At 37.6% G+C, this 72,089-nt stretch overlaps 1 pseudogene; it reads left to right on the forward strand.

Moving 5' to 3' along the window:
• The first annotated feature begins 70,883 nt into the window (after positions 1-70,883).
• The window catches only part of LOC143587104 (uncharacterized), a 2,087-nt pseudogene continuing 881 nt past the window's right edge, over positions 70,884-72,089 (forward strand).

Here is a 72,089-nt window from a genome sequence, read left to right on the forward strand (position 1 = left end):
TGACCTTTATACCAAAGCATTTGACAGAACACGTTTTAAATATCTGCTGGGTATAAATGGTTTAAAAACTTTACAACATATTCAAAAGCTTGGTTAAATCATTTTATTTCTTGTTTTATTTCGAATTTTGTTGTTTTTAGAGGGAGAAAAATATAAAATCTAAAAATATTGTGTTTTCAGTTTGTACAGAGAAAATTAAAAACTCCAAAAACATTCAAATATTGAAAAATTTCAAAAACAATGAAAAATGCTCCTCAAAATGAGTTTGAAGCAAAAAGGAAAAATTATAGTACATTGACGGGATTGATCTAGTACATGGATAAACTAGATTAAAAATTACCGTAAGGCCAACAATATGATATGCAAAGATAGGCTTGACAGACTATATAGGAACTGATAAGATATAAACATAATGAATGCCGAACCTGGTGGAATTACATCTTGAAAGATTGATACTATATCTTATTTAAAGAAAAGTCAAAAGTCAAAATGATTACTGTGTTTGCATGCTTTCATTTTTGAAGAAAATTCTGCTTTGTTTTTATTTTATTTTGCAAAGAAATTCAACTTTATTTTATCTTTATTTTTATTCAAATATTGGATCCTCTCCTGCGCGATAAGATTATCCAACCTGAGGGTTAATATTTGGGTATTCTACTTTATTTTCTTGGTGTTTCGTATGAAATCTTGGACTTTCTCCGCACGATAATATGGGATTATCCGAATTGAGAGTTAAGATTTTATGCAACTTCAACTTATTTTTTATCTTTTTATTTTTGTTGAAATGGAACCTTATCTGCATGTAGTAATACCGATCTTAAGGGAAAATTTTGACATTCTGCTTTATTTTCTTGTTATTATTTTTGCATGAGTCACAGTTAATCAAAATTTGGAAAATCAAAGAAAAACGTACATGTGATATTCACTGTATAAGAGATAGAAATGTTATATCTGATTGATGGGGTCCACATATAGTTTTGTGCCTAATTGAACCAAATTAAAGCATATCGTAAAATTTCTGACAAGTCTGTGAAAAGTTTAACAGGACAATTATATCTGCAATCATCGTTGGGTTACGTGTATAATAATCATCGAAATTGAAGTGTCACTTAGTGACATTTTCGTCAATATGATTCCTTGCTTAACTCACAAAAATATGTACTGCTTTTAAGTAGTTTAGTTGTTTACTATTTTTCTTTATTTGTTAATTGAAAAGTTTTGACAATCCAAAAAGATTTTAATTCTTTTTCATTTCTGCTTTAGTTTCGATTTACCAAGCTAGCGAATAATTTAAAAGAAAAAGATTGATCCCCAAAATTTTTAAGTTAATCGTGATTAACGTAACTTACAACTGGTATCAATTGTGTTATTAACGTAAAAATCCGTTTAAGTTAAGTATTACCGATCAATAGTGATTGGGTAATCTTATTGTATGCAATTAAAATCTAAATTGGATTTAATTGAATATTAATTCTTTGTTTAAAACCCTAATTGGTTTTAAATATTATTTAATTCCTTAAAAGAGAATTTTGTCTCATTCGCTAAGGAATATGGTGATTCGTTAAATTGGATTAACGAATGTAATGTCATTCGTTATTTAAACATAACGAATAAATTTCTTATTCGTTATATTTTCATTCGCTTCCGTTGTACATAACGAATGGAAGACATTTGTGTGACCATTAACGAATGGAATGGATTTAATGTATCATTCGTTAAGATTTTAACGAATGGGACTTATATTCGTTAGAAACATTAACGAATAAAGTATATTCGTTAAAATTTTAACGAATGAATCCTTATTCGTTCAAAACTCTTGACGAATCAGGATAATAAGTTAACGAATGAGACCATTCGTTAGTTCAAATTTGAATGAATGACCTCGAAAACTGTGAAATTATTGGGTTTATATTCCCAATATCAGACGAATGACCTTTCATTCATCCATTCACTATTTCATCTTCTCCCTAAACAAACTCTTGCAAAAATTTTCCAAAATCATAAACCTGCTTATTTGCATAATTGACTGACATAATTATGTTCAACAGGTAATGGCGATCACAGTCATATGACATTCATCAAATTTCATCGGTGTTTAGGAGTTTACAGATTAGTTTATGTTAGCGTATTAATCGAACAGCTAACATCTAATAAACCCTGTAACCGAATCAAAATTGTGATTGATGATATGTGTCTAATGCTTTAAATCAATTTCCGAACAAAGTTATTGAGGTTAATTGTGAAATGTAATAAGAAATCAATGGTTTCATCAAATAATCTTCATCGTCTTTGACTGTGATGAGTCAAAATAAATGGTAATTTGACTTATGTTAGTCAAATGAGAAATTAATTCAGATTCGTTAGACACATGACGAATGACAGAACTGATTCGTTAGCTGCTTAGCGAATAAGTATATCATATTCGTTCATTGTTAACGAGTAACTATTGATAGCGAATAGATAGTCACACTCATAATGAATAAGTGTAACGAATCAGGGTTGTTTTGTTAAGGTAATAAGACCAGATTCGTTATGATAACGAATGCTTTAATGTATTCTGTGATTCGTTATGTGTAACGAATGTAAGGTAATTAATGGTAATGAATATGTTTCATTCGTTAAAGGCAACAAATGGAAACTTATAATGTATAACGAATGTCTCATTCGTTTAAATCTTTTAACGAATGAGATAGACATTTGTTAATCAGAATAGAATAATTGAATATTATAATAATGTTTATTTTTTTTTAGTAATGGCTGACGAAAATTTTCAAAATCCTGCTCCCGAGCAAAACCCTGAGGCTAACCCTGATCAACCTGCTCAAGTCGAACCTGAACAAGCACCAGTACGTTTGTCTTAGGATGAAAGTCATAACATCTGTGCATATCTCGAGCCACAATTTGAAGATACACCGATATTTAGCGGGATGATCAGTTTCTTGACCCGATCGAGAATTTACAAGGCCATATCCACTCGCACTGTGGTTTATCAGAAGATATACGTGCGTTCTGGGATACAGCTCGATTGAATGAAGCAGAGAATCAAATCGAGGCTGTTATTCAAGACAAGCGAGTGGTGATCGATGTTAGAGTTATTCGAGACTCGTTGGGCTTTATTGATACAATTGACGATCCATGTGAGTTCGAAAAGGATTTGATTAGAGGGTTATTCAGCCGTGTAAAGTATAATGGTGATCTGGGGAGGTCCATGTACAAAAAGGCTAATTTGTGTGAACAATACAAGTACTTGTTGCATGTATTGATACACTGTCTCGGTGGACGAAGAGGTGGATTTGACGAGTTTCGAGCCATGTTGCAATCTGCTTTTGTCGCCTTGGTGTTGAATAAACCATTTAACTTCTCTGAAATTGTTTATTATCATGTGAATGAGAACTTGACGAGCCGCCATAAGTTTTTAATGTATCCAAGATTGCTCCAGATGATAATCAATGATCTCCAACCTGAGTTGATTAAAGATCAGGATGATGTGATGAAGTTAAAGCATATGGATGAGGAGACCATGAGACGTTTGAGATCATACCGAGGTCAAAGTCTTGCAGATAGACCAAAGTTCAAGCGTTTGATTGGTCACTTGGTGAATATTGATTATATTGCACCACCTAATGATCGTTGGATTCATGATGACTCCGATTCTGAACGTGAAGGTGGTGGTGGTGGTGGAAATGGTGGTGATGATGGTGGTGATGGTGGTCCAGGACCACAGGCTGAGTTAAGTTATGAGCAGAAGCGTAAGCGTAAGGGTAAAGAACCTATGGTGGAAAGGGGGGAGAAACCAAAGAAGCAAAAGGTACGACGTGGCTCAGGGATTGAAATTCCTAGTCAACCATTCGTTCGTTCGACTCCTCCAGTATCTATTTCGAGTTTTATTCCCACGTCTCCTATGCCTCCACAGATTTCAAGGTCACCGACACCGGTTCACATGCCAGTATCTCCGGTACCTCCTTCTATGACCTTGATTACAACTGCACGACCAGATCCTGTTTTTGGTGACATACTTCAAACAGTGTTGGCTCGTATGCCTACACCACAGCCAACCACTCCAGTGACTCCTGTTACACCTACACCATTGCCGAGACCTGAGCATTCGTTTATGACTTTTAATCGTCCTCAGGGTCCAATGCAATTACTTCATCTTCATTTTTATGAGTTGTCACCCAGTGCCCATTGGTTTAACATATTGAATCTAGTGCATATGCAACAAACCCGGATTCAAGCAAATCATTCATTTCAGGAACAGATGATGGCAGAGCAACGGAATATGTTTAGACATATTCAGTTCATTCAGCGAGAAAATAGGGAACTGAAAGCCCTTGTTGCTGCTCAGGGGGAGAGATTGGATAAGCAGGATGAGATCATTCTTCAGTTGACATGTAAAGAAGATAAGTTAAAGAAGTTAAAGAACAATGAAGATGATCAAGATGGAGCAGGTGGTGGGATAAATCAGCAACCAGGCGGTAGTTCCGCACCGTCGGCAGGTAATAAGACTAATTCTAGTGTTGGTGGTGGGTCTGGAGATAGTCAGATGCAGATTGTGCCATACAAAGACTACACGAGAGCCAAACCGATTGATGTTATTCAGGCCAATATGATTTTATTTGTTGGTATGGATGGGATTGTGTACAGTATAGTGAATACAGATGAGATCGAAGAAGGTGAATTTGTTGATCATTCATTAACAAAAGAACAAATTGCCTTGCTTCTGGATCTAAATGAAGAAGAGGTGGATGTGTTGAGTAAGAGTGTGGACGTGGATGTTGAAATAGAAGAAAGTACTAATACAGGCATTCAACACGAGAATGTGCCTGATTTTGATGAGGTAGAGGTAGAAGATGTTACTGCTGAGGAATATCCCGAGTTCTACACTGACAATACCAATGACTCAGGAATTCCATTTTTCACTACAGAACATTTTGATGCAGCAGAACGTCGTTTACAGGAAGAGAAAGAGAAGTGAAATAAAGCTGCAGAGACCAGTCACTTATCGACGACAGAGAAAAAGCGCAAACATGCTTTGGATGGTATGTTCGAGCATAACGTAAAGAAGATGAACAAGATGATCGAGACCTTTCGTTATCATGAACAGGAGGAAGTCAAATTAGCAAGGGCTCGAGCATCGGCATACCAAATGACAAAGTACAAGCCAGCAAAAGATGTAAGAGGTGATTTGGTGGCATGGCAGTTTGATTCAGATCTTAAGGTATATATCGTTAAGTGGGAGCATGGTATTTATTACTTCAGACGCCCACACGATATCTTATCTATGCCGAGGTGGGATGTGAGAACACTAGCTAATCGACCATTCGTGAATCGTGGGAACGATAAGTGGGCTAGTTGGTTCTATAAGCAGTTATTACATGAAACCCGTTTCGGTTTCAAGTTTTTCAAGCCACAGGTGCCTACTCATAAGTACATTGATGAGATTAATACTCGCACAGGCTGGAGAAAGTTGATATTACAGGTAAAGCCGCCGAAGACGATGAAGAGGGTTCCAATGAAGACATTTCCTCAAAGTCTATTCACCACATCTAATTATTGGTACTACGACAATGTTACGGGTGAAGCGGTTATTGTATATGGTTACGGTTCTAACACGATGACAATACGTGTGATTGACCCAATGTGGCAAGTTAACTTATCTGAGTCTGACAACGATGCGTTATTTACAAGTCAGATCAGGTTTGCTAACGTAAGCGACTACGAGCTTGCTATGCAGTTTCAGAAGGTTGTTAGAGTCTGCTACGCATACAAGATTCACAGTTGCGTTGATTGGAAGACCAAGATGTTCCAGAGATAAATGATAAAGAGCTCGAGACGAGGGGTAGTTTGTTGATACATGTTTTGTACGTCTCGATCTTTATCAGGGTTATTAATGTAATAGTTTAAAGTATAGGGGTTATAATGTAATTATGGTAAAAAGGCCATTCGCTCTATTGTAAGTTACATTCGTTACTCCGTAACGAATGTAACACATTCATCTAAATGTAAGCTCATTCGTTAACCCTGTTTAACGAATGAGATAACGAATGAGGGCCATTCTCTATCATTTAATCTATTAACGAATAAGCATGTTTATTCGTTAAGGTATTTGTAACGAATGACCTATTCGTTAAGTTAAGTTTAACGAATAGGGTCATCTCCTATATATATCCCCTGTAATCTATTCTAATAGTAACAGTTCTGATTATTCCATCAAAAGCCTCGTTACTCTGTCCGATTGCCATCTCAACACTCACACAACTCATTAACGTATCAACTAGCCTAACCGTATACGAATCAACATGAACATTGATGTAATCACAAGGTCTAGATCCGATTAAGCTCTCACAGAGACGTCAGGTCTAGTACATAACATTGCATACATGATAAAACCAATCGCTGAAGCATATGGAATTGCTTGCATGTTCTTAGTTTCAATGTCTGTTATCGGAGATTGCGATTTGTTCAACACGTTTCCTTTAGCCTTGGGGACAGCTCCTTTTTTGGAGTTATCCATTGAGAAGCATGTCATTACCTTGTCTATGTATGTACTTTGACTTAGCCCTAGAAGCCGCTTAGACCTATCTCGATAGATCTTGATTCCAAGAATATAAGCAGCTTCACCAAGATCTGTCATTGTGAAACAAGATCCCAACCAGTGCATAACTTCCTTAAGCATAGGAATGTTGTTTCCAAATGATTAGTATATCATCCACATACAGGATGAGAAATGATATAATGCTCCCACTAGCCTTTCTGTAAACACAAGACTCGTCTTCATTCTGACAAAACCAAACTTTTTGATTTTCTAATCAAAACAAAGATTCCATCTGCGAGATGCTTGTTTGAGTCCGTAAATGGACTCATTCAGTTTGTACACCTTGATCGATTTGATCATAGCAATGGACAAGAAGGTTTCACCAAAGCTTTATAGGTGTATACATTTCCATGCATGTTGGTTTTCGTTTAGAAAATCCACTTGCTCCCTACTGCCCGACATTTGGGGGGTAGCTCAACCAAGTTCCAGACTTGTTTGTCACGCATAGATTGCATCTCGGCGTTCATGGTATCTTGCCATTTCTCAGATTCCGGATCTAAGATAGCAGATTTGTTATTAGCAGGCGTCACTTGACTCGTCTACTAAGAGGACTTGGGGACCATCTAGATGCCATAGATATTTAGAATTTGGTACGCGTGTCCTATTACTTCTGCGAACGCTTGTGTTTATGTCTGATGTATCAGCAACAACAATTTGTTGATCAGACGTTCCAACTTCCTCAGCGGTTGTTTGTGGTTCTTGAATTTCTTCAAGATTGACAATATTATTTCCAGTTCCTCGATTGAGAACTTCCTTCTCAAGGAAGTGGCCCTTTCTTTTGATAGAAATCACATTTGTATCAGGATGGAAGAAATAATATCCGCTTTGGTTATATTATCCGACGAAAACAACTTTTACGCCACGAGGATCGAGCTTATCGTCAGAATCACTAATGACATAAGCATCACATCCCCATACTCTAAGGAAAGACAAATTGGGTTTTGCTTACCTTTTTAGTTGGAGCCAGATTGACAATGCGGGCGGCGGTCAAAAGGGCAAAGCTCCAAAAGGAGTGAGGCAAGTTAGTTCTACACATCATTGATCGGACCATGTTTAGCAAGGTTCGATTTCTCCTCTCGCTCACGCCATTGTGTTGGGGTGTGCCGGGTGGAGTGAGCTGTGAAACAATTCCACGCTCTTTCAGATGATGTATGAATTCTGAGCTGAGATACTCTCCGCCTCGATCTGATCGAAGCATTTTGATGGTTTTCCCGAGTTGGTTTTCCATTTCGTTTTGAAACTCTTTAAACTTTTCAAAAGTTTCATGCTTGTGTTTCATGAGATACACATAGGCATATCGACTGTAATCGTCAATAAAAGAAACGAAGTATCTTTCATGATTCCTAGACATGGTTCTGAAGGGACGGCATACATCAGTATGTATGATGCCAAGCAGATCCCTTGCTCGTTCATTCTTATGAGTGAAGGAGCCTTTGGCGAGTTTGCCAGCTAAGCAGGATTCGCAGTCATCAAAAGAGTCTGGTCCTGTGGATTCAAGAATCCCTTCGGATTGGAGTCTCTTAACTCGTGCTTTGCTTATGTGGCCAAGTCAGCAATGCTATAGAAATGTATCATTGATGCCAGATCTGATACATATAGAAAGATTATATACATTATTGTTTATTTGAACATCAACCTCATAAATACCATTTTGAGGTTTAGCCTCAAAATAAAAGATATCATTCAAATAGGCAGAAATAGCATTACTATTAAAAACGTACTTAAATCCTTGTTCAAATAGTAAAGAAACTGAAATAATGTTTCTGGTCAAACCAGGTGCAAACAAACAGTTATCCAAAGTAACTACAAGGCCAGACGGACAAGCAAAACAATATGTGCCAGTTGCAAGAACTGGGACTCTCTTCCCATCACTAATGATGAGTTCCATGCTGCCTTGTTTCAGCTTCTTCCAGTTTTTAGGCTCCTGCAAGACATTAACGATGTGGTAACCACATCCGGTATCAAATACCCATGTGTTCCTAGAGACAGTGAAAAGTTCAATAACGTAAATGGAAATACCTTTAGAGGAGCTTTCACCATTAGTCCTCTGCCTTTTGAACTCAGCAAGGTAGTCGGGACAGTTACGCTTCCAGTGTCCCATTTTGTTGCACTTGTAGCACTGGCGCTCCTCAGGAGGCTACGGTGGTACCTTTGCAACACCTTTGTTAGTGTTGGTGGCATTCCTGGCAGCAACAGTAACCTTCTTCTTGCCTTTACCGTTATGACCCCGGTTCTTGGGTTTAGGCTTGATGACACCAGCAGATCGAACCATAAGAACTTGATTGTTTTTAGCGGGAATATTCATCTTAGCCATCTTGAGCATTCCATGAAGCTCCAGCACTGTCTTCACCCAGCCATTCATATTGAAATTCATTACGAACTGGTCGTAAGAGCTGGGAAGAGAGTTCAGGATGAAATCTGCTGCCATTTCATCTGACAGGGGATAATCAAGTTTCCTTAGTTGTTCGATGTACCCTTTCAACTTGACGACATGCGCACTAACAGGTGAACCCTGTTCCATTCTACAACTTATGAGCTATTTCATGGTGTCAAAGCGTTCTTGACGGGCTTGTTTCTGGAACATGCCCTTGAGTTGCTCAAGCATCTCATAGGCACCAAAATCTTCCAAGCCTTTAGCAAGCTCGTAAGACATGGTGGCTAGCATGATACATGCGACTTCAGCAGAGTCGTCCATATGTTTGTCAAGAACCCTCTTGGCATCAGCAGTATTGTTTTCAGGCTCGGTTGGAACAGGTCCATCGAGAACATAGTGCTTCTTTGCCATATTGAGAACAAGTCTCAAGTTGCGGTGCCACTCAAGAAAGTTGGTGCCATTCAACTTTTCTTTCTCAAGGATAGCCTTGATGTAACACCCCGGCTAAAGTGAAAACGCCCGAGTGTGACGTATAGATTGTTCAAACACATGTGGTACTATTTGGTGACCATAATAACATTAATTCATTAAAGTATCATGTAACACAAGTTCAAATAAAAATACAAATTGAAATCAAATCATAACAAAAACAAATGTCTCGTTTGTTAAATAACCTAGATTGAATTGTAGTTTGTAAGCAATCGAAGTAATAACACTTGAATTTTATAAAGGATACATATGCCACCCCAAAATATGAAAGCGTTTAAAAAGGGGTTGTGAAAACTCACCTTATGATTAAGGTAATAAAAGAGGCTTGTAAGCGTTGAAGAATGCAACAACTGAATACGTCACGAAAGCCGAAGCGTGTGATCAATACCAACTAAAATAGATAGAAACAAGACTCAATCGATAACCTTACGGGATTGTATTTATTGTAAAACTTGTAATGAACATTTTATATTATTTTCTATTCTTTGATTATAATATTATTATTTAAGTCTTAATGGAAAATCGGTTATTAACATGATTTAAGTATTTTAACGGCGGGGATACGAAGTTTGTACATTTGAAATACTTGAACTAATGTTTACAAGTAGAAAAAAATATAAATTTTGTTTTAACGAAAAGATTTTTGATATATTAAAGTTTACGTCGCAATTAATATATGATTTTTAGTTACGGCTTACGAGAATGAAAAACTTGGTTTCTAAGTGTGAAATGGTGAGTTATATTTTATATTTAATTTAGAAAATTTTTATTTAATTTAAAAAGATTTTTATAAATTTATTATGATTTTTAAATGATTTAAAGTAAATTAATAGATAATAATTAAACTAATAAATTATATATACAAAAAAAAAACATTCTGACCCGGTGTTTCGAACCCGGGTCTTGACATTAGCAACTCGGAGTGTTACCAACTGGTCCAGGTGAATCATTCGTTAATGTTCTGGTTATATATATATATATATATATATATATATATATAGTATTAATTTCTAAATGTTTCCAATAATATTAATAATATATGCAGTTACCAAAAAGAAGAGAAAGGACGCTTGACCCGGGTTTCGAACCCGGGTCTGGTGTTTACAACATCACAGCCTTAACCAGTTGGACTACAAGATCAATTCATTTTAGGTATAAGAAAATATATATATATGTAGTATTTCAGATTCATCTTCTTCATCATAAGAACATGAACACTAATTATTCGATTGAGGAATCTGTTCCATGTTCGTTTCAATTAGTTTAGGGGTTTTGTTTATTGGTGTAACGACATTATCAAGCATATAACAATTACCTTAATATGTTTTGTTTTGGCCGGAACCCAGTTGCCGGAAAATAAAATAAAGAAGCACCCAAATGACAGAGAAATCTGTGTATTAGTGGGGGACTGGAGAGAATGAGCGAGTTGTTTATGAGTTTAGGCGTCTATTTATACTAGGTGGAGGAGCGTCTTCACATTAATTCGTTGATTTGATTATCCGGATTTTCGGCGAGGATTTCGGGGTAATCCGCGGCGTTAATACGCAATTAATTAGTTCGTTAGGATGCTATATTAACGATTATTAACTTTTATATAATTTTTTTGATTTAAAAACAAAGTTTTAAGGGGTGGCGGCCACCTTCGGCGCCGGATTCCGGTGCCCGGAGGCCCGCCGGAAATACGGGACAGGGGGGACGGGAGGGGCTGGGTAAGGTTTTGTTATTTTAATATAATTTGAATTAAAAGGTTACACTATTAGTCCTAAAGAACCTTTAAATGATAATATAAATATCTTTTAAGTTAAATAAAGTTTTCAAGTTTACATTTTTAACCCTAAACTTTATAATTAATTATATAGTTCTCGATTTTGGATTATTTACGCGTACGGCTCAATTAGTTTAAGGCTCAGAAATTTATAAACACTTGAATGACAACGAACAACGAGTAATGAATATTAAATGTCGAGAATCACTTTATTAAAATATTTAATACATCGAAACGACCCTACGGGTCGGGTTTACAAATACAAAAACAAATCGAAAGTTGACGAATGTCACACTTGAGGGTGAATGAGGAGTTATTATCAGTAGACATCTTTTTAATTAAGCAAAAGTAAATTTTATTAGTACTTTCGATGTTTTAATCCTATTATTAATGACCCAATGACATTAGTAAATAGGAACTTGAGAATCTGGCTTCCAATTACTAATGGCAGCTGTAGCACACAACATTAGTAAGTGGTTAGGCAGACAGTCAACGATTGTCAATTGTGGATATAGCACAACTCTCGTTTATGAGGCCTATTAAGACAACGTTTGCCTACGTAGATACGTTTAGCCTCATCTATACCCACCTTAGTCTCTAGACAGCTGCAGCACGTAACAAGAGAGTAAAGTAATAGTCGCCCTAGTAGAGTCACTTGTGAAAGAGCCGGATGTTTCAACGAAACCCTTTTACCTTGAAGGGATAGGCTAGAAATCAAGTGCAGTGCTGTAGCTCCAAACACTTGAAGTTTCGCAGTATGCCTCAAGTGTGACTCATAGTAGGATGACATAGACTATTGATTTAAATTGGGATTAATTTTAAATATTTACTGAATAGAGTAAAAGTCCAGTTTTACTTTATTGATCGAGACAACTTGATGAACCATTTCATCTCTCAGGACACTTAGTTTTATATAACCTATTAAAACTAAGTTTGTCGCGATAGTACCAACCAATTTTAAGTTAATAGTTTTACCTATTAAGTTATTAGTTATGGAAAATTAAATTTAGTTTAATTTTGCAAAACTTGATTGGTTAATTTATTTTAATATATTTGCTATTAGGTTGGAGGTATTATAATCCTATTATAATCAAGCAAGCAACCAAAATAACAAACAGAATATGTAAATCTTAAATGGCCAAGATTAGTGATTGATCTTGCTAGAGCCTATTAGCAAGATCAATCGGGTCAAGGGGTCACAACACAAAACAACCACAAGGATGGACTTTTGGTGCATCCCGTCATCTTTGGTAACTCCCACTGACTTCAAGAACTCCGTGAGCTTGTCCTCGTCCTCGGTTTCCTTCGGGTCTTCTTCATTACAAAATTACACTAATACAAGTAATGAAAAACTAAACCCTATTTATTACAATTTTGAACCATCAAAGTAGCCAAAAACCATAAAGTAAAACCGAAAACTAAATACAACTTTTGAACCATCCATATGGCCAAAATAAAATCATTCAACCAAACAAACAAGGTCGGACTAGATTTACATATTCAACGAAAAATAAGTCGGGCAATATTTTGGTCAAATAAAATAAATAAAATTTTTGACTAAACTAAAATTGCCCTAATATTTTAGCTAGATCAAAAACGTCAACTACCTTGAAGTTTATGATGTAGAACCGGTGGAAATACCGGATTCGACTCGTATGTTGTAACCAAGGCTCTGATACCACTGTTGGGTTTCAGTGGTGATCAGTTAAAATTTTGTTTATTAAAACCGGTTCAATAAACGTGGTTAATAATAATTAATCTTATTAATTATAGTTATACGCAGCGGAATGGATATAATTAATAAGCACCGAAACTAAACCCGACAGGATCCAGTTACAAACAATACGAATATGAGTCAAAACATTAAATATATAATTAAACTAATGACATATTTAAGTTTACCTCGGTTAATAATTAACCGGTTGAGACACCCAATGCTAACGAACCAAGCTAGGTGACACAATGAAATCAACGACCAACGGTGGTGGTGCACGACGGCAACGGCAGCGGTGGTGGGTGCAGCAGCGGCTGGAGGCGCGGTCGGCAGCAGCGGACAGCGACTGGTCAGCTGCGGCACCGGTGGACAGGCGGCGGCGACTGGTCATGCACCGATGGTGAAGCAACGGGGTGGAGCAGATGCCCAGCAACTAGGGTGGAGGAAGAAGGAGATGGACTTGTCAGGATTAGGTTCAGGTTATAAAATATCATATATTTATAACCCCTCAATTAGGTTTAACTAATCTAATTAGTTATAAACCTAATGGGCCAATAAGTCCATGTCTTGTTCCAAAGCCCGTTTCATGTAATTTTATCTCGTTAAAGTGTCTAACCAGGTAACTAACTTAAGCGGGTTTATGGTTCGTTACCTCACGGTGTAACTCTCACGGGTCATAACCCGATTGGCCGTATTGACTTACCCGAACCGGTCCATAATTCCAACAAATGTTTCGCTTGATTTGTCGCCACGAACACGATCTTGGTATCAGCTTTCAAGGTTAGTCATGTTAACCGACCCGTTGGCTCAGTTTGACTGGGTTGACCGGAAACAATCTCCACCACCCTAAAACCCCAAATCATCAGGTACAAACATCACATGAAAACGAAGGTAAAGGGTTCGGAGTTTACCTTGATTGGTGAATCAGCTCGCCGGAAAACCCGATTTGTCAGGATTCTTTTTTCACCTCATAGATCGGGTTATTTCAGCCTTTGAAATGACTTTTTGCAGCGGCGGAACCCTAGATCGGCTCAAGAACCGCCGCCGCCGCTTGCTTCTTCATGTCACCGCTACTTTAACCGTCTGTTACCACACTAGACCGCAGATGAAACGCCGTGGACCGGAAACTGGCACCGTCTCTGGTCCTCACACAAGGAAAGGTTTCGGGGATACTTCAAGTAATAAATTATAAGCAATTGTAAAGTTAATAAATTATAAGTTATCAAAAATAAGCAAATATTAAACACCTCTTTTAACTTTTTTAAGTCGTAATGCAAGTCATACCTTAGTAGCTATTAATATATGTGTTACCTTAAATACCTTTTACAATGTGTGTTCTCATTTTCAGACATATCTAGACTTGCATCCGGTATAAACTTAATATTATGATTTAAAGATAGGGGTGTAAACGAACTGAGCCAGGCATAAGCTCGATTAGGCTCAAGGTCGACTCGTTTATCTTATATGGAGCTCAAGCTTGGCACTTGTGTAGTTTTTTAAGATCCGGCTCGACAGCTCATTTACAATTTCTTGATTAATTTTTATATATTTATAAATACTTTTATATGTTTTTTTAGTTATAATTCTGTGTATAACATAATATATATTAATTAGTTATTTCATAAGATTACATAGATTAATTAATAACTATTCAATATATATTATGAAAATAAATTATATTAATTATAGGCTCGTTTAGGCTTGCGAGCTGGCTTGGGTTCGAGCTCAATTATTAGGCGAGCTTACTTTTATGCATCAAATCGTTTAAGCTCGACTTGATCAAGGTTTTTTACAAGTTGATCTTGAGTAGCTTGCTAGCAGCTCGACTCGTTTGCACCCTTATTTAAGGGCCAACGTCATGTTAAGAATGTAATTAGCTTGTATAATTTTATGACAAAATCACAAGAATCACGTAGAGCAACAATGTTAACAAAATAGTCATTGGAAAAAAAGGTTAGAGTTAAGTGTCATTTTAATACCCGTAATTTGTTCAGTTACGCAACTTTAGTACCGATTTTGAATTTATTGCAAATGGCTACTTCACTTTTATAAAACTTACAATTTTAGTACTTTTTCTAAACCCGTCTATTCTCCACCGGTCACTGTCTACCGCTGTCCATGGATTCCGACCACCGTGTTCGAGCCCGGAGACCTCATTTGCAAATTAGTCCACTGTCTACACAGCAATTCCTCTTCTACCACCTACATTAAAAAAACCCACTTTACATATCAAAAATATCCGGTACCATTAACTTAATCGCCATGCTCAAACAACCATCATATCGTCTCCCCAACAACCTCACTCCACCTTTATATGACGGTTCTACAACGTCCGGCGAGCCGTTGCGACCGTCATTGACTATTCAACGTCGGATTTGGAACAATAGCTTCTTCGATTTCATTCTCTGATTGCTTTCTTCAACAAATTAACATACCTGGAATCGGCAACCAACCACTGTTGCACCTGACCAGAACGTCGCTCCGTTGATGCTCTCATCTTCGTCGACGGTGTTCGCTGCAGATCTGGAAGCTCCGGACACCGCCGCCATCAATTATCTGAATAATCGATTATCTAAATCGATGTGTGTGTGGTTTTTGTTGATTTGAATAGTGTAGCATAAATCCGTGATTGGTGTTTGATTTGAGGCTGGTTCTCCGCCGTAGACCTTAGCCGGAAAACCGTTCAGAGGTTGCAGATTGTTAAAGGGTCTTTTGTATTGATTATTGAAGCCATGCTTTTTAACTGGGTATTCTGAAAATGTTCCATTTTCAATTATGCCATTATCTTATAATAAAAGAAAATAAATAAAAATAAAATAACGAAATTACCAAAGTATCATTGACTTAACGGATAAAATAGACGAAGTTAGAAAAAAGTACTAAAATTGCAAATTTTGGAAAAGTGAGCTAGCCATTTGCAATAAATTCAAAATCGGTACTAAAGTTGCGTAATTAGACAAACTACATGTAATAAAATGACACTTAACTCTTATTTCAAAACTGCTTCACAAGTGTAATGGCAACAGCCGGTGGTCATAAGTATAATGACGTCTTATGGATAGTGCAAACTCACCATATTGGACATCCAATATGTACTATAATGTAGTATAGATATATTATACACACACACACACACATATATATATATATAGAGGAGGGATTTTTTGAGAACCATGTGGAGTTGTAAGAACTTAAGAACTTCAATCTAGGCCACACATTTAATTAAATGGATTGGAATATGTAGTTGAGATTAAACCTGACAAAAAAGTCAAAGTATGAGAGAGAATAAAGATGTAAGTGGTTACACTAACTTTTACGTCTGTTACACATGTGTAAAAAGTCGACTCGGTACGTAAAAAATCCTGTAATTTTTTTACGTGTATGTAACCTACATATATTATGCATGTGTAAAAAAAATTCGAAAAAAAATCGTTACACTTAGTTCTTTCGAAGGGGTTCTCATTTGAAATCTCATATATATGTGTGTGTGTGTGTGTTTTTGAGATTATAAAAGTTCAAAGCACAACTTAGTTTTCTACTAAAACACAAGCAGGTTCACAGGTAGCAGCAGCCCTTTGGTTTGTTTATACATGAAGTTCCAAATTTTCTAAGTTACAAAAGATTTATTTGCATACACCAAGCATTGTAAATGTTCAAAACTGTTCTTGGCAAATTGTGCATTTAACATTCTCCACACCTAAGTAATAGACATTTAGAGTTATTGTGCATACATGAAACATTTAAAACATATTTTGTTACCGCTAAACTATAATGCAGTATAGATGATTTAATACCAACCCAATCATCTCACAGGCCCAAATTGCTCAATGAAACCATTTCCCAAAACCCAACCGATCATCTTTCCATTACGTGGCAGTAGAGGTGCAGATAACTAGTGTTTTTTCCTTTTTTTTTTCAAACCGGACGTTTCTAATCCGAACCACCCTTTAAAAAGCTAAAATATTTATTCGTGGCCTCTTCAAATATTTAACCCTCTTTACAGTAAAAAATCAAATCTATGATTTCATATGGTTATTTGGATAAGGAAGTCTAATATTGTGTGACAACAAAACCCTCCGATGTGAATACTTTCAATATTCAAATTTCAAATTATTTTTAACAAGGATGCCAATCGTGCGGTTGATGAGCTAAATAGCCCAAGTCAATTTGTGAATACTAGTAATACATACTTATTTTAGTAACACTTTAAACAATCAAATCCTTTGTCTCAGACCGAAACTTTATAAATGGTGCCTTAAATTGTTTTCTTTAGTTTCTCTTCCTCTCTCATTTTGAAGTAACAAATTTGCATTTATATTAGGGGTGAGCAGAAAACCGAATTAACCGAAAAAACTGAATCACAGCACTAACCGACGGTTAATTTTTTATTTTTTTTTAAAAAACAAAATTTCGGTTTCGATTCGGTTATCCATTTTTAAAAAACCAAAAAAAACTTAACCGAATCGATTGATAATGATAAAGATTATCAAGATGATGAGGATTGCATTAAACTTTTAAGATAACTAAATAAGATGATGAATTAAGATCGGGACTAAACTTTTAATGCTTTTTAATTTTTAAACTATATTTATCAACTTTATAATCGTATAGTTCCACGTAACACATGCATGTTTTTGTTTTTTGAATTCAATATATATGTGGACTGTGGTACTCTAACACGTTCTTATACAAGCTTAAAATATGCATTTTAATTTTTTAATTTTTTTTTTTGCAATGTCAACACATAATTGAAAAAAACCGAAAATAACCGAACCGAAACCGTAACTAACCGATAACCGAAAAACTGGAAAACCGAAAACCGAACGGCTTGCATATTCAAATAACCGATTACTTCGGTTTCGGTTTGGGTTTCGCCTAATAATCGAACTGAACCGAATCATGCTCAACCCTAATTTATATTTTTAGCTTAATGTTAGAGAAAACTTATGCAAAGGGTTAGAAAACGGGTAATTATTTTTTTAACTACCATTTAGATCAATCACAGTCCACTGGCCCACTTGATTATCTCGATTCCTGACTCGATAATTTTTTTAAGAAAAGTAGGATCGCATATATAGTCCAAATATTTGTCTTTTCTCTCTATTGTACAATCTGCTATCATACAACACGTATATAGTTCCTTTCCTTTGCTTCTAGTTTCCACCTTATTGTCACACATTCTGGGCCGACCCGTGGGCTAGCGAAAACAAATTCGGGCTTTAGGCCTGCACTTAATGAGGCAGCCGATAATTTTCCCCTCCCGAGGTTTTTACTGAAGATCCTAACCAGGATCCTAGGCTTTTCGTTGCTATATCATTGTGTCAACCCTTTACTTTTACCGCACTTACTTATCAAATTGTTGTAGAACACACTACCTCACTTCACGAAATTGTTCAATTATTGCTTCGGTGATTTTACTTGAAAACTGTAGTTTCATTAAAGTAATAAATAAACAAATATTGTTTTAGAAAAATACTTATGAAAGTGTAAATAAAGAATGTAATTAAGTGTATATATGTTTACTAGCTTTAGAACCCGTATGATGCACAGAATGATTAAAAAACATACAATTTAGCTATAGAAATTAAATGATTAAATAAAAAAAACTACATTTTATCAAATTAAATGGTTTAATAAGTTTAAATTATATTTTCTAATGGAATATTCATACAAATATATGGTGCATTCATGCAATTTCATCATAACCACGAAAAAGATGCACACAATGATTTTATAAGTTATAATTATATTTTTTTTAAAGAATAGCAAATTTTAACAAAACATGATAAGATGTTTTATTAGGAATGATATAAAAAGAACATCATATATAAAATTGGCATTAATAAAACACAATTTTGTATTACAGTTTCAAATGAGATGTAAGAAAACTCCATAGATCCATGGAGGTTTAATGAATATGTGAAAATAAAATTTTATCATTTCATAATTCCTTGTTATCTTTATTATCTATCGTTCATTGATTTTACCACATTCATCTCATACACTCGAAAGTGTATATAAATTGATTTAGTAAAAAAAAATGTAGATGTGATTTCATTAAAGACATAAATATTTTGATTATATTGACATAAATACATGTGTATTTTCAATCCCAATAATTAGGTAATTAGTTATTTAATTAAATGATGAATTGATATGTTTTGATTACACTGACATAAATATGTTTTCAATAGAAATGGAAAAATAGTTTGAGTTAGAAATTTAGGCGAAGAATAAATCTCAAAATGACATGTGTCATAGTTATTTTCTTTTGTTAGAATACTAGCTTTAGAACTCGTGTGATGCACGGGAAACACAAAAGAAATACAATTAAACTAAAGAAATTAAACGATTACATTAAAAAAATATGTTATCAAATTAAATAGTTTAATAAGTACAAATTATATTTTCTAATGGAATATTCATACGAATACGTGGTACATTCTCACACAATCTCTTCATAATCACGAAAAAGATCCACCTAGTTATTTTATAAGTTATAATTATATTTTTTTTAATGAAATAACGAATTATAACAAAAGATGATAATATGTTTCATTATAAATTACATAAAAAGAGAACATCATATATAAAATTAGCATGACTAAAACACGTGGTTTTATTATAGATTTGAAAGAGATGGATGAGAACTTCATGGATCCATGGATGTTGAATGAATACGTGAGAATAAAATTATTATTCACTCATAATTTCTTCTTAGACCTATAAATATCATTCATTAATTTTTACCACATTCATCTCTTACACTGAAAAGCATTTATAAATTGATTTAATAAAAAAAAAATATAGCTATGATTTCATTAAATATATAAATATTTTTATTATACTAACATAAATACTCGTATATATTTAATCTCTATAGTTTAGGTAATCAGTTATTGATTAAATGGTGGATTGATATGTTTTGATTAGACTGACATAAATAAGTTTTCATTAAAAATAGAAAAATAGCTTGAGCGGGAAATTTTGACTAAGAATGAATCTTCAAGTGACATGTGTCCCCAGCTATTTTACTTTATCAGAATAGGTAGATTTGTTACCCTTTTATTTCAGTTTTTTTCAAGTTTCGATTTTTTCGAGCAAGTATTAAAAAGATTTCCAATATGCCAGATGCTCTTTTTTTAAGCAAGTCTTAAACTCTTAAATCGTATTAAAAAAAGTTCCAATATGCAAGATGCTCGTTTTTTCAAGCAAGTCTTAAACTCTTAAATCTTAAGGGCAGTTGCGGCCTTGCGGGTATGGTACCTGCTTGAGAAAACACCGCTGCCTGTTGTTTAACCATAACTTGGGGCACCCAAAATTAGGTACTAGTACCCGATGAAAAGTAGGTGTTCGGAGTTGAAAATTTTAGCTTTTGTGGGCCCTCAATCTATCATACCCAGTAATTAACCACATTTTATGAATTATAAATAAAAAATAAAAAGAAAAATGGTTTTAAGGTATTAAAAGAGGTGTTTTTTATTTAAAGGATTTTGGGCCGGATAGTTTAAAGCGTGACATGACAGTGTCCTATTGACGGAGCTTAGGTATTTGAGAGGAGCACTCCTCCATCCCTAAGAGCATTCTGATCTGGTTCTCCAAAATGTTGTGAGAGGAGTTTGTAAATTATAGGGTGGAGTTTTGAGTGATTGTGAGTGTAAATTTTAGGATGAAGAGAGAAAATGTAGTGATTTTTTGTAAATTATAGGATGGTGAGAGAAAACTTTAGTGATTAAAGTATAAAAAAATATTATTTAATTAAACAGAAGAGAGAAACGTAGTGTTTTTTAGTATAATTATAAAGATAGAGATAGAGAATCGGTTAAGAATGCTCTAATCTAACTAATATATTAAAGCAATACAATGTCATGCACATGGGTTGCCAACTAATCAATTTTCATTTATACATATTCTATCTAATTAACTAATTTTTTAATTACCATTCCTTCAATTTAACAAATTTATATGTTAAATGATATAACAATTAATACATTTATTAGTATTTAATATTTATTAATTAGCTCAATTATGACTTTCTTAAAATTATATTATTAACAATTTCTTATTACTTTAATGTGGATGACATATTTGTAGGTCATGTGAAAAACATGTTTTGCTTTAAATATAATATCATAATTATAATTGTTTTATATGCCATGACATGTATTTCATGTTTGATTTCACATATAACTTGTATCGAATATGCAAACATTTTTTATTTGATATTATATCATTTTTCAACCCGTGTAATACACGGGTTACTACCCTGGTAACTTTGTGTAACAAAAAACGTACAAGGGTAAAGTAGGGTTTTACCCTCTCTAATTCTTGTAAAGAAATGTTCAAAATATACCCCCATATACTATTAAAACCTATATCAAACTTTGCCCAAAACTAGGCACGCATATACATGCAATCCGACAAAACACACACCTAAATAAAGTATAATATAAAAAGAAGCTATATAAACTTCAAAAGAAACACGTAAAGTAATATAAAAAAACCTGTAAAATTTGAAAATATTTGGGTTTAGTGGGATTCAATTAAAGAAAAGTGAAAGATATTGAATATTATTTTCATATGTGATGATAAAAGCATACTTTAGGTATGTCTCAACCACCACATTCCCAACCTTAATGAAATCAACATATTCAATTAATCTACTTGTCATTTTGTCGGGCATGCGTCTAGACCTTTTGAACTAGAAAAGTAGCCAAAGAAACTTCACATGTTAACAAAATACAACGGCTGACGTAAGGAGCGAACCAACGTTCATGTGACACCTTGTAAATCCATTTATATGTTATACATACAGTATCCGAGGTCAAGTGACACAATTGATTATAAAAGGTTAAAAGTAATATGAGTAATAAAATTCTTGACTCCGTCATTACTAGACATGATTTAGTTGTAGAGAAAATAAAAGGTAAATACTAATTTTAATTGTCTTAACATATATTAAAATAAAGGGAAAATGCATGTGAGGCTGTATATCATAGCTTATAAATAAGGTTATATTATATATAGAGAAAGAATATGGTTTGTGTGGTCCTTCTTCCCCATTAGAGACTAATTTGTCCGTTTGCCATTGTTTGTCAACCATCCTTTCAGGGACAGAAGAAGCACCCAAAGCTAAAAACAAAAGGCAGCTCTCAACCGATTCCACCAGCTACACCTTTACATACAATATCATATTTCATGAGGCCCCCTTTCAATACACACATGTATTCATATCTTATGTTTTAACCCAAGCTTATAATTAAACAAGATGCATGCCATCTAGCTTATAGGGTCACTAACAAGTAGTCGTCATCGTCATTATTATTATACTCAGTAAATCCCACCAACAGCAAATTAAGCTATGGTAGGGTCTGAGGAGGGTAAGATGTAGACAACCTTACCTCTACCTCGTAGGAATAGAGAGACTGCTTCCGGTGAGACCCCTGGCTCGATAGTAATTTTGCATCAAACCTTGGACTTAAGGCGCATAACACTCAATCACCGGGACACCGGCAGATTGGTGTGTGTACCCTTGTCTTTTGGCTATCAACGCCACCACATGATGCCTGATTAACTTTCCGCCACTTTTAACGTTATTTTCACGAGATTAGTAAAATAACGTCAAAATTAGTGCAATTTCACTTTTGTCAACCTGAGGGTTCACACACACACACACACATATATATTATATGGGTGCACCTCAAGCAGGGGTAACTAACAAGTATTCTTGTTAAACTTAAGAAATAGAGGGGTTTTTTTTTAATGTGTGTGGGGTGATATTTGCATCGTTAGCACAAACTAATTAACTAAAGTGTCGTGTTACTATTGTTAAGACTTAAGATATACATGCACACGAACTGAAGACAAACACAAAAGTAATAAACGAATACGATGATTTAACGTGATTCAGTCAAAACTAACCTACGTCCATAGATGATATCTAAATATTCTTTATTGACTGATAACAATTACAAGTACATAAGAATGATATATGGAGAGACTAAATTAGGTTTATAACTTAGTAAACAAGAAATTCTAAATGCGCTAGGGCCGGCTGCCACATCCCATTTTTCTTGATCTAAACCAAACCCAAAAGGTCTATAACTGAACAATCTCCTACTCGGAGGCATTGAACACTCCCATTTGTGCTCGTGATCTTACTTCTATAATCTTGAAATATTAAGCTTCTTCTAGTTGTCACCGCCTTCTCATAAGTTAAATTGAAGACCAGTAAAGCTCCTTGGAGCTCTAACACATTATTTTCGGCTATATCTACCTGTTCTCTAGTCCTTAATGGCTCCCACTTAAACGAGCTGTCGAATTATAAGATATCAACAAGTAATCTTTTGGAGAGACTTTACCAGATGAAACACAAATTCTTTTAACCCACAGTGGTCTGGTAGATGTAACTCAAGATTTAACTAACAAACTGTCAATGCTCCCATTGTCACGAAAACCTCAGACTTGTTTTATTGAACCTTTCCACATACGTTCATCCTGAATCGGAATTGTGGTTCTGGGTTTATCTCATTCAAAACATACCTTATTATGCCCATTTGACTTGTGAATTGATTTTAACTTTATTTTGAAATGGGGTACTACTCTCTCAGACGTTAAATTAACAATATACGTCGAACCCTGTTGGTACATGATGTCAGTAGTTCAGTATCTAGTGTCTGTAATCGAGTTTGTATGTTTTGTATTTATGATTAAGCGAAGTTGTCTCACAAGTTCGCTTGATATAGGCGAACTTGTGGAACAAGCGAAGTTAGTGACAACTTCGCCTAAACATGTTAGGCGAAGTTGTCGAATGTTATATAGGTTTAGGTTACGACTTGTTTGAAGAGTTGTTCAGTTCGTGTAATTGGTGATTGATATATCACGTGTTATTAGTTGCAATACAACGTGTTCTTTGTTTATTGTAACGTGTGTTTGCTTGTGTTTAACGTGTATCGATTTCTACGCTCGTATCGTCTTACGTAGGGATTCCGCACCTACGTAGAACGAGATATTCCGTGTAGATCCGGCTGGGAACCTACAATTGGTATCAGAGCATTTGCTCGTGATTGTGTGGTTCGGGATTATCACACGGGTGTAGAATCGTTCCGTTCGACTATTCGCGGGACAAGTTTACGTTAATATACCGAGTTTTTGTGTCCTTCTCACCTCCCACCATCAAAAACAACCCATTACACCTTCGCATACCTCGCAAAACGTCAAAATCAAACCTGCAAAAACGTTGTGTTCATCAGGCGAAGTTGCCGTCACTGTTTGTAGGGTTTAGGCGAAGATATAAGGTTAAGCGAAGTTATTAACAACTTCGCCTACCTCACAAGTTCGCTTCACTTAAGCGAAGTTATCCACAACTTCGCCTAATCAGGCGAAGTTGAGAAGAAAGCGAAGTTGAAAAATCAAGCGAAGTTAAGACTTAAGCGAAGTTAAGTTTAACTTCGCCTACAGTACTGTTCAGAATAAAATTTTTATTTTTGGTTTCTTTGAGTGCTCGTTTGTATTTATTCCAAAGATGACTTCTATAAATATTACGGAACTGGTGAAAATGGAGGTGGAAGCAGGTTCAGCTACTAAGGCACCGAAAATGCTTAAGGGAACCGATTTCGTGGCTAGGAAAGATCGGTTTGAGCAGTATGTTAAATATCAAGATGCTAAGATGTGGGTGTGCATTCAAGATGGATACATTCCACCAACGGCTTTGTATGAGGGTCGTGAACAAATTAAGAAATACAATAAGATGGAAGAGGAAGAAAAGAAGATGTATGAGGCTGAAAGCAAAGCTCATGCTGCGATAACAATGGCTCTTCCACAAGAAATTCTTCACACCTTCAGGAAATATAAAACCGCCAGAGAGCTATGGGAAGCGCTTGAAAACCGATATGAAGGTAGTGTGGGGATACGTGCATCCAAGATTAAGCTACTCAAAACCCAATTCTCGGTGTTCAAGCATTTGAAGAATGAGTCACTTGATGATATCATCACAAGGTATTACCACTTGATGACCGAACTCAGGAACTTTTCATTTGACTATAAAGAAGAAGAGATCGTGGAAAAACTCCTTGATGCTCTCCCACCGAAATGGGAGATGTACACTGTCTTGATGAGAGAAGATAAAGAGTTTGCCAACATTGACTTGGAAACAGCAGCAACAAACTACGAACTTTTGAACTTAACATGGTTCGAAAAGAGACACCAACTGATCAGGTTCAGGATCCGGGAATGTATGGTGCGAAAGTTAATTCAAGTTCAAGTTCAAAGTCAGAATCATCTGCTTACTACTCAAAGGGAGACTCGAGCGCTAACTCAACTCATGAAGGTCATGTAACTCTCAACATGGATGGTGATGTGTGTTTCGTAGCTGGTGGAACAAACACTTCTAAACCTCAAACAACAAAGGGTAGTTTTTCTTCAAGTGTTCCGAACAACAACTACTCTCAGATGCCCATTAGTGTTAAATCTGCTGAACAGCAGTTTGCTCTCTATGCATCTTTCATTGCTTCTTACGAAAATTACATTAAAGGTAAAATCGTTGATCCTGCAACTTTAGACGAAGACTATGATCAGATCGATGCTGATGATCTGGAGGAGATGGATCTGCAGTGGCAGATGGCAATGATAGTAAGAAGAGTTAAAAGGTTTATGAAGAAGACTGGTAGAAAATTCGTTGGTGAAAGACCAGGTTTTGATAAGTCAAAGGTTCGGTGTTATAACTGTCAACAGAATGGACACTTTGCTAAAGAATGCACAAATGAACGTGTAGAACGTAGTCAGAACAGGCCAACACAACCGAATGGGGGAAGTAACGAGAATAGGGCGATGATATCCAGACAGAACGGGGAATACAATTGGAATCTGCAAGTTGAGGAAGTGTTCGAACAGGCCAACTTGGTTAACATCGAAACTGAAGGAAAAAACAGAGAGACAAGAGAAGATCAAGCTTATATGGCAGAGGTGACAAATCAGCTCTCTGAGGTAAGTTCTAAACTCCCTTGTACGAAATGTGAAAATCTGTCTGAACAGTTGAAAACAATAACTGATCAGTTTGTTAGTTTGGATGCTCAATTTAGAACATTAAAAGAAGATCATTATTACACTAAAACTAGAGAAAAAAAATTACATGGTAAAAATAAAAGCTAGTGAGAAAGATATCAGAAGTCTTAAAGCCAGTCTAGCTGAAAAAATACAAGTAATTGATCTTAGTTATGAAGTGTTAGAAGAGAAAACCAAACTAATTGCTGAAAGGGATAAACAGATAGCTGATTACCAGGTGAAAGTGGTGGAACTAAACAGAAAGCTTGAGCAATTTAGAAATTCCTCCGCAATACTTGATCACCTCGTAAGTGATCAACGTTCCCCAGTTAAAAGGAGAGGAATTGGATATTCTGAAGTTCCACCACCTTATAATCATAACTATACTTATGATCCTAGTAATCAGAAATCTGTTGATGTTGAAATTGGTCAGACAGTTCCTGTTAAAGTTACGATTAAAGATCCAGAAGTTAGTAAAAGCGAAACGAGTTATCCTGTTTCGAATGTTAAGATTTCTGTTCCTAGTTCTGTCTCATCAAATTCGGACAAGACATCCGAGTCTAGTGAGACAAAAGAAGAAGCTGTGTTACTAAAACGTGGAGAGGAACATAAACCAACTGAAAAGAATTCTCCACTAAACCCGTATGTCCCACCATATGTTAGACAAACGGGCAGTAATGCAACCTCAACATCTAAAACAACTGTTGAGACGAAAGTTGAAGACAGGAGCTGTTTCAGATGCAATCAAACAGGACACATGATTGCTGATTGCCCTCTGAATCAGAGATTCAGAGGTATGAGGCCTTCGAAAACTGAGAATAGAACTAACAGTAATTACTATAATGGTAAAAATGAAAACTCATCAAAGTTCAGATATTGGACTAATCCAGGTTTTCAAATAAGTCGATCTCAGTTTTTCCCTATTAACAACCAAATCATTAGTAATAATTCATTTAATTCACGAAGGTTTGGATGGCCTCATAGTCAATCTACTAGAAGGTATCCTTTTAGGACTTACAGAAATCATTCTAATACTAACTTTGGACAGCCAAAGTACGGGATGCCTTTTAACAGATTTAATCGACCAAGACCAATAGGTCTTGGGTCCCCAGATTTTAATCCTTTGCTTTAACCGTGCAGGAACAGTTGAACAGGGCTGCAAACAATCTATGGGTTGTGGATAACGGCTGTTCCCGGCACATGACGGGTAACAAGAATTTGTTACACGAATGGAAACCTGTTCAGGGAGGTAGAGTAAGTTTTGCTGGAGAGAGTGGTGGTAGAATTACTGGAATTGGAACGGTGACTAATGGTAAAATGAAGTTAGAAAAGGTGAATTTCGTTGAAGAGCTGAAGCATAATCTGCTGAGTGTATCTCAGATCTGTGACAAAGATTACACTGTGCACTTTACCAAAAATGAAGCAATCGTACTGTATCCTGGTTTCAAGATACCAGAGGAATGGATAGTAATGAAGGCTCCAAGGGAAAAGAATACATATGTTATGGACATGAGGTCGACTGAGATGGCAACAGAAGAATCATGTCTTCTGTCAAAAGCAAATGAATCGGAGTCCGAGTTATGGCATCGAAGAATGGGGCATATTCATCTTCGAAAAATAAACTACATTGTCAAGAATGGGCTGGTGCTGGGTGTTCCCTTGAAAAATTTCAACTTTGAAGACCAATGCTTATCGTGCAAAAAGGGAAAGCAACACAAGAAATCTCATCACACCAAGAAGGTTAATTCAATAGTCAGTACCCTAGACCTACTTCACATGTATCTCTTCGGTCCCGTGAATGTAAAAAGCCTAGGTGGAACATCATACTGCTTGGTGATAACTGATGATTTCTCTCGATATTCTTGGGTATATTTCCTAAAGACAAAGGATGAAACGGTTCAGTTGGTAATGAATTTGATTACCAAGGTTGAGAATATTATGGGGAAAAAGGTTAATTACATCAGGACTGACAATGGGACAGAGTTCAAAAACTATCAGATGGAGATATTCTGCTTACAGAAAGGGATAGACCACCAGTACAGCGCTCCGTATACTCCGCAACAAAATGGGGTGGCTGAGAGGAAGAACAGAACGCTAATTGAAGGAGCCAGAACCATGCTGGCTGATTCTAAACTTCCTGTGGTGTTCTGGGCTGAAGCTGTTGCAACAGCCTGTTATATCCTTAATAGAGTTTTAACTGTTAAAAGATTGAATAAAACATGTTATGAACTTATGCATGGTAGAAAGCCTAACTTGAGTGGTCTCGAACCATTCGGGTCCCCGTGTTCGATATTAAAGACGAACTTAAAATTTGGTGAGATAGCCGACGAAGGTATTTTAGTCGGATATGTTGTTGGGACACCCAACAGACGAGTCTTTAATCTATCGACCAGCAAGGTTGAGGTGGTGTGTAACACTGACATCACAAGTTACAAATCACCAAAACCAAGCACGGGACCCGCTGGGGCTTTCGACTATGATAGGCTTTTTAAATCTTTTAATTTGCCTTACTTGGATTGTGCAGAAGTTGATGAGAGAATAGCTACGAAGATGCTTTATGATGAGGAAGAAAATTTTGTGCAACGACCGCTGTACCATGAAAGTCAACATTCCTCGTCAAATGCTGTCGATACCCCTGCTACCTCTACAGAAGAGGAATTCTTCAATCCTTTTCACTCTCAACAACAATCACCCATTGATGAGCTATCTTCGAACCTGGAAGACAATTTGCAAGTCAGTTCGGTTCCGACTACGAGTGTTCACAAAAATCACCCTTTGGAGAACGTGATAGGTGATCTGTCTGACGGTGTACAAACAAGACGAAGCTTGAATGAGCACACTTGTGTTTACACAAGCATTAAAGATACAGGCATCATTAACGAATGCTTGTACACCTGCTTCATCAGCCAGATTGAACCAAAGAACTATCAAATGGCTCTCAAGGACAGCTCGTGGGTCGAAGCCATGCAAGAAGAGTTAGCCCAGTTCAAGAAGATGGAGGTATGGATTTTGGTTGCAAAACCGAAAAATGTGCATGCGATTGGCACAAAATGGGTTTTCAAATGCAAGAGAGATGAAAAAGGGATAATTATCAGGAACAAGGCAAGGCTGGTTGTAAAAGGTTTTAATCAGCAAGAAGGGATCGACTACAATGAAGTGTTTGCTCCTGTGGCGAGATTGGAAGCGATTCGATTGTTTTTGGCATTTGCCGCACACAAGGAGATGAAGATGTTCCAGTTAGACGTGAAAAGTGCGTTTCTTAACGGTAAAGTCGATGAGGTTGTGGACGTTGAGCAACCTCCGGGTTTTCCTGACCCAGACTTTCCTGATCACGTGTACAAGCTAAGTAAAGCGCTATATGGGCTACATCAGGCCCCTCGTGCCTGGTACGCAACTCTATCCGATTACTTGCTTGAGAATGAATTTGAAAGGGGAAAGATCGATAGCACACTGTTCGTTAAGAGAAAAGGAAGCGACTTTCTTCTGGTTCAAGTCTACGTGGACGACATCATCTTTGCTGCATCAAAAGTCGCCATGTGTCAGGAATTTGAAGCCGTCATGAAAAAGAGGTTTGAAATGAGTGCTATGGGTGAACTAACTTTCTTTTTAGGACTGCAGGTTGATCAGAAGAAAGATGGGATGTTCATTCATCAGACTAAATATGTCCAAGACGTTCTCAAACACTTCAAGATAGAGGACAACACTCCATTTGATACTCCAGTTTGCGTCAACCATATACTGGGTGCTGATTCAGACAGTGATGCAGACGTGGACCCCACCCAATATCGGGCAATCATAGGTTCTTTAATGTACTTAACTGCATCTAGACCTGATATTATGTTTGCAGTTTGTCTTTGTGCTTGCTTTCAGGCAAACCCAAAGGAATCTCACATGAAGGGTGTGAAGAGGATATTGCGATATCTCAAAGGCAAGCCTAAACTAGGGTTGTGGTACACGAAAGGAGGAGACTTGGAGTTAGTCGCCTACACGGATTCTGATTATGGAGGATGCAATCAGAATCGGAAGTCAACAACAGGTGGATGTCAGTTTCTTGGAGGCAGATTAGTGTCATGGCAGTGCAAGAAGCAGACCTCAGTCGCCATTTCTACCTGTGAAGCAGAATACATGGCAGCATCGAACTGCTGCTCCCAGGTTCTTTTGATACAACAGCAATTGCGCGATTACGGTCTGAATTTCACTCATACTCCTATTTGTATAGATAACACTGCTGCTATCTCAGTAACTAACAATCCCGTAAAGCATAGCAAAACTAAACACATTGACATCCGTCATCATTTTATACGGGATTGTGCTGAGAAGAAATTGATTGTGCTCGAAATGGTTGATTCGTTAGATAATTTCGCTGATTTGTTTACTAAAGCGTTTGACAAAACTCGTTTTCAAAACCTTGTTGAGCTAAATGGGATGATCAATCCCGAGTAACCGTGTTTTTCATTTTTATTTTGTTAAAAAAAAAACGTCACTATCGCTTAGAATTATGTCGGTTGCTTCAGTTTGAAGGACATATCTTCGGATATGTTTGGTCCTCATTTCTACCTGTAGAGTATGAGGATAGCCATTAACCAGATGACTGAAAGTGACCGGGGCGGTTTATGATGTGTTTTTATTCTTTCGCTGAAAATTAGTCGTTCATAATTAGTTAGAAGGACACATACTCGTATGTGGTCGGTCCAGCTGATCCATTGGATCTTCAGGATAGCCGTTTACCTGAAGACTTCGACTTGATTGGGGCGATAGAAGTTAAAATTTTTTAAAAGGGAGATGAAATAATTTTTCAAGTCTACTACTTCGTAAGAAGTTTCTTTACTATGTTTAAAAGAATGTTGATCCAACCTTAGAAAGTGATCGACAAACTGATTCTGTGTGCTTAACTAGTGAAGTTATTAGGCCTAAAAGACTTTAGAACAGTCATTGTATGTCATGGTAGCTTTTTATGGTGCATAAAAGTAGAAGTGATACTAACTAAATCTCCTCGATTTTACGTGGAAACTCCTTAAGAGTTGTGCATGTCTCCATATATATCTTTCCGAATGATAGGCAGAAAAACGATTACCCAGTTATACACGAGCCCGTGAGTGTTCTGATTCCCGAGAAGATGGTGTGTCAAGAAACTGCAGTGATCCAGATTCGGGAATTGCAGTAGTTTACTTGAAGCTGTGTAAATCTTATTATTAAAAAAAAATTATTATTATTATGTGTTACTGAGACATTCTAGAGCTTATAATGTTAATACTTCTCAATCAAGATGCAAGAATGAGAACGGGAAGAAGACTCTACAGATCGACGTGTACTTACAATTTAATCAGACACTACGGGTCGAGGTCAACTCGGGGTGACTTGGGGAAAACCAAATAAGCTTTGAGAATAGATAGGAGGCATCACAATCTCTGATGTGTTGCGCATTTAGTTTTGAGCTTAATTGAACCTAACCCGTATCACAGAAGCGATGAAAACCATTTTAAGTTATTTACCTGCTTACAACCTGTTTCTTTATGTCATAATACAGCTGAACATGGATCTATGTGACAGTCGCTTAATTAGTATGATTCCTGTTCGGATCTTTTCTAAAACATGTTGGTCCCCGACTAGACTGAAATTTGATCCCGTGTACTTTATTTCTAAAATTTATTCTACTTATGTCGTTTTATAATTTTATACCTGGTTACTTGGTTCTTGATCGGATCAATTAACTCTTTAAAGGAAGTTTTAAAAGTTAATGGCATTATGTTCAATTTATAAGGGTCTGTTTGGTAAAGTTTCATATTGAGCGAAGTTGAGAAAAGAGGCGATGAGATCGTGATTGACGATGAAGTTGAAGAAGGAGAGATTGTGGAGGACAACGTTGAACATGAAATTCCAGAAGTTGAAAAGTCAGATTTGAGTCAAGATACGGGATGTGATGAGACAGAATGGGAGGAGCAGCCAAGATGGAAAGAAGGCTACGCTCAGTGGTCGTAAAGATTAAGAAACCGGCGGTCCCTACTATGTTCAAGAAAAGTTACAACATCAGGGGTTATGCTGAATCGAAAAAGGGGATTATATGCTGGTTATATGATGAGCAGTTGAGGCTTTTTGTGATTAAAAGGTATGATGGGGTTCAGTATTTCAAGAGGTTGTTGAGATCGTTGAATACGTTGCCTGAATGTGAAGTGAAGGACTTAGCCAGGTTGGGGTTGATAAACAGGAGTGATGATAACATGGCTAGGATCATTGGGAAGATAGTCTGGAAGGAAAGCATAAAGGAGAAAAAGTTCGAGCTGTTGAAACCACAGAAAGGAAAGCTCGTTGAAGACAAAGACAGAGGAATGAGAGCAGATGGCAAGCCTTGGATGATAATGAAGTATAAGTCGATCCGGTGTCTAAAAGAAGTGCCGATGAAACAAATGCCCAAGGATGTACTCAAAGATCTGAAATGGTGGTACGTTGATAGTGAAACAGCTGAAGCAGTAATGGAGGATGAAGATGAACAAGAGCTGATGAGAGTATATGATCCTATGCATTTAGTGAATTTGTCTCAAGCTGATCTGCAGGTGCTGAACGAGAAAAAGATATTTTACATTCCTGCTTGGAAAGAAGAAGCAAAGAAATATCAAAGAGTAGTTTCAGTTTGTGTACGAGAAGGCATACATGCTTGAAGATGGAAGATACAAGATTTTTGGGATTACGAGACACGTGTTTGAAGATAGAGATATGAAGCTACTGCCAAGGGGGAGTCTGTTGGTACATGATGTTAGTAGTTCAGTATCTAGTGTCTGTAATCGAGTTTGTATGTTTTGTATTTATGATTAACCGAAGTTGTCTCACAAGTTCGCTTGATATAGGCGAACTTGTGGAACAAGCGAAGTTAGTGACAACTTCGCCTAAACATGTTAGGCGAAGTTGTCGAATGTTATATATGTTTAGGTTACGGCTTGTTTGAAGAGTTGTTCAGTTCGTGTAATCGGTGATTGATATATCACGTGTTATTAGTTGCAATACAACGTGTTCTTTGTTTATTGTAACGTGTGTTTGCTTGTGTTTAACGTGTATCGATTTCTACGCTCGTATCGTCTTACATAGGGATTCCGCACCTACGTAGAACGAGATATTCCGTGTAGATCCGGCTGGGAACCTACAAACCCCCTTTTTCTTCCTCAGGCCATAACAAAATTACATTTAACCTAGTGACGAATCTAAATCAAATTCTTAGTGGTAGCGTTCAAAAATATTTTTTATACTGTATTTCATACAATGTAACAAATTTTTTTTACCGTATTTAATGCAATAACCGAAATTTTTTATGTTATTTTATACATCATTTTTTTAGAACTTTGTGTTGCACCGATATCATCATTTTCTTGAAGTTTTAGTTTAAAAAGATTGCTAATTAGACTTTGTCGTTTCATCTTTCAATTTTCCTAATTTTAAAAGGGATGAAATTTAAACCTTAAATCCATAATCAATTTTAATTTCCACATAAACCCTAAAACCCTAATCAATTACAATTTTCAATTTGCATTATCCAAATATCCAACACCCATACCAATCATTCAATTGCTACCAATAGGGTTTGGGAAAAAGGGGAGGGGGGGGGGGTCTTGGGTTCAAGTCCCATAAACAATAAAAATTAAAAGAAGTTCACTTAAAACAATTAATTATCCATAAACAATTCCAAATTAACAATTTATATAAATAAATAAATAATTACAATTTTAAAAAGAAGAAGACATAAATCGAACAAGTAGAATTCGAATTGTGAAAGAGGGACTTAAGGAGCACCTACTGTCGGCTACTCGGATGCAACATGGAGGTCCGATGACCCGAGGAGGGCAGCAGGGGGTCGGGGCAGAGTGGGGTGGAAACAGCGGCTGAATGAAACTTTGTTTTGTTGAATGTTGATGTTCGACCTAAACCAAACGTCCAAACATCAGAGAACAACAAACAATAGTTTTATTTGGTTTGGGCTTACATTTGGTTGGACTTTAATTGATTTCACTTTTAAATTTGGTTGGGCTTTAAACAAACATGGTAATGTTATATTTTTTCAGGGGTAACGAAATACGAAAACCGACTAAAACATATATAATTTGCACTACCAACGAAAAGTTGAGGGGTAGCGGAGGCTACCCTTGGTTCTAAACCAGATCAGCCCCTTATTTAACCGCCTTCCACTCTCTATTCTCGAACTTAACCTTAGCCCTCTGATCATCCAACTGCCCGCCAGATTTCAACAACCTCTTCAGTAATGAATTAATCGTCACATCCCTTAAAGTCCATGAACTAGTTGAAGCCTTCAAATCAATGTCACTCGTGCCTGCAACAGTAAGAACTCCATCGTTCGCAAGTCTTACCTTTTCAAAATCACCAAACTTTAGATTCCTCATCATTTCACTACAATGTGGCATGAAATGATGCACCAAAATTCATAACTCAGAAATCAGCGCCACTCTCAACACAACAGACCAAAGCATATGTTTATTCTTCTACAATGTTAACTTCTTTAACTTCTTTTTTACCATTCGAACAGTGTTTCGTAAAGTATCCTGATTATTGATTCCTAAAATGCTCTATTCAAACTCTCACTTTGAGTAGGACAATAAGGTTACATATTCCATCTCTGCTACATGCAACTCTTATTGTATATCTACTCACTTTTGACTACATACAACTCCTAGTTTGAATCAACGAGGAACCCATAGATGTCAACTTTTTAAGAATACTAAGGTTGGATATCCCATCTCTACCACATACAACTCTTAGTGTATATCTACTCATTTCTAACTAAGTTCCTTAAGATATCGGGTTAGAAACAGTGCTAATTAAACAATATTAGGTAGCATTTGGTATGCAGGAATGACAGGAAGAATGGAATGATTTATTGTGTGGGATTGAGAAAAGTGGTGTTTGGTCAGTCAATGAAATGACATCGCCATTACACATTGAATCTCATTCCATCAAAACCATTCATTCCCACCATTTTTTTTTCATTCCATTTCTCATTCGTCCTACTTTCTCAACACCACCACATAACAACAACCACCACCACTACCATCGCCACCGCGATCGTTTCCACCACCATCACTGCCACCACCTTACCACCAACAATACCACCGATAGCGCCGCCGCCACCATATTCGCCGTAACCACCATATCCATTGTCACCGCCGCCACCTGACTACAACTGTCACCTCCACTGTCGCTGCTTGACCACCACCACCCTACCATCGCCATCACTACCAATGCTACCACCGCTTAACCACCGCCACCCTGCCGCCGCCGCCCCTACCGTCTGACCGCCACCACCATCGTCGTCGTTGCAATTGTTTTTAACTTGGTAAAAAAATTACTTTGAGATAGAAGTATTTTATTATTTCTATTTCATTTATACATTTCGGATACCAAACAACATTAAGTAATAATTCATTTCATTTTTATATGTTAATCAAATATGACAAAATAATGGTAATGATCAATTTCATTTCTTTTGTCCATTCCATTCTTTCTTCCATTCTATTCCCCTATTATTCCAATACCTTCAACCAAACATATGCTTAGTGAATAATCTTTTAAATAGTCAAGTTCACGTTTCAATATCAGGTTGGAGGATATAGAGATTATGTCATTTCAAAACATATAGTTATGACGCTGATCCAAGTAGTTTTTAAACAAGTCACGTGCAATGTTTATAAACTCTATAAATATCTATGAATCTTGGCTGTAACACTTTTGACAATTTTTTCATCCGTGGAAAAATAAACCCATTTATAATAGTCGTCATTCGGAATAATTCACATAATCCTGATTAGCTATGGATGTATACCATAGCCTTATTCATAACTTTAAACATGCTAATATATATCACAATGCTTATTGACGGAAAAGACAATAACCTTCATTTCTAAATGGGAAACTCTAGGGACATCCCTCATTTTTACTAAAATACTCATCAATACGTCCCGTATAGAGAGGCGTATAGGGTCTTTATAGGCCTCGTATAGACCTATACGGAGCGTATATGGCCCCGTATAACTCTATACGGGACGTATAAGGAGGTGTTGGGTGTCCCTAGTTGAACCCTTCTAAATAGATAACAAATAAAGTCAATCACATGAGTCTTGATTTTCGAATGCCCTATTATTCCTGTGAAGGGATGCGGCGTGAGTTATGATATTATATAGTTGAAAGTTGATTTATAGTACCTCATGCCTTGAACTAAATTTCATCTATCCATTTTCAGTCTTGTCTTAAATAACATCGGTCATTTCACCAATCTAGTAAAATCATATTTCAAAAAACGCATCCACTTAAATAAAATAATAACTATTAATAGTATTTGGAAATTTCTATCCATGGTCAACGCTTTTGTCCATACCGAAACATGGTTACGGAGTGGCTTAATTTCGATGTTGTTACTATTCTTCTTCATATTTACGGATTTCGCATAGGTTCGTTAGATTGGTTAAGTTGGATGCTTAATCCCATAACGAATATATGGATATTTACAGATCTATTATTTGAAAACGTTAGATAAATCAATATCATTTAAGTGTCGTAACTACAAGAAAAACATGTATCAAATACGGTATAAAATATTATAATTAACTCCAACACAGGTTGGTAGATCGCTCATGAATCCCGTTTAATATCTTTCTACGCTAGCGCAGTTTGTTCAAAGAAAATAATGATAATTGTTTACTTATCTCAAAATATAAAATTTTAAAGCTGTTTTTTTATGAACAACAAAATTTAAAGCCGTTAATAATAAGTAACAAGAAAATATGGAATTTTACAATGACAAAAAAAATAATAATACAAAAACTAAAAAATAAAAACCGATAAAGTTTGAGTTGGTTGTTACAAAAAATGCAATTACAAAAATCTAACTATATATTAAAGCAACATGATTTTTTCACATGGCATTATTCTAGGGTTTCCACATAGGATGCCACATAGATGCCATGTGAGCAATTTCCTATTTTATCATCTCTTCTTCCAAACACAATATGGAGCATGAGCCCGTTTAGTTATGTTATAACTGATGACTCGGTTTCTCAAATACAACCATCTTCATATGAAAATAACATTTTGTAAAATTAAATTATTGTGTGATACAAGTCTCGAACCCAAGACTTCATGTTTCAAACTAAAGATGCTTACCAACTCCACTTAAGTAGTTATTCTGTCGAATTTCTTGACTTTTAAATGATATAGTGTTAATTCACTTATAATTAATGTATAACATATAACAATTTTTTATTTTTTATTATATTTTTTACCTGTGTGAAACACGGGCTCTAACCTGATGTTACATAAAAGCTAGATAAATTAAAAAAAAGTGCATTAATTAAATGATATAATAATTAAAAGTGTGCATTAATTGATATAATATTAAAATTGTCATTAAGTGCAATTATGTCAAGTTGTGATTGTATTATTATGACTAAGGCCCCGACAATTTAATTAAGACCTCTGAAAATGTAGAGACGTTTGGAACATTGGCCATGTGATCGAGAGTGAAGCAAGCAAAACTTTTATTATCTCCCATTGGGATCTGTTTTTGCATTTGACAATTTCTACATCCATTCTTCATAACCATCATACATATACATCATTACATACATATACATCGATCATTACATGCATAGCCATTCATATATTTATCTTTCGTTTTTATGATCCATCGGATATATAACACGCCAAATGGATGTACCTAACACAACTATGAAGTATACACAATAATGTATTAATGTATTAATGGCACGATCCATTATATTCATTCTATGCATTATACATGTTCTAAAGCTAGTGAGATAAACCATAAAACAAAATTTATTATTTATTTGGTTAATTTGTTAAAATGATCTTTTCTATACATTATTTAATCCTAATAGCCAGTTTATAAGCCCTGCATACTTCTCTACACATTATTTCGCCAATTTAGAAGGCAAGCCATGTATGATATATATTCATGTGGTATTAATATTGTATTGAAGTTATAATATCACATGTGGGGGCAATAAAAGTAAGTTTGGGTACAAGGGATAGAGAAATGTAAAAAATTAGTTTGAGAAACTGATACCTCTGATTAGTGGTCCCTTTTTATCATATCTTTTTTTAACATTAACAGAGATGGCTCATACAAAAATCTGTGAATATGCTTCTTGCTTCTTTAATTAATATATACACATATATTTATAGAGAGAGAAAGAGAGAGTAGAGAGAGAGGAATAGGTCAACTTTGAATAGCTGGAAGAAAGGCACAAAACCTCAATACTGTTGAGATCTCTCTCTATATAAGATAATACTGTTTCAAGAAAGATATAAGCTTTATATGAGTAGAGAGTGCTATTTCAAACCAGAAACTTGGCATATATTCTCTACTTTTGTTATCCTCTATCTATATTCAATTTTCTGACAGTTTATGTTTGTGTGAGAGATTGAAGCTGCCAGCATGATCTGATGTTATCAAACCTATTACTCCTCTGTGTGTGTGTGTGTGTAGGGTAAAGGAAGGTTAATCAGGTCATGGTTGCAGCTTCAATCACTCATTACCAACAGTTTTTTTATACAAATTAAGAAGGCTTCAACAACCCTATCATGACTCATGTGAAGTTGCTGATTATTAATCAATCCAAGTAAGTACTAGTTAATTATTTTTCTTTTATCATTCAATGATTTATTTTCTTATTGATTTCTCAACTAACTTTTTAATTCCTTGATCTTAATAAATTTATAATATATCAGTTGCATTTTTTAATTAGAGTTGAATAATCGCTTTCAACTTTTGATTTGATCTTCAACTTTTGTAAATGTTTCTCATGCGGATTAGTATTATATCATGTGTCTACTTTCTTTAGTTTTCACTTTAATAGTTAATATATACATAAACCATTTATATTATATGTTTACCTATAGTCACAAGATTCATTTCTTAACATTTTTTTCTAGCAAATCAAGATTCAGGTTTCCTTCATTAATAATGTGAAACAAATCTAAGAAGCAACGCGCTGTCAAAACGTAAGTTGTTTACATTGTTAAGTAACTGTCTAATCTAGATTGATAAATGCCTAATATTGGTTTAGTAAAAGTGTCACACCCGGCCCTGAACGGCGGAAACAGCGAGGCGCGCGCGAGTGGGGATTGATAATTAAGCACGGGCCATTGCAAACATTCAAAGTAAGATTTTCATTGCGCATGAAATGTTTAATACAAATACATTACATTGTTTAAAGATTTCATAAAAACATCCAAGTATAAAAACTGTTGAAGATTTCCACGCCATATCCCCTTTGCGTGGCGGGAACAACCGCGCGCATCGAAGGGATAGAACTAAAATCTTCCAAAAAGCTAGTTTTAGATGTTCAGCGTGAGGTGCTCTAAGTGTGACTCCATGCGCTACCTAGTTATCTCCTGAAAGACACGTAAAACATTTGAATCAGTATAAACTGAGTGAGTTCACAAGTTTTAGTAACTTGATAAATCGTATTGCATCATAGTCTTGATAAAAATCATTCTAAAACATAATTCTGATAGCATCATTGAAACACATGCTTAGTAAAACATAGTTCTGATAACGTTTCCTTTGATAAATCCGTCCCGCGGGTTACGCGCGAACATTTCTGAGAACCATGCTCGTCTGTGTAAGTGGCGCTGCCACTACGAGCGAATAATACCGTCCCGCGGGTTACGCGCGGACATTTCTGAGAACCGTGCTCGTCTGTGTAAGTGGCGCTGCCACTACGAGCGAATAATACCGTCCCGCGGGTTACGCGCGGACGTTGTGCCGGAAAACAAGGCGCTCGTCTGCGTAAGAGGAGCGACCTCTACGAGCGGGCTCAATCCCATAGTACTGCCCCGTGACATGCTAGGCACTCGTGTGTGTAAGAGGTGCGACCCCTACGAGTGGGCGGATCAAACCAGCAGTCCCTACCCTTAGAGTTCCAATGGTAAAGTGATCACTTACTCGAATCTGGTGCACTAACATCGAAAACCATAGATAACCGTTTGCATTGCTCATCATGAAACATAATTTAAACACATAATCGCTTGCATAGCTTGTAAGTATACCATGATAAAACATTATTTCAGTACGTGTCCCTCGCCCCGAAAACAGTTTAAAAATAGTGAAAACAGTGAAAATAGGGGCTGTGAGACTCACCTGTGGTTCTTGTTAAGGGATTAATCGAGATTCGGGTTTTCTTGGTGTTGGCCTCGGAATTGAAGGTCTAGAATACGATTAAATAACAAGTATATATATTAAGATCAAGAAATAGGAGAATATAAGGGTTGGAAAGTAGATCTCAGGGTTATAATCTCGGCTTACCTAGTAACAGGAACGGAATTGAAAATCAAACGGATGCTTGGACGATGATTAGTGCAATTTGCAGTTTTAAGAGAGAAGTTTGAAGTGTGTTTGGGTGATAATTTGGGTTACATATTTATAGGCAAGATTTAAGGAACACAATCCCTTGCTTTAGGGGATTGTAATCTTTTCATATCTAGGTGTAATGATGATAAAGTATGGAAATTATTATTATTTATTTAAAAGTGGAGGAGTGGATAAAAGATTCTGATTTGATTTGGACAGGACATGCAGGTCTGTGGTTGGTGAGAGTAGGGTGGCTGACAGTTGACTTTTCATGTTACAGTATGCTTTTTCAGGTGCTTTTGTCAATGTACAGTTAAAAAGTAGAAATCTCTGAAACACGCAACTGTTTCCTTTTTGGGCGGGAATAATCCCCTTATATCTGGAGATTAGGCTAAGTGTTCTGCGCGTATAGCTTTGTGCGCATAGCTTTCTGCGTGAAGGACATTTCTTTGCTGCGGGTAGGTACGTAACCTTCTCGCAGTCAGGGACATTGAGTTTCATTTGTAGATTCTCCAGGTGGTCTTGGTATTTCAACATAGTGATCAGTTATGTTGAAGTCAATTCCATCTTGGAGCTTCAGACAAACTAACTCTCAATGTTCCCGCCATGCGGGGAGGTTAGTTCTCCTTCCGCACGCGCATAAACGATTTAGGATGCACCCGCCTTAGCATCATGCGGGACGGTCAACCCATTAGACAACATAAGGTTAAGTTAAATGAAAACATAAAGCCAAAACATTCGCGCATGGCGCACATAACATATGCCCACGCTGGTTCTTGCATCGCGCGCTCGCGCAGGGCGTACATAACAATTGCCCGAACTGATTCTAACATAGCGCGCTCGCGCAGGGCGCACATAACGTGCCCGCGCTGACTCTAACATAGCGCGCTCGCGCAGGGCGCACATAACGTGCCCGCGCTGATTCTAATTTAGCGCGCATAATATTCACAATCACCTAATTATTAGGTTGATTACTTAGTTTATAGGGTTAGGAAATTACCGGGTGTCACATTTTCCCCTGTTAAGAGAATTTCGTCCCGAAATTTAGGAGACGTCGCTGGCAGAAGCCATGCTCTGAAAGAGGTGTGGGTATTTCTTGCGTATTTGATCTTCTCTTTCCCAAGTGAATTCAGGCCCACGCCTTGAGTTCCATTGAACCTTTACTAACTTGATTCTGCTTCTGCGTAACTTTTGTTCTTTCCAATCGATTACTGCTATAGGTTCTTCTACGAAGTGCAGTTGTTTATCGATGTGAATCTCTTCCAACGGTAAAATACACGTTTCGTCAGATAAACACTTTTTGAGGTTGGACACATGAAACGTATCATGAACTCCACTGAGTTCGGTGGGTAAACGGAGTTTATAAGCAACCGGACCGATCCTTTCCAGGATCTCAAATGGTCCAATGTAGCGCGGATTCAACTTTCCTCGCTTGCCGAAACGGGGGACTCCTTTCCATGGAGAGACTTTCAAAAGTACTCTATCCCCTACTTGAAACTCCAACGGTTTCCTTCGCACATCTGCGTAGCTCTTCTGTCTGTCGCGCGCTGTCTTAAGGCGATCCCGTATCTGAAAAATCTTGTCTGTTGTTTCTTGGATCATTTCTGGACCAGTCATTTGCTTGTCACCCACTTCAGCCCAGCACAGTGGGGATCTACACTTGCGCCCATACAAAGCTTCAAACGGCGCAGCCTTGAGGCTTGTGTGATAACTGTTGTTGTAAGAAAATTCAACCAATGGGAGATGAGTATCCCAGCTACCTCCGAAATCGATTGCGCACGCGCGCAGCATATCTTCCAATGTCTGGATTGTTCGCTCGCTTTGTCCATCCGTTTGGGGATGATATGCCGTACTCATGTCAAGACGAGTACCTAAAGCCCCTTGTAACGATCTCCAAAACCTTGAGGTGAACCGACTATCTCTATCAGAAATGATGGACACTGGGACTCCATGTTTTGAAACTACTTCTCGAATATACAATCGGGCTAACTTTTCCATCTTATCGGTTTCCTTGATCGGCAGGAAGTGCGCTGACTTAGTTAGCTGATCTACAATAACCCAGATCGTGTCGTAACCCCCAGGTGTCCTTGGCAGTTTGGTGATGAAGTCCATAGAGATTTGTTCCCACTTCCACATGGGAATTTCTGGCTGCTGAAGTAACCCCGACGGCTTCTGGTATTCAGCCTTTACCTTCGAACACGTCAGGCACTTACTGACATACGTCGCGATGGCGCCTTTAAGATTGGGCCACCAATACAGCACTTTAACATCTTGGTACATCTTGTCTGGCCAGGATGTACGGAATACCGCGTCTTGTGAGCTTCGTTTAATACTTGCTCGCGCAATCCTCCCTTGAGAGGGACCCATATGCGGTTAGCAAAATATCGAGTGTCGTTTTCCTTGATCTCCAAATTCTTAATCATACCCCCAAGGGATTCGTTTTTAACAAACTCTGGTTTCAAGGCTTCTTGCTGAGCGTCTCGGATGCGGGTATAGAGATCTGCGCGAATGGTCAACCTTAGAGCCTTGACTCGTAGCGTTTTTATTTGCTCCTTCCTACTTAGCGCGTCTGCTACCACATTCGCCTTTCCAGGGTGGTACTTAATTTCACAATCATAATCATTCAACAACTCCACCCATCTTCGTTGCCTCATGTTTAAATCCTTTTGATCAAATATATGTTGAAGGCTCTTGTGATCCGTAAAGATTATACACTTTGTACCATAGAGGTAATGGCGCCAAATCTTTAACGCGAAGACAACCGCTCCAAGTTCCAGATCATGCGTTGTGTAGTTCTTTTCATTGGCCTTGAGTTGGCGCGAGGCATACGCTATGACTTTGTCTCGCTGCATAAGGACACATCCGAGTCCCTGATGTGAAGCGTCACAGTAAACGACGATGTCATCCGTCCCCTCGGGCAGAGACAAAATTGGCGCACTACATAACTTCTGTTTCAACATTTGAAATGCCGCTTCCTGATTTTCGCCCCAAACAAACTTCTTGTCTTTCTGAGTTAGCGCGGTCAGAGGTAGAGCTATCTTGGAGAAGTTCTCAATGAAGCGTCGATAGTAGCCAGCTAGTCCTAGGAATTGCCTCACCTCAGTTGGGGTTTTTGGCGTTTCCCAGTTTTCGATGGCCTTGACTTTGGAAGGATCAACGTGTATTCCTTTCTCGTTTACAACGTGACCGAGAAAGTGAACTTCTCTAAGCCAAAACTCACACTTGGAAAACTTCGCATACAACTTTTCCTTCCTCAACAATTCCAAAATCAATCTCAGGTGTCGCTCATGCTCGGCCTTGGTCCGAGAGTAAATCAGAATGTCATCTATAAATACAATCACAAACTTATCCAATTATGGTTTGCACACGCGGTTCATCAGATCCATGAATACAGCCGGCGCATTAGTTAGCCCGAAAGGCATCACTAAGAACTCATAATGGCCGTATCTAGTTCGGAAGGCTGTTTTCGGCACATCTTCCTCATGGACCCTAAGTTGGTGGTATTCTGACCGTAGGTCTATCTTCGAATAATAACTGGATCCCTGCAATTGATCAAATAAGTCGTCAATCCTCGGTAAGGGGTATCGATTCTTGACTGTCAGCTTGTTCAGCTCCCTGTAGTCAAAACACATTCTGAATGAACCATCCTTCTTCTTTACAAACAGTACTGGAGCTCCCCAAGGTGAAAAGCTTGGGCGTATGAAACCCTTATCCAATAGTTCCTGCAACTGATTGGATAGCTCTTGCATCTCAGATGGAGCTAATCGATAAGGCGCTCGAGCCACTGGCGCGGCTCCTGGGACCAAATCAATTCGAAACTCGACTTGTCGCGGCGGCGGTAATCCGGGCAAATCTTCAGGAAAAACTTCTGGAAATTCGCGCACTACTGGTAAGTCTTCAATCCTTCGCTCATCTCCTTCCTTCTCTACTACATGCGCTAGGAAGGCGTAGCACCCTTTCCTTAGGCACTTGCGCGCCTTTAGGCACGAAATGAGTTTCGTCGCCACTCCACTTCTTTCCCCTTGAATTACCAAGGTTTCTCCGTTCAACAGTGGGATCCGAACCTGCTTCTCATGGCAAATAACCTCCGCGTGGTTCTCGACTAACCAATCCATACCTACCACAATGTCAAAACTTCCCAAGTCTATTGGCAACAAGTTAATATTGAACCCGTGACCTCCCATGACTATTACGCATTGTTCAGTTCTTTCGTTCGCGCATAACTGCCTACCATTGGCTAGTTCTATAGTATAAGGTGTGTCTAGCCTACTGGTTGCTAAGCCTAGGGAGTCTTTAAACTCAGCGGATATAAAACTTAGGTCAGCGCCAGTATCAAATAAGACAGATGCAAAATGACCGTTAAGTAAAAACGTATCGGTTACCACATTCGGCTCTTCTTTTGCTTCGCCTGCGCCGATCACAAAAGCTCTCCCGCGAGCTTGGTTTCCCTTTTGTGGGCAATCCCGACTGAAATGCCCTGGTTTCCCGCATGCGTAGCAGTTGTCACTGGCTCCAGCTTCCTTAGCACGGCAATTCACCGTCTTGTGCCCTGGCCTGTTACATTTGGCGCACATGACGCTCGCGCATTCACCCTCATGGTGAAACTTGCATTTGTTGCACCATGGGTAAGGCCCGCTGTATCCTTTCCTTGATGGCTCCGCGGCTTGGATCGCGTAAACCCTTGCGCTTTCCGGCTTCTTGAACGGTGGCTGCTTGGAGTCGGACCCTCGGGTGTCATGGTAATTCCCTTGGCTCTGGTTGGAGGCATTCTCGTTCTTAAAAAAGAGAAAATATAACAAACTTAGCGCATGTACCATGAGCACATAGTGTTTTTATCCTTAATGTTCACTAGACATTGTGTGACCCGTGTTCCTAAGTGTGTATGGTTTTTCTTTTGAAAATATTTTCCTTGAAAAATACTTCATGCGATTCCCCGACGGTTATAGTCTAGGTTAAAACTTCTTTTCCTAGTTCGCTATAACCTGACTCTGATACCAATCTGTCACACCCGGCCTTGAACGGCGGAAACAGCCGGGCGCGCGCGAGTGGGGATTGATAATTAAGCACGGGCCATTGCAAACATTCAAAGTAAGATTTTCATTGCGCATGAAATGTTTAATAAAAATACATTACATTGTTTAAAGATTTCATAAAAACATCCAAGTATAAAAACTGTTGAAGATTTCCACGCCATATCCCCTTTGCGTGGCGGGAACAACCGCGCGCATCGAAGGGATAGAACTAAAATCTTCCAAAAAGCTAGTTTTAGATGTTCAGCGTGAGGTGCTCTAAGTGTGACTCCATGCGCTACCTAGTTATCTCCTGAAAGACACGTAAAACATTTGAATCAGTATAAACTGAGTGAGTTCACAAGTTTTAGTAACTTGATAAATCGTATTGCATCATAGTCTTGAAAAAAATCATTCTAAAACATAATTCTGATAGCATCATTGAAACACATGCTTAGTAAAACATAGTTCTGATAACGTTTCCTTTGATAAATCCGTCCCGCGGGTTACGCGCGAACATTTCTGAGAACCGTGCTCGTCTGTGTAAGTGGCGCTGCCACTACGAGCGAATAATACCGTCCCGCGGGTTACGCGCGGACATTTCTGAGAACCGTGCTCGTCTGTGTAAGTGGCGCTGCCACTACGAGCGAATAATACCGTCCCGCGGGTTACGCGCGGACGTTGTGCCGGAAAACAAGGCGCTCGTCTGCGTAAGAGGAGCGACCTCTACGAGCGGGCTCAATCCCATAGTACTGCCCCGTGACATGCTAGGCACTCGTGTGTGTAAGAGGTGCGACCCCTACGAGTGGGCGGATCAAACCAGCAGTCCCTACCCTTAGAGTTCCAATGGTAAAGTGATCACTTACTCGAATCTGGTGCACTAACATCGAAAACCATAGATAACCGTTTGCATTGCTCATCATGAAACATAATTTAAACACATAATCGCTTGCATAGCTTGTAAGTATACCATGATAAAACATTATTTCAGTACGTGTCCCTCGCCCCGAAAACAGTTTAAAAATAGTGAAAACAGTGAAAATAGGGGCTGTGAGACTCACCTGTGGTTCTTGTTAAGGGATTAATCGAGATTCGGGTTTTCTTGGTGTTGGCCTCGGAATTGAAGGTCTAGAATACGATTAAATAACAAGTATATATATTAAGATCAAGAAATAGGAGAATATAAGGGTTGGAAAGTAGATCTCAGGGTTATAATCTCGGCTTACCTAGTAACAGGAACGGAATTGAAAATCAAACGGATGCTTGGACGATGATTAGTGCAATTTGCAGTTTTAAGAGAGAAGTTTGAAGTGTGTTTGGGTGATAATTTGGGTTACATATTTATAGGCAAGATTTAAGGAACACAATCCCTTGCTTTAGGGGATTGTAATCTTTTCATATCTAGGTGTAATGATGATAAAGTATGGAAATTATTATTATTTATTTAAAAGTGGAGGAGTGGATAAAAGATTCTGATTTGATTTGGACAGGACATGCAGGTCTGTGGTTGGTGAGAGTAGGGTGGCTGACAGTTGACTTTTCATGTTACAGTATGCTTTTTCAGGTGCTTTTGTCAGTGTACAGTTAAAAAGTAGAAATCTCTGAAACACGCAACTGTTTCCTTTTTGGGCGGGAATAATCCCCTTATATCTGGAGATTAGGCTAAGTGTTCTGCGCGTATAGCTTTGTGCGCATAGCTTTCTGCGTGAAGGACATTTCTTTGCTGCGGGTAGGTACGTAACCTTCTCGCAGTCAGGGACATTGAGTTTCATTTGTAGATTCTCCAGGTGGTCTTGGTATTTCAACATAGTGATCAGTTATGTTGAAGTCAATTCCATCTTGGAGCTTCAGACAAACTAACTCTCAATGTTCCCGCCATGCGGGGAGGTTAGTTCTCCTTCCGCACGCGCATAAACGATTTAGGATGCACCCGCCTTAGCATCATGCGGGACGGTCAACCCATTAGACAACATAAAGTTAAGTTACATGAAAACATAAAGCCAAAACATTCGCGCATGGCGCACATAACATATGCCCACGCTGGTTCTTGCATCGCGTGCTCGCGCAGGGCGTACATAACAATTGCCCGCGCTGATTCTAACATAGCGCGCTCGCGCAGGGCGCACATAACGTGCCCGCGCTGACTCTAACATAGCGCGCTCGCGCAGGGCGCACATAACGTGCCCGCGCTGATTCTAATTTAGCGCGCATAATATTCACAATCACCTAATTATTAGGTTGATTACTTAGTTTATAGGGTTGGGAAATTACCGGGTGTCACAAAAAGTGGTGGGATATTGAAAACTTGTATATTTAGGGACTAGTTATTGCTTGTTGAAAATGGCCTACTTTTAAATTGTACAGATTGTAACATGTAACGTACCGACCTATTAATTTGATTCACATCAATAGATGGTGACCGGGGTGTCAAATATAAGTATCAGTGGCAGTGAATTGAGTTATAGTGAGAGCAAAACTGACATGAACTGAATTTGACATATAGATATGCAACATACATTGATGGCTGGCATGTGTCACGTTTAACTTTCACTGTCATATATAGTCCTAAATAAGTAAAACTCCTACCCTTCCTGAAAATAGTATAACCACACTTGGTTTACAGGACACTGCATTTTTACCACTTTCTTTGATTCGGATTTAATTGGCTCATTATGTATAATGTAGCATCATCTTGCTATTTAATTGGTTTACAGGACACTGCATTTTCCAGGGGTTCTAGGAACTTACACAAATATATTCCCTTAATATAATCTTGTTTTCTTAGAAAGGGATTTATATATAACATTTTCACGCACTCAACAATTATTATTTTCGAGAAACTAATAGATCTGGTCCGATGTAATCCCCAAAACTGGTATATGATATTAATTTTAGATTTGTATTTTGAATAATGAGTTTTAGTTTGATGCATGAGTGGTACGTATATATAATACGTACACTAGCTTTCAGCCACCCTTATTTCTTGATTGAATAAACAAACCATCGTTTACAGGAAAACTGACAACAAAAAACTATAAATGTGTGTTACATTTTCACACTGATGATCAGTAGGTTAATTTGTTAATGAATTCACCTCTCCTATTAGTATAAAATGATTGTTGCTTGTCCTTTAACTAACTGTTTGTCTTGTGCTTATAAGTTGTGATTAGGCCTACTTGAGTTGATGCTTATGGTAACAAAAACAAGTTTTAAGTGAAGTGTTCTATGCACATATACACTATACTAACCAAATGGTTTTTGTCTTGATATATATGCCCCCTGTATACAAGCTACTAAATGCTCCTCTTTTTGTAGGATCCAGTTTAACTTTCAACTACAATATAAACAAGTGGGTATGTTGAAGTCTCAAGTGAGTTGTGTGAGTTTCATGATCATGAAAAAGAAAACAAAAGTATAACCCTAGCACATCATTTGGTCTGATCTACTATCGGCCCCATCACATCTTGCTACAATATAGTCACCACAGCATTGCTCAAGAATGCTGTTGCAATTTGCAAATTTCAATATGTTTGGGGTTTTGTGCATCGAGTCATTAATTGTTTGTGATATCATGTATGGTATGTATATGGCGTGGAACATTGTAATCAAATCAGATATTTCGTGTTCTAGACTATAACACATACCTTGTTAATTATACGTTCATTGATGTTTCAATCATTAGCAAATTAGTTCTTTATAGTTTATACACATCAAAGATTTTATCTAACACGCATGCTAATTAATTAAATGCTAAAAGAATGTTAATAAGTTTACCAAAGAAGATCTGGAGGCTCAAAGGTGAAAGATTAAAAATGTAATACAAATAAAAAGAGAATGAGATTCTTAACAGATTAAAAATAATAGTACACCAGCTTAAGGAAAGATCTATAACTAGTCTTGACACTAGAAATGCTGCAGGGGGTTGGATTCTACAAAGAAAGCTTACATTGTGAACGACAAAAATCATGTGCGAATTCAAACTCACATTATGAAGGACATGTGGTCCTCACTCATTCACTCAAGGAAAGGTTTGGAGGTACTTCGAGTACCAGGCTACATTCTCTAGTAGTCATAACGTAACTCTTACCTTATCACCTTTTAGTATATGTGTTCTCATATTCGACACATATCTAGACTTGCATCAAGTATAAAGGGCCAAAGTCGTGTTAAGAATGTAATTGGCATGTGCAAATTCAAACTCACGTTATTATTAATTATTAAGTTAATTATCCATAACATACAAGTGCTAAAAGGTTAAATTAACGCGTGATCCTTGAGAATCTTGCGCCAAGGTATCTTAAAAAAAGGAGTTACATACCTTAAAGTCTTGAACTAAAATCAAAACCGAAATAACATCATGTAAACCCAACTATATTCATTTCTCTATATCTCTCACATCAATTTTCACATGTCTTGTCGTGCGACTCGATTGGTATAATATTCTTATACGCAGCAGAAGTATAAAAGGTTAACACTTTATGACTTTTGAAAGATCACTAACATTAGCACAGGGCAACAACCCATCTAGTTATAAAACAAGTTAAAACAACTTGAAAGTATGTAGGTCCCTTGCGGGTGGATCTAACAATAATCTTGGATCAACCGAGCTTAGTGCTAGCGGAAATCATACTACGCCATCTAAGCGGTCTCGGATCTTGAGATGTTATTTTCAGGTGGTTTGAGAGAAAGAAAGAAAGCCGAGAGAAAGAGAAAATGAGATTAGCAAAAGGTTTTCTATTGATTAATCATGAACAACTCTTGCTTCTCATGGCATGCTTCCTATTTATAGGGAAGCATGCATGAGAAGTAAGTCACATCAAATGCCCAATGGGCTTTACAATATTATTTCTCTTGGGCCTAAACATTCAAAACTAACAACTAGAGCCCAATACGTATAATTACAATACAAAAGACTAAAACACCAAAATGGGACTAACAATCTCCCTCTAGTCTTTAGTATTGAAACCCGTCGGGGTCGTAGACCAAACATTCGTCCTCGGTTAGTGGAAGTTCAACAAGTCTACGCACGAACTTGTTGAAGGCTTCAACTATCCGGTCTGTATTCTGACGTCCCAAGTCCTTGACGGTTCCCAGTGGCTTGTTGTAGAGCTTCTTTACATCCTCAATGTGTAGACCCATAACCTCATGCTCGTCAAACACTCAAATCTCGTGCATATCACGGCAGTGGATGACGGCCTTACCAGTTTTATTATCAAACTCCCAGCCAATGAAATCTTGAAGAGTGTTGGGAAGATAAGGCTCGCCGTGATAAATCTCGTGACAGTCTTTCGGTGCCCTGTATCTCCACATGGTGCGAGGCTCTCCGGTAGCTGGGTCTATCTCCTTTGGGTTCTTGTACTTGCGACCCTTATTTGGCTCGAAATCTTTGTAGTCGACCCTCGATTGACGATGAAGATAACCGGGGACCCAACTTTCAAGCGTACTTCTGACTCCACCATGACCTAGAGCTTTTCGAAGATAATTGATGTCAAGCTCTGATAGCGACTTTAGCTCGTGGTGGTTGAGATAAATAAGGTCTCCGCTATATCTTCTGATGGCCCAAACACTGTTCCTCTTATCATACTTCGCATAAACGATCAGCGAATCGTCATGATAAGGGTAATTAAGCAAGCGGGCACACGCACGACTTGACATAATGTGCGTCTTTCTCTTCTTCTTTGGTAGTTCTTGTGTCAAGTCGGCTGCTAGAGTTGAGACGGTATCTATTGCAGGTGCATTTGAAGCTTGAGCATGAGGAGTATCTGGATTTGGCGAGTAGTTGATATCGTCATCTGGTTCGTTCACTGCCTCCTCCGTTCTTGTTATAAAATCTTCAAAGCTCATACCCGCCTCAATAAAAGCATCCACCATCCCTGTAACATTTCCTGCAGAAAAAACATTTTTATATAAATCGTCAATCTGCGAGTCGTGCTCTCTCACTTTGCTGGCAGAGTCTGGATCAGCAGGGTCTTGAATGTCATGTTGAGATTGTGGAGGTGACTGAGTGTTATCTCCACCTCCACCTCCTGCTGCCCTGCCCCCTCCATCTCCTCCATTCCCGCCATCATCATCACCGTCATCATCTTCATCAAAACTATCATGAATGTCATCATCGTCATCATCTTCTTCATCATCATCCTCATCATGTTCATCATCACCATCGTCACCAACATCTTCCTTATCACCTTCATTACTACCACCAACACCACTAGATTGGCCGCCCTGTTGTACTAACCGACCAACAGTCGCCTCTCCTTCAGACGCCTCAAACCTAACTCCTCGCAAGGCCACACTTGGACCTGCGGTAGGCTGCGAACCACCAGCCTGAGAAGTCTCACCAGACATTCTCTAACTTTTGAAAATTGTATCAAGTCGATCCTCCAGACCATGAAAGTCATCCTCATGAATACCCATAAGGTCTGAGGCCGCTTGATACTTGCTCACCGGCTCTTCATTTGTTTTCAGCTGAAACTCATTGAGATGATCATGTTCCTTGAGCTTCTCTTGTACAACCTCCATTTCGGCTCTGAGTGCATCGAGGGAAGCGGGTGAAGCGAGCTGATTCTCTAAGTTTGTGACTCTAGAGTTTGTAGCTTCTTTCTCAACATCCCATCTTCGAGTAGCATCTTCAATCTTTTTGTTGACACTAGTCCTGAGAGCACTTGCAGATGGCAGGTTTCTTTCAAGAGTGGCTAATCTGTCAGCAAGTCTTGAATGTTCTGCTCTCATATTGGCATTTTGAGATGCTTCGTTGTTTAGCAGTAGTTGTTGATTCTGGGCCCTGGTGTGAAGCGTGTTAATCAATAATCTTTGATTCTCCAATTGAGCCTCATTCACGGCCTTCACTTCCTTCAGAACTTGTACCCTTGATCTCAACTCTTCCTTTTCCTTTTCATCCTCAATCTCCTTTACTTTCAAGTCCTTGATAAATCGCCCTTTTTGCGTTTGATCCTCCAGTGCGACGATCCTATCGAGGATAGGATCGGCGTATACTGAAGGTGTCGAAGATTTTCCTCGGGCAATGGGTTTGGGTGAGATGATGGTGGATGGTGGTGTGATGAACATTATGGGTGGTGAGGTTGTGTACAAAGGTAGGGTCATGGATTGGTGATGTTGTATTGGTGGGTAGTGTTAATTGTGAGACATATGGTGTTCTGGTTTGGGTTGGGGAGGTTATCACGGTTTGGCTCCATAAGCTTGTTGTTTGGATTGGTGAGCTGAAAATGGATGATGTGAATATGGAGGAAGTTGTAGGTTCGGTGATTTGTTGAGTGGGTGGTGTTGTGATTTGGGAAGGTTCGGGTTCGGTTTGGGTTGGTTGTTTGATTAGAGTTGTAGGTTGGTCTTGAGGTGGTGAATGTGGTATTTGGGGTAGTAAGGTAGAAATTGGTTGGTCTGTTGGAGTGGTTTCGGGTGAGGATTCAGGTGAGTCGTGGAGCAAGGTTTTGGTTTTCTTGGATTTGGATTTCTTTCTTGTCATTGGCTTCTTGTGGGTAGGGATTTGGATTTTTGTTACATCTAATGCTTTGAGGGCTTGGGCTAGGGCTTCTTTAGTGATTTTGGGTTGGTCAGATGGTTTGTCCAGTGAGGGAATCTTGATAAGAAACTTGGTAGACTTCTGGGAGTCCCCAAGTTTCCTCAGACGCTTCAAGGGCGGCTGGTCTTCTTCTTTTTCCTCAAGCTCGATAATCTTGCCCTTTTCAGCCTCCTTCCTCTTTAAATCGTGTTTGGCCTTTGTGCGGTCCTCCAAAGGCTCATCAGACGAATCTTGTTCTGCCTCGACTTCTGGCTCATCCTCCTCTTCACTTTCAATAGATGCCTCATCTCCAGCAGGCTCTGTTTCCTCAAACAATCCAAATTTAGGACCCGGCCTTGGTCTTATATAATGGTGTCCCCTTCCTTTGGTGCTAAGCAACACGCCAAAGATTGATGTCTTGATCTCATTCACATGATAGGGCTCGGGAAATGACTTCTTGTCCTTGGCTTTCTTTGATCCTGGCCTAGGGACATCTGGAATTAGATCATCAAGAAGCATCTGTACAAATCTTGGGTACATAAGCCATGTCGCCCCCACTCCTAATATTCCCCAACACACATAGGAATATCCTTCGAGAGTAATTGAACTTCTCCCGAGTCGTCAGTGCAAACATAATGCGGACCCAGTCAGTACTCATGCTATCAACCCCTCCTCGAACATCAGCAAATCAATGAGTGACTATGTGGAATAGAAACCTCCAGTATGGTGGAAGGTGTTTCTTCTCGAGGCTCTTCCTCTCAGTGTCGTATCCCATCTGTGTAACAAAATCACCTAGCTTCTTTCTATCGCCCTTCTCATAAGTATACTTTGGTTCGTCAGCAATCTTCAACACTCGTCTAATATCTGCTTCAGTGATGGTCAACTCCCTTCTGGCAACCTTGGTTGTAAATGAGAGAGAATCATCAGCAATCTTTGCGAAAGCCCATAAATCCATAACCCACTTGTAGTAAATACCTGGGTCAGCTGAGATGGCATGTGCAAAGGGTGATTGCTTGAGCCCCTTGACCATAGATGTGAATACTTTATCTGCCTTAGACTTAGGCAACCCGAGAGCACAAAAGTTATTATGATCCTGAAATTAAACCATATGATCATAAGAATCATCATTAGAGCAAGATAAGTTATATACTTATCCATTAAGTATTTACATATTACATAATTTAGTTAATTAATTATAGTTAATAGATATTATGTACATTATAGTTTTAATAAGTTAATATGTTATATTTTAACAATTTATAAGTTACTAAGTCCAAAAGTTACAAAGATTAAGTCCAAATTAGTCCAAAAGTTCAAACAGTCCAACAGTCCAGTAGCTTTAAAATTTTTTTGCTAAGTGTAACTTTTTCGCATGGCTCTTATTTCGCTTCGCATCCCATGCGAAGCGAAACAAGAGGGTATCCCGCTTCGCATGACCAAGCGAAGCGAAACAAGGACTCAATTCGCTTCACATAACCATGAGAAGCGAAACCAAGAGTATTTCGCTTCGCATGATCATGAGAAGCGAAACAAAGAGTATTTCGCTTCGCATGATCATGAGAAGCGAAACAGAGAGTATTTCGCTTCGCATGATCATGAGAAGCGAAACCTTCTTCCAAGCGAAAAAGTTTCTTGGTTTAAATTTTGATTCCTTTTCCTTTCCTTGGGTTTCGCCTAGACCCGAATTAGGTTTCTGTAAAGTTTGAAGGCAAACCCCTTAGATTTACATGGTCAATTGAACCCTTGAACATATGAACAAGCCTAGATCTGCAAACTGTTCAACAAACAAACCTAAAGCTAACAGTTTAATGATGATAAACTCGATTTAAAGTCCTAATATCATAATCTAAGCATGATTAGCAACACAAATTATGAAGATCTATCCTTAGATCTAGGCAACGGTTCATAATAACCGTCGTCTCGATCCAAGAGAACAAACAAGGATGAATTTGAGGAAACAAGGTGTTTATGAAGTTATACTAAGGGAGGATAATCAGGATTCAACGACATATTTGATAATGAAGGGTCGGATCTATGAAGATTTGAAGAAGGTTTAGGTTTTGAATGCTTTGAAGATAAGAGAGAAGAGAGAGAGTGAAAAGTGAAGGGTTTGGTGAATAGTGAAAGCTATTTTGGATTTCCCATATATATAGGGTCAGCCTACTTCGCGATAAGGTCAAAACATCGCGAGTATTCACCAAAAAATACACTCTCGGTCCTCGGTCTTTAAAAATATTTACATTTTCAAACCTGAAAAACATTTACCCACCGAATCCAAGCACATGCTTAATTTTTATGATTTTCTTTTGTCGGTCCGTAACAGTTAAACTTTGTACTTTCGATCTCTTAAACATGAGCATAAAAATGAAATAAAAATAAGAAAAAAATTAAAATTAAAAATAAATAATAAAATAAAATAAAATAAGATTAAAAAATAAAACTGAAAATATTAAACTATTACAGGTATTTAATATTTTAGAAAACAAATAAAAACAAAATAAAATAAACTAAAATAAAAGAAATTTAAAACCTTTTGAAGTTAAATCAAAATATTGAATTAATTTGCATAGTATTTGTTTAGTTAATTTACAAAGAACGATCGCGACATGGAATCATATTGATTTGCAAAGCCCTAGATCGCGTCTCCATTTTGAAGTTATTGTGACACAAAATCATCATTGACTATAGATATTGTCCACCTTTTTAACTTGACAAGCGTTTTGATGTCAAAGTGATACATTTGAAGTTCAATTAAGCACGGTGCTTATGTGGTCCCCACTTAATCAGACATGTTACTGATTCCATCATATCTCGGGTTTACTTTGTGTTAACATATCACCTCAACTTGACTTAAACCTTTCTTAGTTGATCACAGTACTCTTATTAACACACTTGACATATTGTACACTGTACACATGACACTTTATGCTTTGCACACTTGACTCGATCTAGAAAGATTAAAATAAAGCAGAAGTTCAGGCCATAACAATCAGGTCGGATAATACCATATTATCGCGCAGAGAAAGTCCAAGGCTTGAACAAAAGAAAAAAAATAAAACAAAGCAGAAGACTCAGGGCCTTAACAATCAGATCTTGTATGACTACAAACGTAGAAAGTCCAAGGCTTGAGTCGAAAATAAATGAAGAAATAAAGCAGAAGTTAAAATTCCTAGGACTGACTCTTTTTCTGACTCTTTTGTTTTCTATTTCATGCTTTTCTTAACGTTTTACTTGACTTAATGAAAATTTAAAATTGACACTGACTTTCATAAGACCACTGTGATCAGGTAAAGAGAGGCTTGGGTATGACATATGTAATTACATTTCATCCTTTATTGATATGACTTAAATGGAATCATGCAACCGCTTCTTAAACGTGTAGCCACTAGCAATGGCAGAAATTTAAGTTTATATCGCCCAACACTTACTTGTTTGTCAAGCCTATCTACACATCAATGAATGACTTTGTAGCCTTTTGTTCTATTCTTTTGACTTGATAGGATCAATAAATGTCAATGTATTATCACTTTCCATAGGGTCGGATCAAATTCTTAATTGAAAATTTTTAAATAACCGACTCCCTCTACGAAGGAGCTCCCTCTAAACGGGATAAAGCTTTTTGAATTTTCTTAAGATTTTCTTAAATAGGAGTAAAGATGAAATTAATATTATATATAAAAATAAAAATATTTTTGTTAAGTCAAGTGACTTGATTTTGAATTTTTTAAAAGTAAATTTAAAATCTTTTTGGTGAGTTAAAGTTAGCTCATTTTCTCCCTCTAAATAGGGCATGACTAAATGATTTAGTAAAGAGATTTGCTAAGTTATAGTCAGTATGGACCCTTTTTATGTCGACAAGCTTACGATCATAACAATCACGAATTAAGTGTATTCGGATATCAATGTGCTTAGTCTTTGAGTGCTGGACCGGGTTTTTAACAATTGCAACGGCCGCCTCAATATCACATTTGATCATGGATCCATAGAAATTCAAACCGTAATCCAGTAGCTGATGCTGGATCCATATCACTTGAGAGCAGCAGCTGGATGCGGCGATGTACTCGGCTTCTGCTATGGAAGTGGACACGGTGACTTGATTCTTGCACTGCCACGAGATCAACGGATCACCCAGGAATTGACATCCACCAGATGTTGACTTTCTGTCCAAGTTGCATCTTCCATAATCAATGTCAGTGTAAGCATGAAGTTCCAAGGGTGACTCCTTTGGATACCAAAGACCCAAATGTGGTTTACCCTTCAAGTATCTGAAAATACGCTTGACAGCCGTCATGTGGGATTCTCTTGGGTCAGACTGATATCTAGCACACTAACAAACAGGGATGTCACACCCCGCCTTCGGGCCTAGGCATCTGACTCACAGTTGGTACCACTTTTGTCAATTTATCAAAGTTTGCAGCGGAAAATGTTATTTTAAAATATTTACTTTCATAACATAGGGAATTAAATTCCCTTGTTTGTTTTACAAAATTACTTGTTTTAAAAACAAGTTTAATATATATATGCCTCAATGCAAAATTTGCTGAGCCACCAGCTGTAAATTATGCCTAGTGTTCTTCTATCTCCACTGGCATATCCATCACTATTCCTTACTCCTGGTTACCTGAAAACAGTTTCAAAATACGTCAGCCATATGCTGGTGAATACCCTGACTCAATAAAACATTTTCACAATTCGTAATGACACAACACCAATAGTGTTCAACGACTCAGTGGGTCTCAATCCCATCTCATCGGAACTAAACATACACACAAACCACATAATCGGACTTCACTCGCCCTAGAGACAATCACTGGTCTCATGGTCAGTATGTCTGTAGTGTGCCCACTACAGTACATATATGTAAGGATCCAGACACATGTGTATTTTAGCCTGAGTGTTTAGTACTACCTTGTATCAAAACGTTTTAGAGGATTTGAACCAACCCTCATGCAAAATATTTCCATAACTCTTTTACATAAGGATAACAGTCCATAGTTTTTAAAGAGTAAATATCTTTTCAAAATATACGGTGCATAGACATATTCACGTCATAAAACATTTCACACTACAAAAAGGTTTGGACGTATTCACCTTTTGTTGATTTCAAAATTTCTCACCAACCGATGTCTGATCTTTATCTCGGACCTATAGTACGAGAATAACATTCTATAAATAACTAGATCTACAATCTAGCTATAGACCTTAAGTCTATTTGCATAACCTTTACCTTGATATTCATTTCCTTTTGTAAAACATTTATATGCTACGTTTCTTCATCATGAAGAAATGTATATATCAAGTTTCTTCTTTCATAAGTAATATCTTTATAAAAATAAAGAGCAACATTTCATCAATAATCTTATCTTATGAAAGCTTATATTTCACTTACTTACTTGATCAAGGTATAGACTATACCCTTGACTAGGGTCTAAGCTATATAAAATAATAATAAAATAATAACTTAAGCAGAATCCTTACCTTACGCGGGTATTTTGATTTGCCTAAGCCTTGTACAAGTAGCACTTCTACTTAAATCGTCAGAACCTTGTTTCTAACTATTTTAACCACTCAACAGAGCGTTAGAACTTCAATTCATGCATGTTTTACGAGAAATCAGAGTCTCGGAACCTCATGATCGTCGGGAACGCCTCCCTAGGTTATGTGTGTGTAAAGAAAGGTGTTTTTGGGATGAGAATACTTCAAACCCGTAGCCCCCTTTTATAGGCAAAGTTTTGACCACCATCGCGTAGGGCGATGGTGTTTTCCCCAGGCCATCGCGTAGCACGACGCCGCAATCCACCAGAGGTTGCCACGTGTTGACACGTGGTTGATCCGGTTATTTAACCGGGTCATCGCGTAGCGGGATACCCCATTCCTTCTAGACCATCGCGTAGCGCGGCGCCCCTTTTTCTAAATTCATGGGAAACTGCATCGCGTAGCGCGATGATCTAGTATGTATACCCGTCGAGTAGCGCGATGGGTCTGGAAATCAGAATTTTTATTTTTAGTCCTTGAACTTTAGTATCTTGTCACTTCTTGGTTGATCTTCCATAGTTCAAAAATACTAAAGCGGCCCTTATGTGGCGCGGGGCGATGCGAGCGTGCGAAGTGCCAAGTGCGCCATCAAAATGCCACATTACGCCCATCGCCCGAGTCCGAGTCTGTGTCCGTGCGCGTCGGGTGCTCTGCACCCTCCGCTAGGACTAGTGAGAGTGGTTAGCCCCATAAGAACATTACCATGGAAAACTCCTTCCTTATCAAGTGCTTTTATTTCTTTCCCACTTTCCTTGTGGGATGGAGTTTCCTTACTTATTCCTTTAACATAATATGCTTTTTTTTCTTTATCATACTTTTTCCCATTACCTTTCTCATAATTATTTTTGGTCCTTTATCTTTATAAACTTGTCAAATTTGGACCTAAACTTTGTGGGTGTTACATCCTCCCCACCTTGGAATGAATATCGTCCTCGAGATTCGCTAGAACAGATGTGGATACTTCTTTCTCATTTCCGATTCTAACTCCCAAGTAAATTCTGATCCTCTTCGGGAGTTCCATCTTATCTTGACTAATTTTAGCTTTCGTCGTTTAAGTCTCTTTACTTGGAAATCTTCAACTTGTAAAGGTTGTTCTACAAATTTTAGATTCTCATTGATTTCAACATCCTTTAAAGGCATAGCTAAAGTTTCGTCAGCTAGACACTTTCGTAAGTTAGAAACATGAAATACATCATGTATTCCTTTCATCTCTTCAGGCAGTCGTAAGCGGTAAGCAACAGTACCGATTCGTTCTAACACTTCAAATGGTCCCACAAAACGTGGACTTAGTTTTCCTTTCTTGCCGAATCGTACAATACCTTTCCATGGTGAAACTTTTAACAAAACTTTATCGCCTACATGAAATTCTAACGGCTTACGGCGAACATCAGCATAATTCTTTTGTCGGTCTCTTGCCGTCTTAAGTCGTTCACAGATTTGTAATATCTTATCTGTTGTTTCTTAGACTATCTCAGGTCCAGAAATTTGATTATCTCCAGTTTCCAACACACCGGAGTTCTACATTTCCGCCCATATAATGCTTCAAAAGGTGCGACTTAAATAATCGTGTGATAGCTATTATTATATGAGAATTCCATCAAAGGAAGATGATCATCCCAACTTCCTCCTAGATCAATCACACAAGCTCGGAGCATATCTTCAAGCGTTTGAATTATTCTTTCACTCTGCCCATCAGTTTGAGGATGATAAGCAGTGCTAAGATTTAATTGAGTTCATAACGCTTGTTGGAAAACTCCTTCCTTATAAAGTGCTTTTATTTCTTTCCCACCTTCCATGTGGGATGGAGTTTCCTTACTTATTCCTTTAACATAATATGCTTTCTTTTCTTTATCATACTTTTTCCCATTACCTTTCTCATAATTATTTTTGGTCCTTTATCTTTATAAACTTGTCAAATTTGGACCTAAACTTTGTGGGTGTTACAGGGAACATGATGTCCGGTCTACTTGCAGTGAGATACATCAGGGAACCAATCATTGACTTGTAAAGGTGTTGATCGACTGGTTTTCCTGATGGATCAGGAGCGAGAATAGGTCGCGTAGCGATTGGAGTCATGAAAGATGTTGCGTCCTTGAAACCAAATTTCTGAACAATGTTGTGAACGTACTTCTCCTGGTGTATGAGAGTCCCATCCTTCTTTTGCTCAACTTGTAATCCCAGGAAGAAAGTCATCTCCCCTAAGGAACTCATTTCAAATCGCTGTTGCATAACCTCAAAGAACTCCTTGCACAGATTCTCATTCGTGGACCAGAAAATGATGTCATCAACATAAACTTGTACCAGAATCAGATCACCCTTGACCTTCTTGACAAAGAGAGTTTGATCAACGATTCCTCTCTTGTATCCATTCTTCACTAAATGATCAGCCAAGGTGGCATACCATGCACGAGGTGCTTGGTGAAGACCATAAAGTGCTTTGTCAAGGCGGTAAACGTGATCAGGATGACTTGGATCTTCGAAACCTGGCGGTTGACTGACGTAGATCTCTTCCTTTACTTTACCGTACAAGAAATCAGTTTTCACATCCATTTGATACACTTTGAAGTTCATGTACGAGGCGTATGCCAAAAAGATTCGAATTGCTTCTAGTCTGGCTACCGGTGCATAGACTTCATCGTAATCAAGACCTTCACATTGCCAAAAATCTTGCATAACAAGCCGGGCTTTGTTTCTGATGATCACCCCCTTGTCATCTTTCTTATTTCGGAACACCCATTTCGTTCCGATCGGCTTCTTATTCTCTAGTTTCTTCACTAGCCTCCAAACATTTAGCTTCCTGAACTGCAACAGCTCTTCTTGCATGGCTTCAACCCAGGAGTTCTACTTCAGTGCAGCCTTATAGTCCTTGGGTTCTACCTATGAAATAAAACAAGCAAAAAGACATCTGTTAATGTTACCGGAAGTACTGCGTGTTTGGATGCCAGCGGACGGATCTCCAATGATGTTCCCAGTCGGATGTCGACGATGAATTGGTAGCTGTGGAATTTGGTCGACGTGCTCGACTAGTGTGGCCTCAAGCTGGATAGTCAGGCTCTCTATGGGATGAAAAACAGTGGTTGCAGGGACAACAGCACTTGGTTGAGGATCAATTTCACCTTCTTGTGGTTCGACCAAGTGTTCTGGAGCAATGGGACCTTCCCATAGGTTGTCATAGAATGGCACAATTATTGATGGAACAAAGGTAGTGTTGGTGTTATCAGAAGCATCATTCGGACTTGGTTCAACCTACACATATGATGCATTGACCTCCATTGCAGGTCCTTGATTGTCTTCTTCTGAGGGAGGTGTGGGGACATATTCCACCACACTTGGTTCTGCAGGAGGTAGCTCTGCTTGATTGACTTGAACATTTTGATTGTTGTCGGCTGACACATATGAATCAGAATCTGAATCAGTCATGTCTTCAACAACTGGCATTTCAGTGGTGTCAACAGAGGGTTGCTCATCATTAACCGGGGCTGGTTGATTCGCCACGGGTTGTATATTAATTATGGGTGCAGCAGCAGCTATGTCAACATGTCCAAGATCTTTCAATACAGCATGCATCTTGATAGACTAATCATCAGCAGATTGAATCGGTGGAGAAACAACAGGGGAAACCATTGGTACAGTGGGTGTCATGTACATTCCACGAAACTGCTTAAACAAACTTTCATAATCAAACATCCAGTCAGGACCATTGTGTGCATCAGTAGGGTTTAACTCTTGCCAATCAATGTTGAACGACTCCAAGATTACCCTAGTTTTCTTGTTGTAGACCCGATAAGCACATTTGTTAGCAGCATAACCAACAAAATAGCACTCATCCGCCTTTTCAGCAAACTTGGAGGTTGTTCCAGCATTTGTTTGAAGTATGGTACAGGGACATCCAAACGTTCTGAAGAAATTTACCCTAGGCTTCGTTCCATAGTAGACTTCATACGGAGTCTAGTTCAGTCTTTTGTTCAGAAGCACACGATTCTGGGTAAAGCAAGCAGCGTTGATGGCTTCGCCCCTGAAAATCAATGGTAGTTTGGAATATGAGAGCATTGTTCTAGCGGCTTCCACCAAAGTACGGTTTCGTCTTTCATCCACCCCATTTTGTTCGGGAGTGTAAGGTGAGCTGAGTTGATGAACAATTCCCTTGTTGTGACAGAATTCATTCACCACCTTGTTGCAAAACTCTGTGCCGTTGTCACTTCTGATACACTTCACCTTCTTGTCAGTTTGATTTTCAACCAACACGATAAACCAGAGCAGAAACTGTGATGTCTCGTCCTTGTGCAACATCTGAAGAGTAGAATTTACAGAATTTACGGTTTTAGGTCTGTGAGGGAGTTTGTGCTGTTTACATTTAGAACAGGATAAACATTTTTCAGCACAATGAAAAGATTTTACTGGTAAACCCCTCACATGATCACCTTTAACCAACTTATTCAAGTTCTTAAAGTTGACGTGACCCAACCGACGATGCCATAAATATGAATCATTTTCCGAGGCCTTGGACATCAAGCAAGAAGCAGAACGCATGGAATAATTGCTTCTCATGTCCAGAATGTAGGCATCATTATGCCTTGGAGTACGCAGCATGATCCACTCTTCAAGGACCTTAAAACCTAGTTTTAGAATAAGACATTCATTTTCTGTAAATAGGGTTGAGAATTTCTTATCACAGATTTGAGACACGCTGAGCAGGTTGTGGTTGAGCTGTTCCACCAGATTAACCTCATCGAATGTCAAAGTACCATCCGAGACCTTCCCTTGTTTGGTTATTTCTCCTCCAATGTCGCCGGAAAAAGAAACGTGCCCACCATCGAATGATTTGATGTCAAACAACAGGGACTCGTCTCCTGTCATGTGTCGGGTGCAGCCACTGTCCAAGTACCAAATACTGTTGACATGCCGTCCTGGCTGACCCTACACACACAAACAACCAGTTAGTGGAGGGTTTCCCGAGAAGTAGTTGTCTCGGGAAAATTAAACACAAAATCACCAAGTTTAATTTTATGATTTCTGAGAATGTAATCCTTTGGTGAGTCAAAATCTGAAGAGCAATCCCTCGAGGAACTAGAATTATGATTTCCTCAGTTTTGAAATGAATTTCTTGATTGCCTTCGTTTTAGTTTAGGTTTAATCACAAAATCTTCTTGATTAGCCTTTGAGAAAACTTTTGAAGGGTTCTTGGGCCTTTCAGCTTCAGATCCCTTAGCTAACCTCTTCCTTTCTCTTTGGGTTAGCCAAAATGGTTTCTTGGTTTTTTCGGTTCTTTTGGGTCGTAACTTTGTCTCACTGCTGAAGTGTAAGTTTGGTTAGGCATTTTCTTGGTTTGAGCATTATACTTAGGAAATGTCTGACCAAACTTACTGTTGAAGTCTCTTTGTTGTTTATGCCAATTCTTGCAATGTCTTGCAAGATGAGACGGATTGCCACAAACAAAGCAACCTTTTTTTTATGCAACTATAGATATCCTGATCACTGAGATATGTGGGATAAGGTGATGTGGTTGGGTTAACTTGTCTGTGACCTGTATCTGACTGATAATGATGAACATTTGAAAATTTTGAAGCAAAATAATTTGAATTTCTGGGTTTCTGTTGAGAATAATAATAATCACTATCAATTTGATCATAATATTGAGCACTATTGTTCAAATTTGTATACTAGGAAAAAGAAGTTTTCTTTGGTGGCACGTATTTACAGGAGGTGCTTGGTTTTTCATTTTCAAATTTGGATTTTCTTTTGCTAAGTTCTCAACATTATGATCAGTTGATGAGCAACTTTGACTAGTTTGTTCATTAACCTTAACTTTAATGGTTTCATCAAAAACAGTTTCACATTCTGAATCAGAAGAAGAATATTCACTTTCATTACAAATATTTGTACAACAGTCATCACTAGATGTTTCACAAAACACAGCTTTTGATCCTGACATCAAGCTTCCCAACATTGATTCACACACTTTATTACAGACAGGATTGTTAATCGTTTTTGTTAGTCCCACACAAGATTCAAAACGTGGTTATAATTCTCCTTTTGGTTTACAACCCTGGTTAAACTTCCCACAATCACCACTTACATCACCTGCTATACAAGGCACGTTGGCATTAGACTTACCAGATGATCGAATTTGAGCTTTTGATGGAGAGGCAGCAGGAACGAATTTCACTGGTTTTGGTACCTTACCAATCCCATAGGCCATCTCTTCATTAGGAGAAGTATTATATCTAAAATGGGGTGGGCAAGTGTAATTATCATTCATTGGTGGAGGCACCGCTGAATAATCATAACCTAGTCCCGATTAAACTTTAGTACTTCTCTGAGCTCTAATAAGATCATCTAATTGTTCAGATGATGCTTCAAATCTTTCAACTTGTTTTTCCTTTTCTCGTTTATCAGAAATATCTAGTTTCAACTTTTCAATCTCATCTTTTAAATTATTAATTATGTTCTTATAATAGATGACATTGTGCTCTTCTTGAAAGATTTTAAGTATAAGATTTGCAACATCATCGTGATGAGTTTTAATCTTTTCAACATAAATCTTGTCAGCCTTAACATATTCAGCATTTAGTTGACGAAGTTTTGCATTTTCTTTCAAAACTTCGTCCTGAAGATATCTATAATATGTAACTTTATTCACGCAAGCTTGAGAGCAAAGATTTTATTTTACCTCATCAGAGGGTGACGCATCAGAACTAGCAGCAGTGGATGAGGATGCTTCATCATTTGTCGTGAATGTCATGCCAGCAACTTTGTTGTTTTCATGCCTCTGTCACCTCGGTCACACGAATATCATTTGCTGGCTTTGAGGGATTCATGCACTCTCGTGAAAAATGACCCATCTCACCACAGTTGTAGCATCGTAGCTTCGATTTGTCAAATCCAATCCTTTTCCTGTCAGAGTCATTGAAGCTATCCTTCCCATACGTCTTCATGAAGTTTGTGGCTCGTTGCACAGCCATTGCCATTTGGTACTTGATATCCATCTTTTCAAGATCCTTCTGATTGATATCTTTCAAATCCCCAGTCTCAAAGTGTGGTGGCAATAGATTTCCCTGCAACAATTCTTCATGACATGACAGAAAGGCATGAACTATTGAGATATTTGAGTCATTCAACAACAGAAGAGCTTCACAGTAACTTGAAGGTTTGCTTGTTTGAGGTTTTGAAGATGTGGAGATCCCTTGAGCTTTCAATGCTTGGGCAACCGCACTATCAACTGCCTTTTGAAATGAGCTTGTACTTGAAGAGTCTGATGGATTGCTGGTTGAGATGAAAGCAGTTGGTTGTGAAGGCACACTTGGGGAGTACACACAGGATACACATTCTGTTGAGTCTTGCTAATAAAAGCAGTTGGCATTGAGGAAGTAGTACTCACTCCAACTTGATTCAGAGAACTTAGATGATTGTTCATTCTCATCTGCTCATCCATTTCAAATGACTTGATAGTAGAAATCAAATCATTGTTTTTCATGGCATTTAGATTTGTAGTTCTCTTGATTGTGATTGTATTATACTCCAATTATAGCGCAAAGAATTCATCAACTTGTGATTGACCTCAGAGTTGGTTATGTTGACATTGGCAGCTCTGACTCTAACCATCAGCTTCTCAAATCTCTTTACCAAATCCAACACAGCTTCACCTTGTCGATGGTTGAACATGTTGAACTCTTCCTTCAATAGGGCCTTCTTGTTTTCCCTAATTTCAGCATTTCCTTCAATCTTTTCAACAAGTGCTTCCCACAAACCCTTGGCACTTGTGTTTTCACGAAGAGTCTCAGTGATCTCATTTGAAAGACAGACAGTTAAAATGAGATATGCTTTCTTGTATTGTGCTAATAAGTCTCTGTCTGCTTGATCATAGTTTTCAACAGTCTTAAGTTGTTCCCCAGCATCAGTGCGAGTCACAGGAATATGAGGATCTTGTTCAAAACATATCATTAGGTAAGTTTCAGTCAATGAGATGTAGTTCATGAACCTACATTTGAAGTCGGCAAAGTTGTCATCTAAGGTCATAAACATAGGAAGCTTCTGAGGGGTTCCCACTTGGTTTTCCAACAACAAATATCCCTTTAACAACTCGGAATCAGTGCTCGTCATGGTCTTGGTGGTCTCAAACACTTAACAATCCTTAAGAAAACTTGAAATTTAAAACAGTCAACTTTTCGATCGAAACAGCTTTTAAGCGAAGCGAAAAAGATGTTTCAAGAGAAGCGAAAAAGTTAAGCAAGCGAAGAGAAGCGAAAAATATTGTGAACAGTAAAGCGAAGCGAAAAGTTCCAAGCGAAGCGAAAAAATTCCAAACGAAGCGAAAAGTGAACAGTGATGCGAAGCGAAAAAGATTTTATGCGAAGCGAAAAAGGTTCAGGCGAAGCGAAAAAGTTTTAAGCTTCCAGAAGCAATCTTTCTCGAGATCTGTTCCGCCTAACTTGTCAGTACTAAGTCAAAGGTTGGTACACTGATTTTATTGCCATGAGAAGCGAAAAAATTTAACTTGTTAATTTTAACACTTTTCAACAGCCCGTAACACCAAAGCTTATCACCTTTTAGCCAAAAACCTTGTTAGATCTAGAACTTGAACACTTGTTATCTTCACCAAGAACACTTTCTAAGACATTTTGTGAAGATTTTGCCCGATTCTTTTTGTATTTTTCTTGTTTTTGTGAACTTTCTTTTCAAGAACACTTGTTTTCTTCTACTCAAGATCAAAACCCAAGGTTGTGATCCAAAACCCTCAACTAGTGAGCCGAAGCTCTGATACCAATTGTAGCTCCCTTGCAGGTGGATCTAACAATAATCTTGGATCAACCAAGCTTAGTGCTAGCGGAAATCACACTAAGCCACCTCAGCGGTCTCGGATCTTGAGATGTTATTTTCGGGTGGTTTGAGAGAAAGAAAGAAAGCCGAGAGAAAGAGAAAATGAGAGTTAGCAAAAGGTTTTCTATTGATTAATCATGAACAAATCATGCTTCTCATGGCATGCTTCCTATTTATAGGGAAGCATATATGAGAAGTAAGTCACATCAAATGTCCAATGGGCTTTACAATATTATTTCTCTTGGGCCTAAACATTCACAACTAACAACTAGAGCCCAATACATATAATTACAATACAAAAGACTAAAACACCAAAATGGGACTAACAAAGTATTCTCTTAAGAAACTCATACAATGGTTTAATTAAACATCAAGCTGCAAGGATCTTGATATCTAAAAGTCTATGTGCGTTCAATATTTATCTATCCTTGATCGTTAGAACTTCATCACTATACTCTTCTGTACTATTACCTGTAAAATGCTTTTAAATATGTCAGCATGACTGCTGGTAAATATCGATATCTAATATTTTTATTTCATACAATTAAATGCATCTTGATCTTGATACGGAAAGTATACTCATGTACTAGGCCTATTAGCGCAATAGTATAACTATGGTACACGCAGGTCTCCTAACTAACTCGTGATTTTATGTATGCCTACCAGTGGGTCCATTACTAGCCATATTATCGGGGTTAGGGCTGAGCATAGTTTGATTTGGTTATTAAGCAAAACCGAAACCGAAGTCACTAGTTTTTTAAATATACAAACCATTCGATTTTCGGTTATTTTTAGTTTCGGTTCGGTTATAGTCGGTTTTTTTTCTTTTCAAATTCTATGCAGACATTGCAAAAAAATATAAAAAAATGCAAGTGATGTTTTTAAGCATGTAAGGACGTATTAAAGTGCCATATATATACTGAATTCAAAAAACAAATATAAGCATGTGTTACGTGAAACCATACAAACACAAAGTTGCTAGAGTAGCAGAGTTTATAATTTAATAAAGTTTTTAATCGAAAAACACTAAAAGTTTAGTGCCAATCTTCTTTCATCATCTTATTCATCTTCAAAGTTTATTCCCGGTCTTGAATTAGTGATATTCTTCATAATCTGCATCACCGTCAATTGGTTCGGTTTGGTTTTTTACGGTATTTTAAAAATGAATAGCCGAAGCGAAAATTCATTTTTTTTTCAAAAAACCAAAAAGATAACCGTCGGTTAATGCTTTGGTTCAGTTTTTTCGGTTAGCTCATATTCTGCTCACCCCTAACCAGTGCTGTCTCCGAGAATTGTGAAAATTTCTTGGGCCGAATGCGAAATACAATTTGCGTATAAAGTTAGTTGAATAATTGGGTTTAAACCTTTAAAATACATATTTTTTTTCAAATATATATAATTTTTTATAAAAAAGTCGGTCGATCACCCGGCCCTGCCTCATAGCCGGCCTTGCATGTTACTATGTCTCATCTTTAACACATATATAAAATAAATCTAATCATACGTGTACTTATAGCCTGAATACAGTCGTATTAAAACTAATCAACCAATAGTCTCAATTATATAATATATTTGATTTGACATAAACCTTGGTTTTCATAAAGGTAAATCGTATTCACTTGGTAATTGATTCTTCTAAGAATTTTATTCGATAACAAGTGTTTATAAATCTTAATCTGTAGTAAAACCACTGGTTTTGTATTAATTATCTAGATCTACCCATAGTATTTAGTTTTACGTTTCTAGACCTTTACTGAGTTTTTTTCATATAAAGCCTGTACAAACCATTAGTTTGATTACGAGTTTAAAACTCCTTAATTGGGAAAAGTTTTTTTGGGTTTTGACCTTTACACCGACCATATAAGGGTTTGAAATACTAACAAACTTCTTTTGTTTTACTATTTTCAAACATAATGTACAACTCCTATAAGCATGACATTTTTCCAACTTACCATATAAAATTACCATATGCACTACGCTAGGGATAAACAAATTCGGTACCGGTATTGGTACCGAATCCGGGACCGATTTGGTACCGAATCAATACCAAAATTTTGAGTTTTGGGATCGGTATGGTACCGGTACCGAACCGAATATTTCCAACTTACCAAACTCCTACCTAATCTTTTACCTTCAATACCGGTCGGTACCGATACGATACCGAACTCATACCTAACCTACACCCTAAAGCTTTTTTTACTTTTATTTTTATTTCTCGTGTTTAGTTAGCGATGTTGTGCCATGACCACTAACATTTTCTAACTTATTTTATTTCTAATGCGTCGAAACACGTGGTTCATATTACTAGTTTGATAAGAATGATCATATTCTACATATTAAAAGCATTCCCAGTCCATTCACTATACATACAAGAGCATTCATATCTTATCAACCAAAAATTGTGAGTGAGGTTTTTATAATCTAAGGAGTGGTTTAGGGTGTTATGACAGGAGGAGAGAGAAAATACAGTGATTTTTCTGTATATTTGAAAAAGTTATATTCACGTCTTATAATTTTTTAATACTTTTTGAAAGTGTTTGTTTGTGAAAAAGAGAGAAAATGTAATAATAAATGTATTAAAAAATATTATTTAATTAAAAAAGAGAGAGAAAATGTAGTGATTTTTAGTGTAATTTTATATTTGAAGATAGGGGAAGAGATGTGAATGCTAAGAGCATTCTCATATCACTTCCTATCCCTAAACCAAAAATTACATTAAAACTCACTACATTTTCTTTCTCTATTTCAATTAAATAATACTTTTTATATCTTTTATCATTAATTTTTCTTTTTCTTTCACTCACAACCACTCTCAAAATATATTAAAAAATTATATGGGATGAACAGTAACTTTTCAAATATACAGAAAAATCATTATTTTTTCTAAAATATAAAAACTCTTCACTCACAACACCCTGAATCACTTTCTAAATTATAAAAACACCTCTCACATTAAATAAGGGGTTGGCATTCTCATCCCACCCCCTATCTTTATATCAAAAATTACACCAAAACTCACTATATTTTCTCTCTCCATTTCAATTAAATAATACTTTTTATATCTTTTATCACTATCTTTTCTCTTTCCGTCACTCACAACCACTTTCAAATATATTAAAAAATTATAGGGGATGAGCAGTAGCTTTTAAAATTTACAGAAGAATTATTACTTTTTCTAAAATATAAAAACTCTTCACTCACAACATCCTGAATAACTCTCTAAATTATAAAAACACCCATCACACAAAATAAGGGGTTGGATGAGAATGCTCTAAAAACCCTCCTCTAAAATTATTGTACAGCCCGCCCAATCAATCTGCTCGGTTTTGTTTTTCGTTCTCCAAGTTGTAGTTAAGCCCATATGTTTTTGTCAAAACCTGCATAACTGAGCCATAAACACTCCTAATTTATGAATTCATTGCATTTTCCACACTTAATAAACTGTATGGATAGTACTTTTTATGTTTTATGCTTATTAATGTATTTAACAGTTTTAATTCGATATTATAATGTTTATTCAAAAGGTGACAGTTTCTAAAGCAACTTAATGTAGTAATAATAGCTCTTGTAGCATGTTTTGCTTTGATGCCTTATTGTATCTTTTCAGAACTGAGAACACTCGTTAAGATATACATAAAACGAGGAAAGGAATCATCATCTATGCTTCGAATCAGCAACGAAAGAAACCTCTTCAACGGTGTCCGCACCACCCGTCGTCTCACTTCTCTGTTCAAACACAGAAACCGACTGGTTTCCGCCTCATCCACCACCTCCTTCTCCATCGTCCTCCAAATCTGTAGTCAGAACCGTATGCTCATTAGTCTGTCAATCATATTATCAGCAACAAACCCAATTCAAATCCACACCCACTCACCTTAACCTTTCTATTTCCTCCGACTTTTTAATGGCCGAAGAAGCCATCACCGTCCCTTGCTGATGAGGCTGGATCAATGGTGGCTTTGAGCTTCTTCTATTGGGCAATTGGGTTCCCCAGATTCCGACATTTTATGCGGTTTTACGTCGTTGCAGCGACGTCGTTGATTGATAATGTAAATTTAGAGAGGGCTCATGAAGTGATGAGGTGTATGGTAAAGAATCTGGCTGAGATTGGCAGGTTGAAGGAGGCTGTTAGTATTATTATTGAGATGAGGAACCAAGGTTTAGAGCCGTGTACGCAAACACTAAACTGTGCTGTCGGTGTTGCGCTAGAGACGGGTTCGATTGATCTTGCACGCCAGGTGTTTGATGAAATGTGTGAGAGAGGTGCGTTTCCGGATTCTTCTACTTTCATGATTTTAATCACCGTGTATTGTAAGATTAATGATATTTCGCAAGTTGATCAGTGGCTAATCTTGCAATGTTGGACAAAGGATTCCTGTTAAACAACTCGACATGCACGCTAGTTCTTTCTGCCTTTTGTGAAAACGGTAGCGTCAGTCGAGCGTTATGGTTCTTTAATAAAATGATCGGGATGGGATTTAAACCAAATGTTATAAACTTTACTACTTTAATAAATGGTTTGTGTAAGAAAGGAAGCATTAAGCAGGCTTTTGAATTGTTGGAGGAGATGGTTAAGACAGGCTGGAAACCAAATGTGTATACTCACACAATATTAATAAATGGCATGTGTAAGAAAGGGTGGACCGATAAAGCGTTTAGGCTCTTTTTGAAGCTTGTCAAAAGTGATTCTTATAAACCCAATGTTTACACTTATACTGCCATGATCAGCGGGTACTGCAAAGAGGGTAAAGTCAACCGTGCAGAGATGCTGTTGACCCGAATGAGTGAACAAGGGTTAGTTCCTAATGTGGAAACTTACACCACTCTCGTTAGTGCTCACTGCAAAAGTGGAAATTTAACTCGTGC

The sequence above is a fragment of the Bidens hawaiensis genome, unplaced genomic scaffold (genome assembly GCF_021521415.1).
Source record: "Bidens hawaiensis isolate Kalapana, Puna unplaced genomic scaffold, B.hawaiensis_p1.1 tig00035135_1, whole genome shotgun sequence".
NCBI classification, from domain to species: Eukaryota; Viridiplantae; Streptophyta; class Magnoliopsida; order Asterales; family Asteraceae; genus Bidens; species Bidens hawaiensis.